This window comes from Salvelinus alpinus, chromosome 14 (genome assembly GCF_045679555.1).
Source record: "Salvelinus alpinus chromosome 14, SLU_Salpinus.1, whole genome shotgun sequence".
Lineage (NCBI taxonomy): Eukaryota > Metazoa > Chordata > Actinopteri > Salmoniformes > Salmonidae > Salvelinus > Salvelinus alpinus.
In genome coordinates this window covers 30328730-30400818 of record NC_092099.1, presented here as the reverse complement: position 1 = coordinate 30400818, position 72089 = coordinate 30328730, and the positions used below count along the sequence as shown (strand labels likewise).

Below are 72089 nucleotides of genomic sequence, written 5' to 3'. Positions count from 1 at the left end.
TCTTGAATGTGGCATGCTTATTTAAGATGGTGACGAAGGCATTTAAAAAAAAATAACAGGCATCCGCTACTGACGGGATGAGATCAATATCCTTCCGGGATACCCCGGCCAGGTCGAATAGAAAGGCCTGCACGCTGAAGTGTTTCAGGGAGCGTTTGACAGTGATGAGTGGAGGTCGTTTGACCGCTGACCCATTACGGATGCAAGCAATGAGGCAGTGATTGCTGAGATCTTGGTTGAAAACAGCAGAGGTGTATTTAGAGGGCAAGTTGGTTAGGATGATATCTATGAGGGTGCCCGTGTTTACGGCTTTGGGGTCGTACCTGGTAGGTTCATTGATAATTTGTGTGAGATTGAGGGCATCAAGCTTAGATTGTAGGATGGCTGGGGTGTTAAGCATGTTCCAGTTTAGGTCGCCTAGCAGCACGAGCTCTGAAGATAGATGGGGGGCAATCAGTTCATATACGGTGTCCAGAGCACAGCTGGGGGCAGAGGGTGGTCTATAGCAGGCGGCAACGGTGAGAGACTTGTTTTTAGAGAGTTGGATTTTTAAAAGTAGAAGTTCAAATTGCTTGGGTACAGACCTGGATAGTAGGACAGAATTCTGCAGGCTATCTTTGCAGTAGATTGCAACACCGCCCCCTTTGGCCGTTCTATCTTGTCTGAAAATGTTGTAGTTAGGAATGGAGATTTCAGACTTTTTGGTGGTCTTCCTAAGCCAGGATTCAGACACGGCTAGAACATCCGGGTTGGCAGAATGTGCTAAAGCAGTGAATAAAACAAACTTAGGGAGGAGGCTTCTAATGTTAACATGCATGAAACCAAGGCTATTACGGTTACAGAAGTCATCAAAAGAGAGCGCCTGGGGAATAGGAGTGGAGCTAGGCACTGCAGGGCCTGGATTCACCTCTACATCACCAGAGGAACAGAGGAGGAGTAGGATAAGGGTACAGCTAAAAGCTATGAGAATTGGTCGTCTAGAACGTCCGGAACAGAGAGTAAAAGGAGGTTTCTGGGGGCGATAAGATAGCTTCAAGGTATAATATACAGACAAAGGTATGGTAGGATGTGAATAAAGTGGAGGTAAACCTAGGTATTGAGTGATGATGAGAGAGATATTGTCTCTAGAAACATCAATTAAACCAGGTGATGTCATCGCATGTGTGGGTGGTGGAACTGAAAGGTTGGATAAGGTATAATGAGCAGGGCTAGAGGCTCTACAGTGAAATAAGCCAATAAACACTAACCAGAACAGCAATGGACAAGGCATATTGACATTAAGGAGAGGCATGCTTAGTCGAGTGATCATAAGGGTCCAGTGAGTAGTGAGGTTGGTTGGGGTAACGGTGATTCAGACAGCTAGCCGGGCCATCGGTAGCAAGCTAGCATAGGATGGAGGTCTGTTTTTAGCCACCTCGTGTGTTTCCGACGGTAGATTAGTGCGGTTCCGTGTGGTAGAGGGGATCAATCCAATTGGCAAAATAGATATAGTTATAGTGACCCAAGAAAAATTGTCCGATAGACCTATTCAGATAGCAGCCGATAAGACAGCTAACGATTAACGGGCCACAGATGGGCGTTCAGGTAACGTCGCGACGGAGGGGCCAGTTGGATAACTCCCTGGGCCAGATGACGTCGGTTGTCCAGTCGTGAAGGCCCGGTGGGGCTCCGCATCGACAGTAGAACGGGTCCGGATAGGTGATTGTAGCCCTGGAGTGGCTGATGGAACTCTTCAGCTGGCTAGCTCCGGAATAATTGATGTTTGCTCCGGGATCGACGTAAGCCAATAGTCACACTGACAGCAGCTAGCTAGCTGCAAGATCCAGGTGTAAATGTCCAGAGCTTGCGGTTGAAATCCGGGGATATGGAGAGAAAAATAGGTCCGGTATTTTCTGGTCTGAGTCGCGTTGTACAAAACTGCCGATAGCTTTTCGAGGCTAAGGGATAGCTGATGACCACAAACCGTGGTTAGCTGAATACTAACGTTAGCCAGTAAACTGGCTAACTTCTGGTTAGCTTCTGGCTAGCTTCTAGTTAGCTTCTGGCTAGCTTCTATTGTGGATTTCAGGTTTGAGGTAAATATATATATTTTTTTAAATTGGTGAGGCGGGTTGCAGGAGAGTGTTTTGAAGTTGAGTTTTTGGAAAAGAAAATATATAAAAGATATGCGAAGAAAGATGTAAATATATATATACACGGGACACGACAAGACGAGGACAAAGGACGTCTGACTGCTATGCCATCTTGGAAATATACTAACATTTCATTAAAGGGACTCTGTGTGATATCATTGATTTTTCAGCAAATCTGGAGTTTCCATAAGACAGGCGTCCTGGGTAAGAAGAGAGGGGAGAGGGGAAGAGAGGAGAGAGTGGGGAGAAGGCAGAGAGAGGTAAGGAGAGAAGGAGAAGCTGGGGAGAGGGGGAAGAGGGGAAATGGGAGAGTGGGGAGGGCGGAGAGGGGTAGATGGAGGAAGAGAGAGGGGAGAGGCTGGCGTGGCGTGTCCCACGTCAGAGGGCCTGTCAGGGGCTGTCAGAGGACGGGATCCAGACCCAGGTTGGGCCAGGACAGGAGGGGCCAGGCCAGGCAGCTGTCACCTCCCTGACACTGGGTGAGACCATCCATCTGGCCTGTATGGGGAGGCCCACAGTGGGTGGAGAGAACTAACTTCCGGCGCCGAAAAGAGATGGCCGCCTCGCTTCGCGTTCCTTGGAAAATATGCAGTATTTTGTTTTTTTACGTGTTATTTCTTACATCGGTACCCCAGGTAATCTTAGGTTTCATTACATACAGTCGGGAGGAACTACTGAATATACGATTAACGTCAACTCATCATCGTTCCTACCAGGAATATGACTTTCCCGAAACGGATCCAGTGTTTTGCCTTCCACCCAATACAATGGATCTGATCCCAGCCGGCGACCCTGTGCGACGCCGAAAAAGGGGAAAACGAGGCGGTCTCGTGGTCAGGCTTCGGAGACGGGCACATCGCGCTCCACTCCCTAGCATACTACTCGCCAATGTCCAGTCTCTTGACAATAAGGTTGATGAAATCCGAGCACGGGTAGCATTCCAGAGAGACATCAGGGATTGCAACGTGCTCTGCTTCACGGAAACATGGCTAACTCAAGGGACGCTAACGGAGTCGGTGCAGCCAGCTGGTTTCTTCATGCATCGCGCCGACAGAAACAAACATCTTTCCGGTAAGAAGAGGGGCGGGGGGGTATGCCTTATGATTAACGAGAAGTGGTGTGATCATCATAACAACACACAGGAACTCAAGTCATTCTGTTCACCTGATCTAGAACTCCTCACAATCAAATGTCGACCGCATTATCTACCAAGGGAATTCTCTTCAATCATAATCACAGCCGTATATATTCCCCCCCAAGCAGACACATCGATGGCCCTGAACGAACTTTATCTGACTCTTTGTAAACTGGAAACCACACACCCTGAGGCTGCATTCATCGTAGCTGGGGATTTTAACAAGGCTAATCTAAAAACAAAACTCCCTAAATTCTATCAGCATATCGATTGTGCTACCAGGGCTGGAAAAACACTAGACCATTGTTATACTAATTTCCGCGACGCTTATAAGGCCCTCCCCCGCCCCCCTTTCGGAAAAGCTGACCACGACTCCATTTTGTTGATTCCAGCCTACAAACAGAAACTCAAACAACAAGCTCCCGCGCTCAGGTCTGTTCAACGCTGGTCCGACCAATCTGAATCCACGCTTCAAGACTGCTTCGATCACGCGGATTGGAATATGTTCCGCATCGCGTCCAACAACAATATTGACGAATATGCTGATTCGGTGAGCGAGTTCATTAGGAAGTGCATTGACGATGTCGTACCCACAGCAACGATAAAAACATTCCCAAACCAGAAACCGTGGATTGACGGCAGCATTCGCGTGAAACTGAAAGCGCGAACCACTGCTTTTAACCAGGGCAAGGTGACCGGAAGCATGACCGAATACAAACAGTGTAGCTATTCTCTCCGCAAGGCAATCAAACAGGCTAAGTCTCAGTACAGAGACAAAATCGAGTCGCAATTCAACAGCTCAGACACAAGAGGTATGTGGCAGGGTCTACAGTCAATCACGGATTACAAAAAGAAAACCAGCCCCGTCGCGGACCAGGATGTCTTGCTCCCAGACAGGCTAAACAACTTTTTTGCCCGCTTTGAGGACAATACAGTGCCACTGACACGGCCCCCTACCAAAACCTGCGGGCTCTCCTTCACTGCAGCCGAGGTGAGTAAAACATTTAAACGTGTTAACCCTCGCAAGGCTGCAGGCCCAGACGGCATTCCCAGCCGCGTCCTCAGAGCATGCACAGACCAGCTGGCTGGTGTGTTTATGGACATATTCAATCAATCCTTATCCCCGCAGCAGCGCCTCTTCAACCTCAGGAGGCTGAAGAAATTCGGCTTGTCACCAAAAGCACTCACAAACTTCTACAGATGCACAATCGAGAGCATCCTGTCGGGCTGTATCACCGCCTGGTACGGCAACTGCTCCGCCCACAACCGTAAGGCTCTCCAGAGGGTAGTGAGGTCTGCAGAACGCATCACCAGGGGCAAACTACCTGCCCTCCAGGACACCTACACCACCCGATGTCACAGGAAGGCCATAAAGATCATCAAGGACAACAACCACCCAAGCCACTGCCTGTTCACCCCGCTATCATCCAGAAGGCGAGGTCAGTACAGGTGCATCAAAGCAGGGACCGAGAGACTGAAAAACAGCTTCTATCTCAAGGCCATCAGACTGTTAAACAGCCACCACTAACATTTAGCGGCCGCTGCCAACATACTGACTCAACTCCAGCCACTTTAAAAATGGGAATTGATGGAAATTATGTAAAAATGTACCACTAGCCACTTTAAACAATGCCACTTAATACAATGTTTACATACCCTACATTACCCATCTCATATGTATATACTGTACTCTATATCATCTACTGCATCTTGCCATCTTTATGTAATACATGTACCACTAGCCACTTTAAACTATGCCACTTTATGTTTACATACCCTACAGTACTCATCTCATATGTATATACCGCACTCTATACCATCTACTGCATCTGCCATGCCGTTCTGTACCACCACTCATTCATATATCTTTATGTACATATTCTTTATCCCTTTACACTTGTGTGTGTGTGTAAGGTAGTAGTTGTGGAATTGTTAGGTTAGATTACTGTTGGTTATTACTGCATTGTCGGAACTAGAAGCACAAGCATTTCGCTACACTCGCATTAACATCTGCTAACCATGTGTATGTGACTAATAAAATTTGATTTGATTTGATTTGATTTGATTTGAACAGTGCAGATCTCATGACACACACAGGAATACACGCACACAAGACACACGTTGCACATGCGCACACACATGTGCATGTGCACATATGCCTATTCATGCACACACACACACACGTGTGCGCATGCATAGAGACACATGCACGTGCACTACACCGAACTGAGCTATTCTGGGTGATCACTGAGTCAATCTCTGGCTTGTGTCCAGATGAATCATGCTCTTGCTGAGAGATCTGGGATCTGGGAAACAGGACTGATGCCCAACGAAGACAAATAAACAATAACAACACATGTATGTAATGGTCTCCCGCATGTAACTCTCACTGCCTCCACTGAGTGATTTTAATGCTGACAATTTCACGCCGCTTTTTCCATAAATCTATACGCTGTTAGCAAGTACATAAAAAGGCACAGTTCACTTACTAATGGTGCACAATATATTACTAAAACTCTGAAAATGACTGAGGGAGCTTATAAAAGGATTAACACAAGTGACAAAGTTCCTCTTCCATGTTTAGATATGGTGCAGTAAGTCTGTCTGCCATATTTCTCTTGCTGTAGTCACCATCCCTCCTCTACCAAGATATTAATTTAGCAAAAACATGCCAGAGGTGATTAGTTAGTTTACTACAGAGAACATGTAACATACCGTTTTACAGCAGAAGAGCCAGTGCAGGTCCCTTACATACGGAGAACATCTAACATACCGTTTTACAGCAGAAGAGCCAGTGCAGGTCCCTTACATACGGAGAACATCTAACATACCGTTTTACAGCAGAAGAGCCAGTGCAGGTCCCTTACATACGGAGAACATCTAACATACCGTTTTACAGCAGAAGAGCCAGTGCAGGTCCCTTACATACGGAGAACATCTAACATACCGTTTTACAGCAGAAGAGCCAGTGCAGTTCCCTTACATACGGAGAACATCTAACATACCGTTTTACAGCAGAAGAGCCAGTGCAGGTCCCTTACATACGGAGAACATCTAACATACTGTTTTACAGCAGAAGAGCCAGTGCAGTTCCCTTACATACGGAGAACATCTAACATACTGTTTTACAGCAGAAGAGCCAGTGCAGGTCCCTTGCATATGGAGAACATCTAACATACTGTTTTACAGCAGAAGAGCCAGTGCAGGTCCCTTGCATATGGAGAACATCTAACATACTGTTTTACAGCAGAAGAGCCAGTGCAGTTCCCTTACATACGGAGAACATCTAACATACTGTTTTACAGCAGAAGAGCCAGTGCAGTTCCCTTACATACGGAGAACATCTAACATACTGTTTTACAGCAGAAGAGCCAGTGCAGTTCCCTTACATACGGAGAACATCTAACATACTGTTTTACAGCAGAAGAGCCAGTGCAGTTCCCTTACATACGGAGAACATCTAACATACTGTTTTACAGCAGAAGAGCCAGTGCAGTTCCCTTACATACGGAGAACATCTAACATACTGTTTTACAGCAGAAGAGCCAGTGCAGTTCCCTTACATACGGAGAACATCTAACATACTGTTTTACAGCAGAAGAGCCAGTGCAGTTCCCTTACATACGGAGAACATCTAACATACTGTTTTACAGCAGAAGAGCCAGTGCAGTTCCCTTACATACGGAGAACATCTAACATACTGTTTTACAGCAGAAGAGCCAGTGCAGTTCCCTTACATACGGAGAACATCTAACATACTGTTTTACAGCAGAAGAGCCAGTGCAGGTCCCTTGCATATGGAGAACATCTAACATACTGTTTTACAGCAGAAGAGCCAGTGCAGTTCCCTTACATACGGAGAACATCTAACATACTGTTTTACAGCAGAAGAGCCAGTGCAGTTCCCTTACATACGGAGAACATCTAACATACTGTTTTACAGCAGAAGAGCCAGTGCAGTTCCCTTACATACGGAGAACATCTAACATACTGTTTTACAGCAGAAGAGCCAGTGCAGGTCCCTTACATACGGAGAACATCTAACATACTGTTTTACAGCAGAAGAGCCAGTGCAGGTCCCTTACATACGGAGAACATCTAACATACTGTTTTACAGCAGAAGAGCCAGTGCAGGTCCCTTACATACGGAGAACATCTAACATACCGTTTTACAGCAGAAGAGCCAGTGCAGTTCCCTTACATACGGAGAACATCTAACATACCGTTTTACAGCAGAAGAGCCAGTGCAGTTCCCTTACATACGGAGAACATCTAACATACCGTTTTACAGCAGAAGAGCCAGTGCAGTTCCCTTACATACGGAGAACATCTAACATACTGTTTTACAGCAGAAGAGCCAGTGCAGTTCCCTTACATACGGAGAACATCTAACATACTGTTTTACAGCAGAAGAGCCAGTGCAGTTCCCTTACATACGGAGAACATCTAACATACTGTTTTACAGCAGAAGAGCCAGTGCAGTTCCCTTACATACGGAGAACATCTAACATACCGTTTTACAGCAGAAGAGCCAGTGCAGGTCCCTTACATACGGAGAACATCTAACATACTGTTTTACAGCAGAAGAGCCAGTGCAGGTCCCTTGCATATGGAGAACATCTAACATACCGTTTTACAGCAGAAGAGCCAGTGCAGGTCCCTTGCATATGGAGAACATCTAACATACCGTTTTACAGCAGAAGAGCCAGTGCAGGTCCCTTACATACGGAGAACATCTAACATACCGTTTTACAGCAGAAGAGCCAGTGCAGGTCCCTTGCATATGGAGAACATCTAACATACCGTTTTACAGCAGAAGAGCCAGTGCAGGTCCCTTACATACGGAGAACATCTAACATACTGTTTTACAGCAGAAGAGCCAGTGCAGGTCCCTTACATACGGAGAACATCTAACATACCGTTTTACAGCAGAAGAGCCAGTGCAGTTCCCTTACATACGGAGAACATCTAACATACCGTTTTACAGCAGAAGAGCCAGTGCAGGTCCCTTGCATATGGAGAACATCTAACATACCGTTTTACAGCAGAAGAGCCAGTGCAGGTCCCTTACATACGGAGAACATCTAACATACTGTTTTACAGCAGAAGAGCCAGTGCAGGTCCCTTACATACGGAGAACATCTAACATACTGTTTTACAGCAGAAGAGCCAGTGCAGGTCCCTTACATACGGAGAACATCTAACATACCGTTTTACAGCAGAAGAGCCAGTGCAGGTCCCTTACATACGGAGAACATCTAACATACTGTTTTACAGCAGAAGAGCCAGTGCAGTTCCCTTACATACGGAGAACATCTAACATACTGTTTTACAGCAGAAGAGCCAGTGCAGTTCCCTTACATACGGAGAACATCTAACATACCGTTTTACAGCAGAAGAGCCAGTGCAGGTCCCTTACATACGGAGAACATCTAACATACCGTTTTACAGCAGAAGAGCCAGTGCAGGTCCCTTACATACGGAGAACATCTAACATACCGTTTTACAGCAGAAGAGCCAGTGCAGGTCCCTTACATACGGAGAACATCTAACATACTGTTTTACAGCAGAAGAGCCAGTGCAGGTCCCTTGCATATGGAGAACATTTTGAGATGTCCCGACTCCAGATCTCAAACCACAAGAAAGCAAGACCGTTTGTTTTGTGTCTCATCTTTTGGGGTTTGATATTTAAGACTAATTAGTGAGGGACATACCACAACAGGCTCATAGCCAGGTCTTCACCTGTATCCAGTCATGATGGAATGTAGCTACCCCATTGAATAGTAGAGCAGGTCAGATATTGATATGAAAATTGGGTCAAATTAATCTAAATGTTCAATGGTGACCTTGCCTCTAAGTCATTAGCACTGGCTCAGATAACCAATTACAGCAATGCACCAAGGAACCATGTCCTATTGGCATGACCTCTGTTTTATCAAAGGTGACAGGATACTTTAGTTATCTGCTATCTACAGTGTGTAGATATCTATTCAAAAATGAAATATTTACAGATTTTCAGCCTAAACACCAACAGATTTCTACATTCAGAAACTATTTCAGAGTTTTATACTTTTATATTTCTTTGCCATCCAGAAAATTATACTCCCACAGAAAGTGTGCGCAATAATAAAATCTTGCAATCTGGAAATGTTTATTTAGTAATAGCTGTGAACAATGTCCCTTGCTGTCCATAGAGGCTCTACAATAGGCCGTGGTGACTGGTGGGTGAAAGCCATGCCATCCTGTTGGCGTGGACAGCTGCTGTAAATACATCAGGTTGGCTAAATTACCCAGAGAGAGGATGCCAACACATTTTCTCCAGCGATTATCAGCAGGGATGCCTGCTAAGTATTAAAGTCAAGTGAAGGTGATGTGTGGTTTTTCACAGTCTTGGACAAAGACCCTCATTGTTGTGCAGTTTGTGGTATGGGAATAAGCAGACCAGGCACCGTTGTTCTATCCTGAGACTCTTCTACCACTACTACAGTCAAGACCCAGTCTGTCTCCTTAACCGAGTGATTTGATGGGGAAGAGTGAGTAATGGGAAGTGTGTGCGAGAGAGAAGTAAAGGATGAAGGGCTTAGAGAGAGAGAGGAAGTGAAGGATAGGAGAGAGCGAGTGAAGGAGAGGAGAGAGAGAGAGAGTGAGTGAAGGAGAGAGAGTGAGTGAGTGAAGGAGAGGAGAGAGAGAGTGACAGATCAATGATAATGTTAACTGATGTCATAGAAAAGTGAGCTGTTTCCCTTGGTGGTCTCGCCATCTACCAACTCAGAGATGAAGAAAGTCTACTTTGTTTGGATTGGCTTATGAAGGAGGCAGCACGCAGCAGAGTGTTTTCCATTTTGTCACATGAGAATCGTGTCAGGTCTGCGAGTGCACAAGCAGAGATATTTCAGCATGGCACATTGACATGCAGCTTGTTCAAATAAAGGACCCACAAAGCTATGAACTCAAAATCTATTTACACAAATACACACGCATGACAACACAAAACAAAACCAGAACCATTTCCTCTGTTGTTTCATAGTGTATTGTCTCTATGGGGCGTTGAGAGGATACATATTCAATTGTTGAAAAGGAGAGTGCATATTTTCCTCTGAAAGGTTCATTACAAATGGTTAGCCCGTTGTCTAAAAATGCGAGCAAATGGAAAACATGAGCTCTCTGTGACAACTTAACTCTTTTTTTATAACTGGGCACCAGGGAATTGAACAACTTGAACAGAATTTATCTATGACTAATAGAATCAGATGGTCCTCATGGTCTTCAACAGAATAGTGTGAAACCAGATGATGAGTTTGTGGAAGGCTTGTGATAGCATGGGAATATTTAAATGAGAGACATGTTTTCAGTAACACTCCATTGTCTCTCTGTCATAAGGACGTCAGTACAGAGCAGGTTTTCATTTGCTCTAAATGACACTGATTTCCCTCAAGGATAAACTAAAATCACATAAATTCGTATGGACCTTAATTGAATTCGAACTCATGAAAGAGTTTCAAACCGGTTGCCAAAAGCCGTTATGCATCTTAGGTATTAAGGAGTGTGTTTTACATGGTTCCGTAATCTGTCTGCTCTGTCCGTTTGAATGGACTGGACAAATTATGAACCACTCAAGGTCCCTATTGGTACAGCAGTTAATTAAAAAGCGAGGGCACTCATGGAAAGAATTTAAAAAAATGAATGCCTGTATGAAACCAACATGAAAACACGCAAAGACTTTGAGACTTTTGCTGGTCTCAAAGTCGATCCCCCCAAAAAAACTGGATTATTTACTTTTCAAATTGGGTTTACAGTAAACATCTCCTCTTGCAGAAATATTTCCATGAGTTTGTCTGACAGAGAAAGTAGTACCAACACAAATGCATGACATCAAAGTCCAGCCAAAGCCACAAAGGGATGTTTTGAGACGGGCTACTATGGTTAGACCTGGTCTCTGGATGGTAAGGGATCTGCCATGAGGATGAGGCTCACGCAAAGGGGCTTTATCAGCCTAGGATGCCACCGCATCGCCGCCACAATTGTTCAACCTGAGGTCTGATACACACTTTTTACACTGTGGTCTCCAAAATATGTCTCCAAATACGAAAATGACAACAGCGTTGTGTTTAATAGACAGTGTTTAATTCAAACAGATTTATGTTAACATCCTCAAATTAAGTTTCCTATTAGAGGAGTCGTGAAAAAATCATGGCAGGAGAAATCAGCCCCAACAAGGACCTGTTTAGCAAAGTACAGGTGTGTAAAATCTTAATTTGACCAGTTTATCACAGCAGGAAAATAATCTTGCAGCAAACGGAAATGTGAATTACTGTGTGGATTAATTAACATTTTGTAGGGGTAAGATTTTTTAGGGGTTGATTTTTAGTTAGGGCAAATCAAGTCTGAAATTGGAAATGACTAACTTTTGATGTCTTTTTAAACCTCGACCAATTTTGCATTTCCTGCTGTGCAACAACAGGGTGATCAAATTAAGATCCTACATCTCTAGAAGGAGAGACCTGAGAGGTAAGTAGAAACTTGTCACTGAAAGGAAAGTGTTGAGAATGATTCTACATTTAGATGTAGTTTGTCTCCTTCCATGTCTGCCAGTGTTAAAGGTTCTGAAAAAAGTATAGTCTTTAAAGAAAGGCTTTGTGAAAGAAGCAAAATGGTTTTCAAGGAAGGTATTATTGCATCCTAAGGAAGTGGCCCAAATGTAAAAGTTAAGTGAAGAAGTTTAATAACACTAACACTGTCTGAGCCTCTCCTCTCTTCTCCTCGTGGACAGGAAAGAACAACGCAATGTTTGTAACTGCCCTGGGTACTTAAGTGTGTGTGCCTTGGGCCCTCTTAAATGTTGCAAGATGACCAAATGTTAACAGCGGAATGGAGCATATGGATTGGGCTTGGTCCAAATACAGTAATAAACGTCCACAGCATCCTGGAAGACAGACACAGCCAATACAAAGTGATAACAACTTCGCTGAACAATTCCCTCTTATTAACTCCTGGTATTCCCATAAAAAAACGGATCTGGAGACAAATAAGGCCTTAATTGAGGTCCGGGACAATAATGGGAAAGGAGTTTAATTCATTATTTCATTATGGCGTCTCGGCCACTCTAAATGATTCATTCACATAATGACCATGGGCACAGAGTTTGCTCTATCACCATAAACCGTTGCACAAAAAGAGGCATTCATACAGCCACTTTAATTGAACTGTTATTAATTGATTCATCATAAGCCACCCTAATCTGGCCTCCTTGGGCTCAGCCAGACAGCCAGCCTCCCGAGTAGAGTGGTGCCAGGCAGGCCTCTCTATCTAACCCTGCTGCATTAAAATAAATGAGAAGCTATGGGGGTATGGAGTCTAAAGCCAGAGGATATTGTTTGATTTCACATCAGCCTTCCAGGAGGCAATTTAAACAAGCCAGCATGCTAATCAACCTGTTATAAAGGACTGTTTTGGAAGGTGTCCCAATCACTCTCTTTCTCTTAGTCTCTCTCTTTCTCTCTCTCACTCTCTCTCTCTCCAGTAGCAGCGGAGCCAAACTGGAACCAAACTATAAAAGGGGAAACTCAAATATTGCCCCTGTCTGGGAGAACATTAAGTTCCAACGAGACTCAAACACACGATGTGGAGGAGAAAATGGGGACTCGTGTAGAAAAGGGAGACATAGGGCTTTTGTGGGCAGCCCTGCTGTTATGTTTTGAATTCGATTTTTAGAAAATGTTACTTTTTCAACTAGAGAATCATGTCTGTGTGTTGTAACCTCATGGATGGCTCCGTCCTTCCTCCCGTAGGGGTCGCCTTTGAGGGAATGAATGACTGTTAATTCCAGTGGTAACAGTCAGGAATCTCCCCTGAAACAATGAGCGTTAAAGTAAGAGTTTGGAAGTAGAAAGGGAGGCATGGGGAGATAGACAGCAATCCCAGTCAGGAGTATGAAACACAGGACCAGAGCTCCCCTGCTGCCAGCAAGACAGCAACAGGATCTCCGAATAACTGTATCATGACCCCCATCTGCAGTAGCAGCCACCCCTACTCCACCTCCAGCCCAGCTCCGCTTCTCCAGAATAATTCAATATAATAAAATTCCCCCGGTATTTGTTGTGAAACCACAGAAACCCGATAGTGTTCATTCTCATCTAGTGCTCTGGACCCAGGGGTCAGCTGGTAGCAGACCAGAGGCCCCTCTCTGACTCTAGGGTTAAACTTATCAGGTCTGACCGTTAAAGATACCTATTCCCTTTGGAAATCTAGACCAGCTGGGCATTCTGTTTGAGATGAACCTGTTCTCTTGTTCTTTTTTGTGCTCTTTTAGTATTCTTCTCATTAGTTACTGAGCCGCAGTCTGTTTTAAATGCTGAATTTCGTATTTGTGTATTGTTTGGGTTATGAGGCATTTACTGTGTTAAGAAATTCTTTACTTGGTCTGTCAGTATTGGTATGAAACACAAACAGACAGGCATGCTTTGGATATAAGGTGAAAACAATTATCCATGTGTTGTAGCTGGGATTTATGCATAATCATTGATCAGATATTGTTTATCTGATTGTGTCTGATGAGTTCTAGAATAAGTCCTCTTTAAATGGTCTGGTCAAATTTGGCATTGGTCTGGAAGCAAAGTGTTTCCTACCTTTAATGGTGTTGATTTTTGTAGTTCACCAGTTTCTCTCATTCTCTGACCAAAGGAATTGGCTTTATGCGATGACACTCAAAAAGGATCAAACATAAACAGACAAACATTTTTTTTGTATGTATTCACAACAACTATCACGGCACCGTATCTACACTGAAATAACAATGTGATGTCATAAATAACAGTAAATGAAAATGCTATGGAACACTTACCCCTACTGGTACAAAGAGGATGTTACAGTCAATTTCAGATCACTCCTGAGAGATGCATTTAATTTCATATCGCTGTACTGTAATAAGTTATGCAATAATGGATTATGCGTGACAAGGCCTTTGCAGTTTATTTCATACAAATATATATTTTTAATGTTAGTTTTGCACATTATTCAGTTACACTGATCATGAGCCAATGGGGTCGCTCTATGTTATTTCAGCTATCCATGACACCCACCATCTCAGATTTTTTTGAAACCATTTCTGTAGTTAAAAACTGATAAGATAACCTTAACTGCAACATTATTTTGTTGAAATATCATTTGATATCTGAGAAATTAAGCTTATTGATTGCACCCAAATTGGCCATTTTAATTTAAAAGATTAATATCATATTAAATAAATATAGTACCTAACATTCAATTTGGAGCAAACTTTTTTCTAACAATGAGTAAGAAATGAGGAATCCAAAGAGATTGTGAAAAGCCACCCATGGACCCCCCACAACCCACGCCAATCCCACCCCAACAACGAGAGTACAGTATCAGTTCTCTATGTCTAACAAGTAGCATGGAACTGCAGTTTGAATAATTGTTTCTTCATCCTATGTAATGCATTCTCAGTGTATTTGGTTGGTGATGTTTTTCTTCTCCCTGTTCAGAGAAATTTGTCATTGAAGTTGTTAGATTTCTGTCCCGTCCTACATCCTGATATTACCAGGTTCTGACCACTAGATGGTGCATGCAGTTCCTACTATACTGAACAACAATATATATCGCAACATGTAAAGTGTTGGTCCCATGTTTCATGACCTGAAATAAAAGATCCTATGCACAAAAAGCGTATTTCTCTCCTATGTTGTGCTCACATTTGTTTACATCCCTGTTTGTGAGCATTTCTCCTTTGCCAAGATAATCCACCGGACAGGTGTGGCAAATCAATAAGCTTATTAAACAGCATGATCATTACATAGATGCACCTTGTGCCGGGGACAACAACAAGCCACTCTAAAATGTGCAGTTTTGTCACACAACAAAATGCCACAGATGTCTCAAGTTTTGATGGAACGTTCAATTGGCATGCTGACTGCAGGAATGTCCACCAAAGTTGTTGGCAGAGAATTTAATGTTAATTTCTCTACCATAAGTCATCTCCAACATCATACATTTTACTGTCTCAGGTGAGTTCTTCTCTGTGCATTCTTCCATGTAATGTTCAGCATGCAAAGGAGAACGTGACAGAAAGTCTGCATCAGTGTTTACCTTTCCAGGATGATACTTCAGTGTGAGATTGAAGTTAGACAGCTCCGCCACCCACCGAAGACTGGTGGAATTCAGTCTCGCTGTAGTTAGTATGTCAAGGGGTTATTATCACTGTACACTGTCACAGAGGGTGCATAAAAGAGGAACTGCTCAGTCACTGTCCATTTGAGGGCCAAACATTCTAGTTTCCCTGAGTGAAGGTGATAGTTTCTCTCTACTTGTGTCAGGGTGAGGAGACATATCCAATGACTCTCAGTTTGCCACTTTGTCGTTGGTATAACACACCTCCCAATCCCTCTTTGGAGGCGTCAACGTGCAAGATAAAAGAGTCCTGGAAATCTGGGTAAGCAAGCACAAGTGGTTTAGTCAATACACTCCCCAAGTGTTTTAATGCTCTCTGGTGAGCATCCACCCATCTGGTGGGGCGGAGCCTGTCCCAACTGAATAGTTATCTTAGTTATCTTAAATCTTCGATTTATTTGATCATTTAAAATCACAAAAAAGTTTTTAAAAATGTGGACCTATTACACAGTAGACCCAGCCTACTAGGCCTACTTTGGTTACACATATAACACATTAAAAAACAAAAGACAAGGCGACATTGTCATAGCCTTAGAGCAGTAGATCAGCGATTTCAGGCTCCTAACCCGTGTTAAATTCTGGTTTGATGATGGTGATGACAGGTAATGCCAGATAATTATGATGCAGTTGATGCCGGATGATAGTGATGCAGTTGGCTTGCCAGCTCTGATGTTATCCAGGGCCTCTCTGTAGCCTGTGATGCCAGGTGATGGTGATGGAGTTTGCTTGCTGGCCCTGACATCATCCTCAGCTTAGCCTCTCTGTAGCCTGGACTTCGTACTCCTTCACAACAAACGTGTAGCACCCACTTGGGTGATGTCTCTGCTGCTGCTTCAGTGCAAAAAAGCTCACCACCCATCAGTCCAGAGCAGTAGTCATCCTCACTACAAGCTCTTTTCCATTTCTATAATGCAGTCAGGTCTCATTAATCAAGAAGCAGCTGGTGCTGAGATGCATCTTTCAAATGCAAACATTAGCTAGCCAGCTAGCTAGCTAGCCAAACCAAACCAGACAAGTCAACCCACCATCAATCCTGCAACTCCATATAACATTTACAGAGCTCATAGACATTTTGCATGTTGTGAGAAGTTCTGTAGTACATAACCCCTGTAGTACACTAGAAACCCCAGTAGTTTCCTTAGCTATCTCACGTTTGTGGCCTGTTTACCAGTTCTTGCACTGATGCAATTTCTTTAACATCCTGTAATGGAAATGGTGCTGTTTGTGCTTTTCTTATAACTCATTTCTGTGTTCTTTTTGTGTGCTGTTCTATAAACCAATTTCTGTGTTCATGCAAGTGGCGAACTGTACAAATCCTCACTATCAGCTGCAATTTGGCAGTACGCCTAGACCTTGTTTTGAGAACAAACTAAAGAGATCTCAGTTTCAAGGTCTCAGCTTTGAGAGAAGAAGCCTTGCGAGATATTGGTCTGTCACATGTTATGAACCAGTATTGGTCTGACACATGAATGAAACAAAACGGTCATGATTAATTAATTATGCAAATGTAACTTGTCTGTGTATAGCCGAATATAAGACAACTGCTGGGACTGCCCAGGCAGAGCTCCTGATTGACATGTGTACTATGGTGCATTGAGTTGATTGGAACCTCTCCAGCACGCTGACAATAAACAATGAATCATTTAAGATTGACTTTGAGTGTCCCTGTGCAAGAATTTCCACAACAATCCATTCTGTAACCCTCAGCCCCCAAAAATGTCTACTAAATAACAGACCTCATTCTTGAATAGGCAGTGGCAATTTTAGCATGTAAATCTTGGTGGGGCAAACTATAATACATTTTTTTAAATGCATGCCAGCAAAACCACTACACAGCACTAAATAATACATTAATTGCACTATAACAGTGACAAATGGTGCCCACAAACTGTTAGGGCCTACATAAAGCTGTCCCGACAGCAGAGTCCCAACTGCAGTCCCAACACCTTACCACTGCTACACCTGGCTATCAGTGGAGCCTTGTCTGGCAGCAAAACAGTTCATTCAGCGTCATTTACTGCCTTTAAAAAAACAGAGCTGATATGGCTGACTTGCCTAAACAAATGTGGTTTCTACTGACAATTGAGATGTACAAACTATGGCATAAGGGGACAATGATTAAGACAATAAAGAGTGAGCTAGGATCGATGTAGTCAATATAACTATCTGTTCAGCACTTTGAAATGTACAGCGACAGCATTCAGAACATTGGCCGTTCTTACAGTATTCTTTCTGTACACCAAGTCAGAACCGTAGGATAAATAAAGGGGGCATATAAGCAGACAATGAAAGCCCTTGCAATATTCGATGATGACATTTCTCTAAAACAGGCTATAGGCTACATGTGCACCACCAAGTCAGAAAAGTAGTTATGAGCTTTCAAGACAACTGCGAACTCTGAAAAAAACAAGGTCGAATCATGACGTCAGTGATCTTCAGGTTGGAGCTCTAGAAAGAGGCCCGAGTTTCCAACTTAGAATTCCGAGTTGAATGACCGTTCAAAACTTATTTTCCCAGTCGGAGCTCATTTTTTCCCAGTTGTCTTGAACTCACTGACGTCAGAGATTTCCCAGTTCCGAGTTTCCAGTAGTTTTTAACGAGGCAGAAATCATGCTGGATTGACAGCATGACCAATGTTGAATGTTTATCCTTTTAAGCTTTGAAAAGAGACCCTTAAACCCAGATTTGGAGCAAACACCCACTCCACTGAATAACAGGCTAGTGATTGCTTTGCAATGTTTGCAGTTAGCCACTGATTCCTTCCAAACCGCTCATTGTTGAATTTCCGATTTCCAACTTGTTGTGTAATGTTTATGTCCAATGGCCAATGAGCACCGATACGTTTTATCTATAATTTCTCTTCATAATTTCTCTTCATATGACAATGATTGAAAAGGATTTGCCTGTAGATTGTCGACTTGATTCATAATGATGACTGCTAGCTTGTTAGCTAAGATTTTGAAAGTATGTTGTCATGATCAGTCCAATCAACGTTACCGTAGATATAACGTGATTTGACGTCATTTTTTCTTTGGCCAATGCCCTTGAGCCTTCTTGGATGGGCACTTCTAATGTAACTCTATGGCAGCACCGAAGGGGCTTTCATTTTTCGAGCTCTCCCCATAGATTTTGCGGTGACATAGTGTCTCTATGAGTGACAGATCACAGATTCAATCACGGTGCAACTAGAGAACATTACCAACCTCTACACTTCATATTTTCTGCTAGCTGCCCCACCACCACAGAAAGCACTGAGCTAGGCTGAAACACCTGCATTTTGGAGCTGCTTTACTCAAGCAAATGTTGTTTACATTGTTTGAAAACTGATATGTGACACATATTAATGCCAATAAAACAGGCAACAGAAAATATATAAAAACAATTGTTTTTTTTTGCTAAATAGGTGGGGCTCAATAGAGATTGCTTGAATAGAGATTAAATTGTGTCTTCTTTGAAAAGATGGGCCTGGCTGAGAATAGATCATTCCATTTTCTGCCTGAGTGTGGCGCTGTTTATCGCTATTTTCTGGATTATCTTGTCAACAGAACAAAACTACTTATTTTACTCAAGAGATTGAAATAAATTGTGTTTCTTTAAAAATATGGTTTTGGCTGATATGAACTGTTTCTTGACCTTCTTCTCTTTGTGGTTATCCATGGCTGTTCATTATTTACCAGGTATCAAGAAGTGAAAACAAAACAAGGACAGAAGCAATAGACTCCTTATTTTACCAAACTATAGATTTAAATAAATGAAATGATGTGTCTGGCTGACATGAAAAAAAAACATTAAGTGGAAAGGATCCAGAGACACAAACACAAGACATTGAATGTTACCTGAATTGACTCAGAAAAGTAACACAAGTATGCCTACATTATCAGAGTTACTCCACCTCGAACGCCATTTGGCGAAAGGCTCGGAGCACAAACACTCAGGCTGACTGGCTGTTGTTTAGGCTAATGAGAAATAAGTGCACTCAGGCTATCCGGAAGGCTAAAATTAGTTACTTTAAGGAGCAGTTCTCTCTCTGTGGGTCTAACCCCAAGAAGTTATGGAAAAATGTGAAAGACCTGGAGAATAACCCTCCTCACAGCTGCCCGTGTCCTTTAATGTTGATGATGTGGTTGTTACTGACAAGGAGTGTTTGGCTGAGTTCTTTAAACAAATGGTTAGTGGGGAGAGGCTATACGGACACTCCTGGCCTGCAAAAAGATGATTTATCTCACACAGCTGAGAGCCAAGTGAACCGAGTCACAGCTTGTGACAGCTGAGGAGGACAGTGTGTCCCAGTGTTGTTGCTGTTCATGTGCTCCCCATTTATTAGACTGTATCACGGGGAACATCTATACTGAACAAAAATATAAACGCGACAACATGCAACAATTTTAAAGATTTGACTGAGTTGTAATTCATTTAAAAAATCAGTCAACTGAAATGAATTCATTAGGCCCTAGTCTATGGATTTCATATGACTAGGCAGGGGCGCAGCAATGGGTGGGCCTGGGAGGACATAGGCCCACCCACTGGGGAGTCAGGCCCAGCCAATCAGAATGTGTTTTTCCCCACAAAAGAGCTTTATTACAGACATAAATACTCCTCAGTTTCATCAGCTGTCAGGGTGGCTGGTCTCAGATGATACTGAAGGTGAAGAAGCCGGATGTAGAGATTCTGGGCTGGCGTGGTTACATGTGATCTGCGGTTGTGAGGCCAGTTGGACGTACTGCCAAATTCTCTAAAACAACATTGGAGGTGGGTTATGGTAGAGAAATGAACATTCAATTCTCTGCCAACAGCTCTGGTGGACATTGCTGCAGTCAGCATGCCAATTGCACGCTGTGCCATTTTGTTGTGTGACAAAACTGCACATTTTAGAGTGAGTAGGCCTTATCCACTTGTTGAAATTGAACGTTTTCTCTTCCCAAGAGAGTTATTCCCGGTGGTCTGAATGAATCTTAATAGAACATGTTCAAACATAAAGATCCATACAGCCTACTCTAGGTTATTGCATCTGGAAGCTCATGGAAAAAATATATGAAGCATATTAACCGGTAATTGAGTAGGTGGACACAGGCAGAGGCTTCAATTTGCTAAGGGCTCTGAACACATACACTACATGATCAGAAGTATGTGGACACCTGCTCATCGAACGTCTCATTCTAAAATCATGGGCATTAGTATGGAGTTGATCCCGGCTTTGCTGCTATAACAGCATTCGCTCTTCAGGGAAAGCTTTCCACTAGATGATGGAACATGCGGGACTTGCTTCCATTCAGCCACGATTTTTAAGTGCTACACGCTTCAGCACTCGGTGGTCTCGTTCTGTGAGCTTGTGCGGCCTACCAATTCATGGCAATTCATGGCTGCTCCTAGACATTTCCACTTCACAATAACAGCACTTAAAGTTGACCGGGGCAGCTCTAGCTGACTTGTTGGAAAGGTGGCATCCTATGACTACTGCCAATGTTTGTCTATGGAGACTGCATGGCTGTGTGCTCGATTTTTATACACTTGTCAGAAACGGGTGTGGCTGAGATAGCGAAATCCACTAATCTGAAGGGGTGTCCACATACTTTTGTATACATGGTGTAGATGTCGACTTTTGACCCCAATCTCGTTGCATACCAAGTGAGGCGAAACGAAACACTGTGGTAGGCTATACACAGCTACATTAATTATGGTCATTAGAATAATCTATAAGTCTATAAGAAGCTGAGTTAAAAACGTGTTCCCGCATGGGGCATAAAGAATAATTCAAATTAGAAAGATCAAATACTTAGTTATTGAGATGCATTTTACAGGTCATAGCAGACTTTATGGAGCAAATAAAACTCATAGAATTAAAACAAATGTTTTACATCTTCCTAAATCTGAGGCTGGTTTTAACCTTCTAGACCTGGAATTGTATCAACGTGCCACCCAAGGCTTTTACTTGTGACATATAGTAAAATGCACTAAAGAGGAACATATTGAAGATGTGCATGGTCATCCCCAAAATCTTTTCACCTGCCTATTTTCAAAGGATAAAGATAAGAGCATTAACAACTTCATTGTTAAGCACACTATAACAACACCGAAGAAAACAAAATGTATTCTACAAGAACCAATATCACTCCCTAAAAACACAACCATATGGAACAATCCCTGGATAGATCTTCAAAATTCACTAATAAATTGGTCCACATGGAAAATAAAAGGCATAGAAACCGTAAATGACTTCTTAATAGGAAATACATTTATTTCCATGACAAAATTTAAAAAACAATTGGACTGACCAATGTAGATACAGTATTTTCAAATACACACAAATACAAGTGTGTAGGTCTCTAGCAGACTTCCTAGAGCTGGCCATTAAAAGTTTAATATCATACATTTGATTTAAAATCTTTTGGACAATCTTGAGGGAATCCTATTTGAATCAGAAAAGGATATTCATATGACAGGTAAGATATACAAAACCTTGCAGAGAGCCTATCCATTTGACAATCTCTTAGAAAAAAAAGATTAACTTCTCGAACCAAGACTTAAAAAGAACTGATATTGACACAAGATGGAGGAAATGCTGGAACATAACTAACGCAATTACAGTTAAAGAAAATGTACGCTTAACCCTATGAACTAATGTATATAATTTATTCATTCAAAATTCATAAATTCTACAGCACAAAGGCAGAGTCATGTCTTAAGTGTAAAACTAACAATGACTCAATAACCCATGCCTTCTGGGAATGCTATGAAGTCCAAAGGTTACGGGCAGAGTTAGAAAGTTGGTTGTGTCGTCACTACAGCCTGACCGGGAGTCCCATAGGGAGGCGCACAATTGGCCCAGCTTTGTTAGGGGAGGGTTTGGCCGGGGGGGTTTTACTTGGCTCAACGCGCTCTAGCGACTCTTTGTGGTGGGCCAGGTGCCTGCAGGCTGATTTCGATTGTCAGTTGAATGATTTTTCCTCTGACACATTGGTGTGGCTGGTTTCCGGGTTAAGCGAGTGGGTGTTAATAAGTGAGGTTTGGCGGGTCATGTTTTGGAGGACGCAAGACACGACCGTTGTCTCTCCCGAGCCTGTTGGGGCGTTGCAGTGATGAGACAAGATCGTAATATCATGAAATTGGGGAGAAAAAGGGGGTAAAAAAATCTGAAGTTAGCTGTCAGAAGTATTGGCATATAAAGGTGCAGTGAGATACATTCTGGGTTGGACAATACTTTTCTCGTCAACCATCTTTAAAAAAACGTATATTTAAAAACTGGAAATCAACCAATCCTCCATCATTAACACAATGGAATGTTTAAATGCTTAATTATCTAAATGATGAAAAACAAAATAGTGCATCTTGAGGTCATGTGGCGGAGTGAGGCAGTCACTGGAGATGGGGGTATGAGCAGGTGGATTTGGGCAGGTGTGATGTCTTTGATGTTTGTGTGAGTCTGTATGCTGTCATTTGTATGAGTATGTTTTGTATTATTTGAAAATAAATGGATGCATTTTACATAATGTGTCAGTTAGGAGAAACTGGGACCTATGGAAAAGACCAGCGAAGGTTGAATTTTTCCACATTTTGTTATATTACAGCATTAATATAAAATGTATTAAATAAATAAAATTACTCAGCAATCTACACACAATACCCCATAATGACAAAAAAATCCTTATTTACATAAATATTCAGACCCTTTGCTATGAGACCTGAAATTGAGCTCAGGTGCAACCTGTTTCCAGGTATAATCCTTGATGTTTCTTCAACTAGATTGGAGTCCACCTGTGATAAATTCAATTGATTGGACATGATTTGGAAAGGCACACACCTGTTTACATATCGTCCCACAGTTTACAGTGCATGTCAGAGCAAAAACCAAGCCATGAGGTCGAAGGAACTGTCCTTAGAGCTCCGGGACAGGATTGTGTCGAGGCACAGATCTGGGGCAGGGTACCAAAACCTTTCTGCAGCATTGAAGGTCCCCAAGAACAGAGTGGCCTCCATCATTCTTAAATGGAAGAAGTTTGGAACCACCAAGACTCTTCCTAGAGCTGGCCACCCAGCCAAATTGAGAAGGGCCTGTGGAGATGGGAGAACCTTCCAGAAGGACAACCATCTCTGCAGCACTCCACCAATTAGGCCTTTATGGTAGTGGCCAGACGGAAGTTACTCTTCAGTAAAAGGCATATAACATCCTGACCATGAGAAACAAGATTCTCTGGTCTGATGAAAAAACGGCTTTGGCCTGAATGCCAAGAGTCACGTCTGGAGGAAACCTGGCTCCATCCCTACGGTGAAGCATGGTGGTGGCAGCATCATGCTGTGGGGATGTTTTTCAGCGGCTGGGACTGGGAGACTAGTCAGGATCGAGGAAAAGATGAACGGAGCAAAGTATAGAGAGATCATTGATGAAAACCTGCTCCAGAGTGCTCAGGACCTCAGACTGTGGCAGGTTCACCTTCCAACAGGACAACGACCCTAAGCACACAGCCAAGATAACGCAGGAGTGGCTTCGGGACAAGTCTCTGAATGTCCTTGAGTGGCCCAGCCAGAGCCCGGACTTGAACCGAATCATACATTTCTGGACAGACCTGAAAATATCTGTGCAGCGACGCTCCGCATCCAACCTGACAGAACTTGAAAGGATCTGCATAGAAGAATGGGAGAAACTCCCGAATACAGGTGTGCCAAGCTTGCAGCGTCGTAACAAAAAAGACTTGAGGCTGTAATCGCTGCCAAAGGTGCTTTAAAACTTCTCTAGGATAGGGGGCAGCAAATTCACTATTGGATAAATAGCGTGCCCAATTTCAACTTCCTTCTACTCATCCCCAGAATATAAGATATGCATATTATTAGTAGATTTGGATAGAAAACACTCTGAAGTTTCTAAAACTGTTTGAATCATGTCTGTAAGTATAACAGAACTTATGTAGCAGGCAAAACCCCGAGGACTAACCATAATTTTCTTTTTTTTTAAGTCACTGTCTGTTCAATGAGTTTTCATTGGAATACTGGATTTCTAATCACTCTGTTTTCAGTTCCTACCGCTTCCACTGGATGTCACCACTCTTTGGAAATAGGTTGAGGTTATTCCTTTGTGCAATGAAGAAGTAAGGCCACCTGGAAACAGTGTAACGTCATGGGTACTGTTTGAGAGTTGCGCAAGACTAGAAAAGTAGCGTTAGTTTGTTGATCTCCTGTATTGAAAACAGATAGACCCGTCTTCAATTTAATCGATTATTAACGTTTACAAATACCTTAAGTTGTATTACAAAAGTACTTTGAAATGTTTTGGCAAAGTTTAGAGGTAATATTTGAGATATTTTGTAGTGACTTTGCGCAAATTGGAAGCTGTTTTTTTCTGGATCAACCGCACCAAATAAATGGACAATTTGGATATATATGGACCGAATTAATCGAACAAAAGGACCATTTGTGATGTTTATGGGACATATTGGAGTGCCAACAAAAGAATCTCGTCAAAGGTAAGGCATGATTTATATTTTATTTCTGCGTTTTGTGTCGTGCCTGCAGTGTTGAAATATGCTACACTCTCTTTGTTTACTGTTGTGCAATCATCAGATAATAGCATCTTATGCTTTCGCCGAAAGGCCTTTTTGAAATCTGACATGGTGGCTGGATTCACAACGAGTGTAGCTTTAATTTGGTATCTTACATGTGTGATTTAATGAAAGTTTGATTTTATATCATTCTTTTGAATTTGGCGCTCTACATTTTCCCTGGCTATTGGCCAAGTGGGACGCTACCGTCCCATATATCCCAGAGAGGTTTTAACAAAGTACTCAGTAAAGAGTGAATACTAATGTAAATGTATTTTTCTGTATTGTTTTATATATTTGCAAACATTTCTAAAAAACTGTTTTTGCTTTGTCATTATGGTGTAGAATAATGAGGGGAAAAAAAGATTGAATCCATTTTCGAATAAGGCTCTAATGTAACAATGTCGAAAAAGTCAAGGGGTCTGAATACTTTCCGAATGCACTGTACATGTAATGTAGAGCCTCACCTGTTTTGAGCTCCACCTGTTGTTGCCTGTTTTGCATGTTATATTGACATTAATACGTGTCACATATCAGTTTGCAAACAATGTAAAACATGTGGTCTCTTTTTTGCTTTCTTGAGTAAGGCAGCTCCAAAATGCAGGTGTTTCAGTCTAGCTCAGTGCTTTCTGTGGTGGTGGGGCAGCCAGCGGAAAATACGAAGCATAGGGGTTGGTAATGTTCTCTAGTTGTGCCGTCATTGGCTCAGTGTTCTTTCACTCCTGGGGACACTAAGTCACCGCAAAATATATGGGGAGAGCTCGAAAATTCAAGCCCCTTGGGTGCTGCCATAGAGTTACATTAGAAGTGCCCATCCAAGAAGGCTCAAGGTCATTGGCCACAGATAAAATGACATCGAATCACGTTATGTCTACTGGATCTTTGATTGGACTGATCATGTCAACATCATACTTTCAAGATCTTAGCTAGGAAGCTATCAGTCATCATCATGAATCAAGTCGACAATCTACTGGCAAATCCTTTTCAATCCTTGTCATATGAAGAAAAATTATGAAGAGAAATTATAGATAACACGCCTGGGTTTAAGGGTCTCTTTTCCAAGCTTAAAATTGCAAACCATTCAACATTGGCCATGTTATCAATTCAGCATGACTTCTACCGCGTTCAAAACAACTGGAAACTCGGAATTGGGAAATCTCAGACTTCAGTGAGTTCAAGACAATTGGGATCTCGGAAAGAAACAAGCTCTGACCGTGAAAATACGTTTTGAATGGTCATCCTACTCAGAATTCCAAATCAGCAACCCGGGCCTCTTTCCAGAGCTCCGACCTGAAGATCACTGACGTCATGATTCGACCATGATTTTTTCTGAGTTCCTCGTTAAATCCAAAGAATGCCTGACTTTGATCAATCAATCAAATTTATTTATAAAGCCCTTCGTACACTAGCTGATGTCACAAAGTGCTGTACAGAAACCCAGACTAAAACCCCAAAACAGCAAGCAATGCAGGTGTAGAAGCACGGTGGCTAGGAAAAACTGCCTAGAAATGCCAGAACCTAAGAAGAAACCTAGAGAAGAACCAAGCTATGAGGGGTGGGCAGTTCTCTTCTGGTTGTGCCGGGTGGAGATTATAACAGAACATGGCCAAGATGTTCTTTATTTTTTTTTATTTTTTTTAACCCCTTTTTCTCCCCAATTTTGTGGCATCCAATTGGTAGTAGTTACAGTCTTGTCTCATCGCTGCAACTCCCACACGGACTCGGGAGAGGCGAAGGTCGAGAGCCATGCGTCCTCCGAAACACAACCCCAACCTAGCTGCACTGCTTCTTGACACAATGCACATCCAACCCGGAAGCCAGCCACACCAATGTGTTGGAGGAAACACCGTACACCTGGCGACCTGTTAAGCGTGCACTGCGCCCGGCCCGCCACAGGAGTCCCTAGTGCGCAATGAGACAAGGATATCCCTGCCGGCCAAACCCTTCCTAACCCGGATGATGCTGGGCCAATTGTGCGCCGCCCCATGGGCCTCCCGGTCGCGGCCGGCTGCGACAGAGCCTGGGCTCGAACCCAGAATCTCTGGTGGCACAGCTAGAACTGCGATGCAGTGCCTTAGACCAATGCGCCACCCGGGAGGCCGGCCAAGATGTTCTTATGTTCATAGATGACCAGCAGGGTCAAATAATAATAATCACAGTGGTTGTAGAGGGTGCAACAGGTCAGCACCTCAGGAGTAAATGTCAGTTGTTTTTTCACAGCAGATCATTCAGAGTATCTCTACCGCTCCTGCTCTCTCTAGAGAGTTGAAAACAGCAGGTTTGGGACAGGTAGCACATTTGGTGAACAGATCAGGGTTCCATAGCCGCAGGCAGAACAGTTGAAACTGGAGCAGCAGCACGACCAGGTGGACTGGGTGACAAATTTTGATAACAAAAGTTTCCAACGATGGACCGCCATGCCACCTTCCTGTTCAAGAGAGCACAGCACAACAAGGTGAGTCCAAAAATGTATTGTATGCTGCTGCATAAATGATGTAACATGCCAGGGAGATAGAGTATGTATACTGTAGCTAAGAAAGTAAAACTAAGTGTATGTTGGGTAGTAAGCTGTTAGCTGTTGGTGGTGCACATGTAGCCGATAGCCTGTTTTAGAGAAACGTGATCATTGAATATTGTAAGTGCTTTCATTTTCTGCTTATACGCCACCTGTACGTATCCTACGGTTCTGACTTGGTGTACAGGGAGAATACTGTAAGAACAGCCAATGTTCTGAATTCTGTCTCTGTACATTTAAAAAATGCTGAACAAATAGTTATATTGACCACGTCCGTTCTAGCTCGCTCATTAATGTCTTAATCGAAATTACGGATTGCCTCTTATCCGCTCGTCATCCCTTTATGCCATAGTTTGTACATTTCAATTGTCAGTAGAAACCACATGTGTTTAAGCAAGTCAGCCATATCAGCTCTGTTTTTTTAAAGGCAGTAAATGAGGCTGAATGAACTGTTTCGCTGCAAGACAAGCTCCCCTGATAGCCAGGTTTAGCAGTGGTAAGTATTCACTCCATGGTGCTAAAAAGAAAGCTCTTCTGTTGGGACAGCTTTATGTAGACCCTAACAGTTTGTGGACACAGTTTGTCACCGATATAGTGCAATTAATGTATGTTTAGTGTTGTGTAGTGGCTTTTCTGGCATGCATAAAAAAAAAAAAAGTTTGCCCCATCAAGATTTACAAGCTAAAATTGCCACTGATAATGTTTACACACAAACCTGACATGCTTATCTATAGACCGTAACATTACAAGCACTTACCAATAACCTCCACCATAAGCTGTGAGTACTGCAACCTCCCTTGATGACAGTCTCTAACTCATAGGATCCACTGTCTGCGTCAGTGAGACCTTTAATAGTTATAGTTGAAGTCGGAAGTTTACATACACCTTAGCCAAATACATTTAAACTCAGTTTTTCACAATTCCTGACATTTAATCCTAGTAAGAATTTCCTGTCTTAGGTCAGTTAGGATCATCACTTTATTTTAAGAATGTGAAATGTCAGAATAATAGCAGAGAGAGTGATTTATTTCAGCTTTTCTTTCTTTCTTTCTTTCTATCACATTCCCAGTGGGTCAGAAGTTTACATACACTCAATTAAATTGTTTAACTTGGGTCAAAAATGTTGGGTAGCCTTCCACAAGCTTCCCACAATAAGTTGGGTGAATTTTGGCCCATTCCTCATGACAGAGCTGGTGTAACTGAGTCAGGTTTGTAGGCCTCCTTGTTCGCACATGCTTTTTCAGTTCTGCCCACAAATTTTCTATAGGATTAAGGTCAGGGCTTTGTGATGGCCACTCCAATACCTTGACTTTGTTGTGCTTAAGACATTTTGCCACAACTTTGGAAGTATGCTTGGGGTCAATGTCCATTTGGAAGACCCATTTGCGGCCAAGCTTTAACTTCCTGACTGATGTCTTGAGATGTTGCTTCAATATATCCACATAATTTTCCTTCCTTATGAAGCCATCTATTTTGTATACTTATTTTCCACCATAATGTGCAAATAAATTCATTAAAAATCCTACAATGTGATTTTCTGGAATTTTTTTTCTCATTCTGTCTGTCATAGTTGAAGTGTACCTATGATGAAAGTTACAGGCCTCTCTCATCTTTTTAAGTGGGAGAACTTGCACAATTGGTGGCTGACTAAATACCTTTTTGCCCCACTGTATGCTTTGTAGTATAACACCAAAACTAGTGTCAATTGAGCTGCCACCTATGTGAAGGAGACAAAACCTTAATTTTGCTGGATTATTGAAACATTCCATAGTGTGTTGTAACACCATTTAGTCAGTTATTGTGAAACACCTTGCCAGGGTCTGGGAGCACTACTGGAAAAGGTTGAAAACACTAGTTTGGTGTTTCTAGTTGTGTTTTGTGCATATTTAGATACCTTCTCTTTTGGAGACATTTCCTCCCTCTAAAGCTCCTAAACACTATGATGGTGTTGCAAATCATTGAAACAACTTGCATTCTTTTTTATTACGTATACTTTGTTTGTTTTTGTTTTGAGTCAATTTCAATTCACCCCAAAATATTATTATTTTACAGTGGTTGAATATGTAATATTCCTATGCCTTGATGACAGCTTTGCACACTCTTCGCATTCTCTCAGCCAGCTTCATAAGGTAATCACCCAGAATGCATTCAAATTAACAGGTGTGCCTTAAGTTAATTTGTGGAATTTCTTTCCTTCTTAATGTGTTTGAGCCAATCAGTTGTGTTGTGACAAGGTAGGGGTTGCATACAGAAGATAGAAGTCCATATTATGGTAAGAACAGCTCAAATAAGCAAAGATGAAGTTCAGTCAAAACGGAAAATGTCAAAAACCTTTACATTTTCAGTCGCAAAAACTATCAAGCGCTATGATGAAACAGGCTCTCATGAGGACTGCCACAGGAATGGAAGACCCAGAGTTACCTCTGCTGCGAAGGATAAGTTCATTAGAGTTACCAGCCTCAGAAATTGCAGCCCAAATAAAGGCTTCACAGAGTTCAAGTAACAGACACATCTCAACATCAACTGTTCAGAGGAGTCTGTGTGAATCAGGCCTTCATGGTCAAATTGCTGCAAAGAAACCACCACTAAAGGACACCAATAATAAGAAGAGACTTGCTTGGGGCAAAAAACACGAGCAAGGGACATTAGACCGGTGGAAATCTGTCCTTGGGTCTGGAGTACAAATTGGAGATTTTTGTTTCCAACTGCCATGTCTTTGTGAGACGCGGTATGGGTGAACGGAAGATCTTCACATGTGTATTTCCCACTGTAAAGCATGGGGGAGGAGGTGTTATGGTGTGGAGGTGCTTTGCTGGTGACACTGTCAGCGATTTATTTAGAATTCAGGGCACACTTAACCAGCATGGCTACCACAGCATTCTGCAGGGATACACCATCCCATCTGGTTTGGGCTTAGTGGGACTATCATTTGTTTTTCAACAGGACAATGACCCAACACACCTCCAGGCTGTGTAAGGGTTATTTTACCAATAAGGAGAGTGATGGAGTGCTGTGTGAGATGACCTGGCGTCCACAATCCCCCAACCTCAACCAAATTGAGATGGTTTGGGATGAGTCGGACCGCAGAGTGAAAGAAAAGCAGCCAACAAGTACTCAGCATATGTGGGAACTCCTTCAAGACTGTTGGAAACACATTCCAGGTGAAGCTGTTTGAGAGAATGCCAAGAGTGTGCAAAGCTGTCATCAAGGCAAAGGGTGGCTATTTGAAGAATCTCAAATATAAAATATATTTTGATTTGTTTAATACTTTTTTGGTTACTACATGATTCCATATGTGTTATTTCATAGTTTTTCACTATTATTTTACAATGTAGAACATTTTAAAAATAAAGAAAAACATTTTAAAAATAAAGAAAACCCTTGAATGAGCAGGTGTTCAAAAACTTTGGACTGGTAGTGTATGTCTTAACCATTCGTATTAGATACACAATTTTTTTGTGTTGTGATGCTGCCTTTTACATGCACTGAATCCTCAAAAAGTGTTTTCAAACACCAATGTTCAGATTGAAGAACCACTTTGCGGGTTTCAGAGTACTGTTATTCTGTTTTAAAACACTTTCTGTGTATCATAACGCTTACATTGGGTTTACATTTAAACACCCTCCAAACACCAGATCTCAGGTTACTTTCCATGGTTTTATTACCCAATCATGGTGTTCTGAGTCTTTCTATTTTTACAGTGTATCTAGAAATGTGACATGTTATTACTGAATGACACATTTTCAACTGGACCAGCCTAAGCAGAGGCTCCAGCTCATGAAACAATGCGCAATGTCTGTGTCAAGCTATGTCTATGTCATGGACAATTTACTTTGTTACAAATCAATAACTGGTCAAAAGTATAGCTTACTTACCAATAAGCCCAACACTTTATGATAATTATTTAAAAAAACATTGGACTGCCATTTCCTTCAAAACTAGCTACAGAAGGGTGTTGAAAGCCCACGGATGACAATCCTGGAAGGGCGGAGACACACTGTATAGGGTAGGCTTTGCATTTATTTGGTAAAACAGGAAATAAAACATCATGATGATGATTGATCATGTTTAAATAACAGAACAATCTAAAATGTATGTTTGCATCATATCCATATCCATATCCATCATATCCATGGTCTCAAATGAACTACGATCTCTAGACTGATTTCTGAAACACACACACACACACACGCACACACACACACACACACACACACACACACACACACACACACACACACACACACACACACACACACACACACACACACACACACACACACACACACACACACACACACACACACACACACACACACAGACAGGATGTCCCCTCACTCAGAAATATGATGAACAGAGCACTCACAGACACACAGACACAGTCTGGAGCAGGTGCAATCACTCCTTGAGAATGTCAGTGGTGATGCTGATATCTCTCATCCTCCTCGCTCTGGGGTTTGCAGGTGAGTTAAGAATTAGAACCAGACTATATTTTCATTTTGATCTATATTGTTCTGTTCATGGTGAAGTTTAAGTCACTCTGTCCCCCTTTATGGCTTGGATTTAAGGCTATTAGCCTGGCTTGGTTAGGGTGATGCCTTGGGTAAAACTAAAAATCAAAGATATCATTAGTTTGCCTTCTAAATCTTTTCAAAAAGTGTAAAAATAAAACAAGACATGGATATGGTCTTATTTTTAATCAGTGATCCATTATCCACTGGAGAGAAAACCAGAACCAAAGTGTGTAAGAATTGATTTAACTGTTTTCAGTTTAGCCTACTTGTCAGGACCACATCAAATGAAAAAGATAATATGAAATAATAACCATTTCACTTATTTGATGTCATTGTGATATTTCCATTAAAACTACAGTTTTTGTTGTTGATCTCTGCTTCTATGCTTGACCTAGATAAACAATAGAAATTATGGTGCTTCGTAAGATGATTCTTACCGACACCCCTCTCAATCCTCTTAATTTAAATTTGCCATATCATATATTCTGGGTTGTACTAACTAACCTCTTCTTTAGTATGTAGACTTACAGTATTTTCTGTGTATAAGTTGTAATTATTTTCTCATTAGTAATTCAAATGCAGCTTCCTCTTTTTCGGCTCACTGGTTTTCTGACACTACTCTGAGAAAGAAAAGGGTTCTAAATGGGTTCTTTGCGGAGGGATAGGGTTCTACCAAGAACCGTTTTGATCAGAAGACTCCTTTTTGAAAGACAAGTAAAATAAAATAAAGCTTTATTTATACAGCACATTTCAGACATGGAATGCAACACAATGTGCTTTACAGGAAAAAAAACTAATAAAAACAATGACAATAAAACTGAAATATTTACTACACAACAAATAAAAAAACGAAATAATAACAATAAACACTACATTTCTCAAAAGCACCCTAAGGAAAGGCAGATCTAAAAAATATGTGTTTTAAGATTTCGGCCCTCCTCAGGTTCTCTGGCAGTCTAATTCAGAGGCTGGTGGCATAGTAACTAAAGGCTGCCTTTCCATGCCTCTTTGTCCTAGGCTTTGGGATAGTTAGAAGGCCAGTGCCAGAGGACCTGAGGGACCTCCTGGGTACATAACTTAAAAGCATGTCTGACATGTATTGGGGTGCACAATCATGGATTGATTTAAAAACCAATAGAATACTCTTAAAATTAATTCTAAAACTCACAGGCAGCCATTGCAGAGACCATAAAACCAATGTAATGTGTGCTCTCTGTCTGTTCTTGGTCAGTACGCATGCTACAGCATTCTGTATGTTTTGCAGTTGACCAATGGCTTTCCTGGGTAGACAAGACAGGAGTGCATTACAGTAGTCAAGCCTGCTTGTAATAAAAGCATGGATGAGTCTCTCTGTATCAGCCTGAGAGGGAAATGGCCACACCTTGGCAATGTTCCTCAGGTGGAAAAAACTATTTTGTTCACAAGGGTTCTTTGTAAGGCAAAGGGTTCTACATAGAACCATATTATAATATTTCCCAGCATGCTTTATTGCAGGGAGACTTTCAGAAATGTTTGTTTTAGTGTAATATCTGGGGTTTTGTATAGATTGGTTGATTCATTTTATGCAACACAAAGATAAATAATGTACAGTTTTCTAAACGAATCAAATCTGTTAGTAATTAGATGTATTGCACCCATTGCTGAGATGGTTGTTCACGTTTCGATGATTGAGATAGTCTCAACTAAATCTTCCCTCCCCTGGCAGTCATTGTGAATGCAGGTTGTGGGTGATTAACATTCCCTACCCTGGCAGTCATTGTGATAGCAGGTTGTGGGTGATTTAACATTTCCCTGCCCTGGCAGTCATTGTGATAGCAGGTTGTGGGTGATTTAACATTGCCCTACCCTGGCAGTCATTGTGAATGCAGGTTGTGGGTGATTAACATTTCCCTACCCTGGCAGTCATTGTGAATGCAGGTTGTGGGTGATTTAACATTTCCCTACCCTGGCAGTCATTGTGAATGCAGGTTGTGGGTGATTAACATTTTCCCTACCCTGGCAGTCATTGTGAATGCAGGTTGTGGGTGATTAACATTTCCCTACCCTGTCAGTCATTGTGAATGCAGGTTGTGGGTGATTAACATTTCCCTACCCTGGCAGTCATTGTGAATGCAGGTTGTGGGTGATTAACAATTCCACTTGTTGGATATCCTAACTCTGGCTGGATCCCAATAGGAATTACACATCACTTTGCAAGCCAGCATAGTGGGATTTGCAGGCCTGATGTGGCCTGTAAACCAGGTGATTCCTAACACCCCTGTATTAGGGTATAGCTAGGCCCTCAAAGAAGGCCTTATATATGTCATGTCATTTTAAAGGGTAATAAGGCTGGTGGAACTGTTCATATAGGGTTCTAGAATGAACCCTCTAAAGATAAAAGGGTTCTCGGTATAACCCTTCATAGACGGTTCTAGAAAGTACCTTTAGATGATAAAATGGTTCTAGGTAGAACCATATACAGAAGGCTCTTTGAAGAATCCTACATAGAGGGTTCTAGATAGAACCCTCTGCAAAGGGTTCTACCCAGCACCAAAAAGGGTTCCCCTATGGGGGCAAACCGAAGAACCCTGTATGGTTCTACTTAGCATCTTTTTTTCTAACAGTGTAAAAGTCATCACCAGCTGTATCTGATGTTAAAATGTACATTTCACTGTATGTTTAGGTGCTGCGGAGTGTACTATGTACGCTGCTGTTGGGAGGAACAAGGTGATTGACCATGGCCTGGAGTTGCTTGGACAGTCATTTCACTTACGGTGGTCACATGACTATAAGATAGTTTACGACAACAGGAAGAATACTGAGCCAAAACCCCAGACCACACCGAATGGTTCTCTGTTACTAATTAACCTACAGCTGAATAATACAGGGTCTTACCAGGTCACCATCTACGACAACACGGGAACACTCGTGTTAGACAAAACAACTCGCCTGTGTGTGCTCTGTAAGTAGGCTACACAAACAGAAAGCATACATATGCATGTACGCACGTAGCATGCACGTACACACACAGCCAGTGTTAGGGAAAATATGTCCTCATTACAGTGTGTGTTTTGTGTTCTCAGCGCCTGTGTCTAAGCCACGTCTGACACACACCTGTACTGATGCATCTGTCAGTCTGAGGTGCGATGTGGGGAACTCTGTGGATGTTAACGTGGTGTGGAGCCATAACAGACAAACAATGCCAGGATCCACTGACAAAACTCTGACAATAACCAAGGCAATGCTCAAACCTGTAGACAGCTACGTGTGTACAGTGAGTAACAAAGCGAGTGAAGAGAAGAGTGACGATGTTAACCCTGAATGTACAGGTGTGTAGGAGAGACTAAATAAAATAAAAATTTCTGACGATGATGATGATGATGCTGATGATGATGATTCTTCTGCAGATGATTCTTCCTCTACAGTGCTCTTGTTTGGGATGAAGCTATGGCTGATGGTGGCGATTCTGGCTGGTGGAGGTGGTCTGCTTCTCATCCTCATCGTCATCACCTTGGTGTGTGTCTGCCAGAGCCGCAGGCGGCACGCTAGTCGCATAAAAGGTACTGAACACACATGAATAAAAACACAGCAGTTATCTACATGATGATAAAACAGTACTATGATAAAGAAGATCTATGATAAAACAGAAGGCTACTCACATTACATGTAGTTACCAACATCTAACTCCCTTACCCATGAATCCTAATCCCTGATGTTCCCCATGAAGAGGAGGAGGAGATGAGACTTGCGCCCCTCACCCAGCCCACGCGTCAAGCATCCCTCCACCACCACCATCACCCACACAAGTCCCAGAGCCGAACCCGGCCGAAAAACAGAACTCCGTCGCAGGCCACCCAAAACTCCAGACCCCTGCCTCGACCCAGGTCTCCACAGCCTGAACCAGATGATGCTCCGCCCATACCAATTCCCAGGCGGACAGGACCCCGGAACCACAGGAGTGAGGTGTAGGTGTGTGTGGGTGTGTGTGTGTGTGCCTGCATGCTTGCATTCTTGTTAACCATAACAACCCCTGTAGTCACACAATGGTTCACACTTTGATTGCAGCAGTTACAAATAAAGAGCAATGCTTCACCACTTATGTGTATGTGTCAGATCTCTCTCTTCTTCTTCCTCTTCTTCTTCTTCTTCTTTTTCTTCCTCCAACCTGACCTTATTAGAATTGCATTAGAACTAGCTATCACGGCATGTTTTACAACATCTATAGCATCATAATCAGTGAGCTGTACTTTTAGGTGTTTGTTTTTAAAGATTAAAGGTACTTGATACTTCAGAAATTAAACTCAGTGTTAATTCATCTGGTGTTTGCTGTCTGTAATAGAATACTAGATTTGTATGTCTGTAATATTTTGAGTATTGTGTGTGTGGTTTGTGTTCCTGGGGGCTTTCTGTTCTAACTCAATGTTCAGTAAACTGGGGCCATAGCTCAGCCTCAGACACATACCGCATCCTGTCCCACCACTGCACTCAACAGACTGATTCCCCTGGATGTACAGTATATAGAGATATATACCACAGCTGCAAGACAAATAAACAGCATGCTCTGCAGTTACACTACTGCCACTCATATTTGGACAAGAGTGGGAGTGAGCAGTGCAGAGAGAGAAATGAGTATGTGTGTGCATGTGTCTGAGAGAGCGTGTGAGAGAGAGACACTTTAACATTTTAGTCAGTAAGCAGACACTATCCAGAGCGACTTACAGTACAGTTAGGGACAGATCAAAATTTACTGGGGGGACAGTCAATGCCACGCAGGGCTACTGGCCAGAAGGTTGAGGGTTCACTCTCCCTGCCTGTCTCATTACACTACGGTCAGAGCCGGCTGCAGACAATGATCAGTTAGGAGGAAATCAGATTTTCAACATTTTGATGTCATATTTATAATTATATAAAATATATGCAACAAATTTTCCACCAACAGGTTTCTGTGTCAATGCATCACACAACCAATAAACAAAACATACCGACTTCGGGCACTTCAATATCATGGTTTTCGTTTTCAACACCACCCAGTATAGAATGTCATTAACTTCTTGAGAATACAGGGGGTGCTATTTTCCCATTAGCATAATTTGCTCTACAGATTAAACTGCCTCTTATTCCATTATTGCTCTTACTATATGCATATAAATAATACCATTGGAAAGAAAACAATCTCTAGTTTCTAAAACCGTTTCAATTTTGTCTCTGAGTGATACAGAAGTCATTTGACAGCACTTTCCATGACCAAGAAGAAAAAAGCAAGATGTGTATGCCAGCTTCAACGCTCTGCCTATATATGGTCGTGCCCCCTATGACCCGAAACACACCTCATTGGCCTTCCTCTGGGTGTCAAGAGGACGTCAGAGGAAAAATATCTTGTTTATCTGGGACTGACGTGAAATGAGAGCTAATTCTTTGGCGTGACCGACAACTTCCGGTTGTCTAAATCGTGCGACTTGTAGCTGCGATTGTCTTCTGTTGTGCGGCCATTATGGATGAAAACTATCTCCGTCTCGAAGTTTGTTTGATACATGTGACCAGATCATCGTAATGTATGTTTTTTCAATATAGTTTAATCAGATTATTTGAATTTTTTCGGGAGTTTTGTGGTGTTCCGTTGTCTGATTTTATTTACGTTTGAGAGATCCGTGCCACTCGACCAGTACCTGTGCTAAATGGAGTGGGAAAGGAACAATTCTGAACGGAACCAACGACTCATCTTGACAAAGGACACTTTGATCAACATTCTGATGAAAGATCAGCCATAGTAAGACCCAATTTACGATGTTATATCATATCTGTTGTGCATGTGAACTGGCCGTGGGCGCCTAGCCGAATCTGCCTGGTATAGCTATGCTAATTTAGCGCTACATTTTGTTTTCGTTATAAAACATTTAATAAATCTGAAATATTGTTTGGATTCACCAGATGTTGGGCTTTCAATATCTGTACGCTGTGTATTTTTCTGAAATGTTTTAAGATGAGTAATTCGTTATATGACGTTGGTCTCTGTAATTGTTCTGGCTGGGTCAGCACTATTTCAGATTGCAGCTGCAATGTAGAACTGTGATTTATACCTGAAAAATGCACATTTTTCCCCAAAAAAACTATGCTATACCATAAATATGTTATCAGACTGTCATCTTATGAAGTTGTTTCTTGGTTAGTGGCTATATATATTTTTATTTAGTCGAATTAGTGATAGCTACTGACGCAGGAAAAAGCTGTTGGGAGTAAAAAAATCGTGTCCTTTGCTAACGTGGTTAGCTAATAGATTTACATATTGTGTCTTCCCTGTAAAACATTTAAAAAATCTGAAATGGTGGCTTTATTCACAAGACCTGTATCTTTCATCTGGTGTCTTGGACTTGTGATTTAATGATATTTAGATGCTACAAGTTACTTGTGACGCTATGCTAGCTATGCTACTCAGTGGGGGGGGGGCGGGTGGGGGGTGCTACCGGATCAGGGTTGGTGACTCGTGAGAAGTTAAACCTTTTTTGTGTTTTGTAACAGATGTCTCTTTCAATTCATCAAATTGCTTCTGCACAGTTTGGTTTGATTATTCAGGATCGATTCAGGATTCAGGATCGTACTGTAGGCTACTAACCCTCGATACTTTTTCAATCCAAAATTATTAAAACCTGTTTGGGAAAGGCGTCCCGCTAGCGGCACACCTCGACAACATCCGGTGAAATTGCAGAGCGCGAAATTCAAATTACAGGAATATAAATATTTAACATTCATAAAATAACAAGTGTTATACATCAAAATAAAGCTTAACTTCTTGTTAATCCATCCACTGTGTCAGATTTCAAAAAGGTTTTACGGCGAAAGCACACCATGCGATTATCTGAGGACAGCGCCCCACTTAAAAAACCATAATAAACATTTTCCATCCAAGCACATGAGTCACGAAAGTCAGAAATAGCAATAAAATAAATCAATTACCTTTGAAGATCTTCTTCTTTTGGCAATACAAAAGGTCCAAGCTACACAATAAATGGTTGTTTTTTTCGAGAAAATCTATTTTTAAAGCCTAACACGAAACATTTTGTAAACGGCTTGTGTCGTGAATTCCATCTCCTTCAACTTTCGACGAAACATTCAATGTAGTTATTCACACTAAACGTACGTTTATCCAGTCATGGTTGGTTTCATTGCAATAGTTACCCTTGTTATTTTTTTTTTCTTCACATTTTCAAATATATATATTTTTTTTGGGGGGGGGGGTGTTAGAATAAGATTTTAGTATTTTGTATATAGTTATTTGCATAAAAATGTATCACTGTACCAATTCGGCCACTTGGGTACATTTGGGCAACTTGTGTGGGACACCTGGGTGACTACGTCTCAATGTCATGTAGCTCGCTCATTCCTGAATATATCTGTCTGACACTTTGCACAAATACTGCTGCCCTCTTATGTTCTTCATTGAAATTATCCCCAGCATCCTATCTGAATGTTTGGCTGTTCTTGTTCAGTTGAAAGATGATGCAACAACAATAAAAAACAGAAAACAAATGTTTATTTCCTTGTATTTTCTTCTACCAGATCTATTGTGTTATATTCTCCTACATTCAATTCATATTTCCACAAACTTCAGAGTGTTTCCTTTCAAATGATACCAAGAATATGCATATCATTGCTTCTGGGCCTGAGCTACAGGCAGTTAGATTAGGGTATGTCTTCAGGCGGAAATTGAGAGAAGGGGAGTCCACCTGTGGTAAATTCAATTGATTGGGCATGATTTGTAAAGGCACACACCTCTCTACATAAGGTCCCACAGTTGACAGTGTATGTCAGAGCAAAGAACAAGCCATGAGGTCAAAGGGATTGTGTCGAGGCACAGATCTGGGGAACCACCAAGACTCTTCCTAGAGCTGGCCGCCCGGCCAAACTGGGCAATCGGGGGAGAATGGCCTTGGTCCGAGAGTTGACCAAGAACTGGCTGGTCACTCTGACAGAGCTCCAGAGTTCCTCTGTTGAGATGGGAGAACCTTCCAGAAGAACAACCATCTCTGCAGCACTCCGCCAATCAGGCCTTTATGGTAGGGTGGCCAGATGGAAGCCACTCCTCAGTAAAAGGCACATGACAGCCCACTTGGAGTTTGCCAAAAGGTACCTAAAGGACTCTCAGACCATGAGAAACAAGATTCTCTGGTCTGATGAAACCAAGATTTAACTCTTTGGCCTGAATGCCAAGCGTCACGTCTGGAGGAAACCTTGCACCATCCCTAGGGTGAAGCATGTGATTGCAGTAGCAGGGACTGGGAGAGTAGTCATGATCGAAGGAAAGATGAACAGAGAAAAGTACAGAGATGTCCTTGATGAAAACTTACTCCAGAGCACGCAGGACCTCTGACTGGGGCAAAGGTTCACCTTCCAACAGGACAATGACCCTAAGCACACAGCCAAGACAAAGCAGAAGTGGCTTTGCGACAAGTCTCTGAATGTCCTTGTGTGGCCCAGCCAGAGCCCGGACTTCAACCCGATCGAACATCTCTGGAGAGACCTGAAAATAGCTGTGCAGCAACGCTCCCCATCCAACCTGACAGAGCTTGAGAGGATCTGCAGAGTAGAATGGGAGAAACTCCCCAAATACAGCTGTGCCAAGCATTTAGCATCATACCCTAGAAGATTCGAGGCTGTAATCGCTGCCAAAGGTGCTTCAACAAAGTACTGAGTAAAGAGTCTGAATACTTACATAAATATGATATTTCAGTTTTTTTTATTTATAAATTTGCTACAAATTATAAAAGCCTGTTTTTGCTTTGTCATTATGGGGTATTGAGTGTAGATTGATGAGGAGAAAAAATGATTTAATCAATTTTAGAATAAGGCTGTAACGTAACAAATTCAAATTCAAGGGGTCTGAGTACTTTCCGAATGCACTGTATATGAACAAGTACAAGGCTGCTACAGTTTGACTGGGTTTTCATCCTATCCAAGGCCAGGAGTTTTTCCAGGAGTTTTTAAGAACCATCTGACCTAATCCCCATCGTAGCCCATATTAAACCTTATTACAACAGATTAATCACGTCATACTGTACAAGGTCAGAAGTTTTACCTAGTTAGGTTACCAGATCAGGAAAAACTACAGGCCTCAGACCTTTGGTGCTACCTCTGACTTACTGTGATTGTTTTAAATGAAAATGGTTAAACATTTACATATTCTTAGCAAAGAGCAATTTCTCAAGCAAGAATTTAGCTCGGACTGTTTGGGAGTGGGGAGGGTAAAACTGAAAACTAGCTGTTATTGGCAGAGAGGCTTGGAACTCTCTTTCTTATTGGTCTATTAAGAAACGGTAATGCTTGGTGATGTCACCAGGCAGGCCAGAACTCCATCCCACTAAAACAGGCTGAAATTTGAGGCGATCTTTTCAAACAGCTTTTACACTAAAAGGGCATTATCATAATTTTCACAATTTCACAGTATTATTCCTACCTCATAGCGTAGAAATATATATAAAACATAGACAAATAGGGTTTTTGACTACACCGAGACTTTAAGATGAATGCGTCAAGGGACAGATGGCAAATTACTGGGGGAGAGGGGATCCAAAATAGGGGAGGGTTGTCAAACTTCTTTTTTTGCTTTGGGGAGGGTTGTGTGTTTTTTTTATTGGGCACAAGGGAGAGTAGTGCCTTTTTCTCTGGTTAACATTTGTTCTTTTGCATTTTTACGATCCATCCTATTAAAATGTTCTCATCTGCTTGCGTGCTTCTCCCCTATATCAAGGTGTTTTGGTTCTTCCCTTAAGCATTACGGTTTTTATCACTTTTACTATACCTCAGGTCACCATAGACTACCGTCTATCCTGCACTCTATCATCCCTTCATAGTGACAACAGTGGTAGGTGGATCGTTTGTCCTGATCTGCAATAGGCTAACTAGCAATCATACCACACATAAAAGCATTCAAAGCTGCATCAATTTTCAATAAGAATCGACAAGCACAAATAGGTATAGCTGATAGGCAGCGGATGCCAGGAGCATCATTGTGCATGAAAGAACAGTGAAGATATGAAACACACAGCTTGAAAATCTCCTTATTGATCTTGGTTAGGGACAATTACCCTACCTAGACTATAGTAGCCTGCAACACCACAATGCAATGAATAATTGCATTATCTTTTTCAAGTGAGTACAATATTCTACTCTAGGCTGCAGTGAAAATGCCATTTGAAAAATGGCTCAAAAGCCCTGTGATTTGAATGTTTCATTCGATTTGGATCAGTTGGGTCTACTCTCGTCAGTTTACAGTATAAGGTCTAAAGACACAATAGCAGACCAGTCTGGCTGTATTTTTACTTCTGATACTGAATGTGCTGTCTGTTTTTAGATCATCATTCTCCCAAGTTGTCCTATAGTAATGTGTCCACATGCAGTATGTGTCAGAGTCCTTTAAGAACAGTGGGTTGGAGTCAGGCGCAGAGAGCAGAGGGTTCGAATAAATGTATATTTTACTACTGGAAAAAACGGTCACGCCACAAACACAAGGCGCATAAACTGACCGGCCCATACACAGGACCCAAAATGTCCGGGAAAAAAACAAAATACAAACGAACATCCACAAACTAACAGAACAACAATCCCACACAAACCTAGGCGGGCCTAACAGGCTTAAATAGACAGAAATCAATAAACACAATAAGGAACAGGTGCAACTAATAAGACCAAATGAACAGAAATGGAAAAAGGTATCGGTGGCGGCTAGTAGACCGGCGACGACGACCGCGGAGCACCGCCTGAATAGGCAGGGGAGCCACCTTCGGTGGGAGTCGTGACAGTATGCTCACGGCAGGCTCAGTTATTCAGGAAATCTTAACACACGCTCATCCTCCTCTCCAATCCGAGTGGCTATTCCTCGCGCACCTAGAATCTAACACTTCAATATAACCTAAATATTTATAATTTAACTTTTTAACCTCTCTGGGATAGCGGGACTGTAGCGTCCCACTTGGCCAATAGCCAGGGAAAATGTAGAGCGCCAAATTCAAAAAAATTATATAAAATCAAACTTTCATTAAATCACACATGTAAGATACCAAATTAAAGCTACACTCGTTGTGAATCCAGCCAACATGTCAGATTTCAAAAAGGCTTTTCGGCGAAAGCATAAGATGCTATTATCTGATGATAGCACAATGTCAACAAAGAGAGAGTAGCATATTTCAACCCTGCCGGCACTACTCAAAACGCAGAAATAAAATATAAAACATGCATTACCTTTGACGAGATTCTTTTGTTGGCACTCCAATATGTCCCATAAACATCACAAATGGCCCTTTTGTTTGATTAATTCCGTCCATATATATCCAAATTGTCCATTTACAGTGGGGAGAACAAGTATTTGATACACTGCCGATTTTGCAGGTTTTCCTACTTACAAAGCATGTAGAGGTCTGTAATTTTTATCATAGGTACACTTCAACTGTGAGAGACGGAATCTAAAACAAAAATCCAGAAAATCACATTGTATGATTTTTAACTAATTCCTTTGCATTTTATTGCATGACATAAGTATTTGATACATCAGAAAAGCAGAACTTAATATTTGGTACAGAAACCTTTGTTTGCAATTACAGAGATCATACGTTTCCTGTAGTTCTTGACCAGGTTTGCACACACTGCAGCAGGGATTTTGGCCCACTCCTCCATACAGACCTTCTCCAGATCCTTCAGGTTTCGGGGCTGTCGCTGGGCAATACGGAATTTCAGCTCCCTCCAAAGATTTTCTATTGGATTCAGGTCTGGAGACTGGCTAGACCACTCCAGGAACTTGAGATGCTTCTTACGGAGCCACTCCTTAGTTGCCCTGGCTGTGTGTTTCGGGTCGTTGTCATGCTGGAAGACCCAGCCACGACCCATCTTCAATGCTCTTACTGAGGGAAGGAGGTTGTTGGCCAAGATCTCGCGATACATGGCCCCATCCATCCTCCCCTCAATACGGTGCAGTCGTCCTGTCCCCTTTGCAGAAAAGCAGCCCCAAAGAATGATGTTTCCACCTCCATGCTTCACGTTTGGGATGGGTTCTTGGGGTTGTACTCATCCTTCTTCTTCCTCCAAACACAGCGAGTGGAGTTTAGACCAAAAAGTTATATTTTTGTCTCATCAGACCACATGACCTTCTCCCATTCCTCCTCTGGATCATCCAGATGGTCATTGGCAAACTTCAGACGGGCCTGGACATGCGCTGGCTTGAGCAGGGGGACCTTGCGTGCGCTGCAGGATTTTAATCCATGATGGCGTAGTGTGTTACTAATGGTTTTCTTTGAGACTGTGGTCCCAGCTCTCTTCAGGTCATTGACCAGGTCCTGCCGTGTAGTTCTGGGCTGATCCCTCACCTTCCTCATGATCATTGATGCCCCACGAGGTGATATCTTGCATGGAGCCCCAGACCGAGGGTGATTGACCGTCATCTGAACTTCTTCCATTTTCTAATAATTGCGCCAACAGTTGTTGCCTTCTCACCAAGCTGCTTGCCTATTGTCCTGTAGCCCATCCCAGCCTTGTACAGGTCTACAATTTTATCCCTGATGTCCTTACACAGCTCTCTGGTCTTGGCCATTGTGGAGAGGTTGGAGTCTGTTTGATTGAGCGTGTGGACAGGTGTCTTTTATACAGGTAACGAGTTCAAACAGGTGCAGTTAATACAGGTAATGAGTGGAGAACAGGAGGGCTTCTTAAAGAAAAACTAACAGGTCTGTGAGAGCCGGAATTCTTACTGGTTGGTAGGTGATCAAATACTTATGTCATGCAATAAAATGCAAATTAATTACTTAAAAATCATACAATGTGATTTTCTGGATTTTTGTTTTAGATTCCGTCTCTCACAGTTGAAGTGTACCTATGATAAAAATTACAGACCTCTACATGCTTTGTAAGTAGGAAAACCTGCAAAATCGGCAGTGTATCAAATACTTGTTCTCCCCACTGTATTTGGCGCGGTTGATCCAGAAAAAAACAGCTTCCAATTTGCGCAAAGTCACTACAAAATATCTCAAAAATTACCTCTAAACTTTGCCAAAACATTTCAAAGTACTTTTGTAATACAACTTAAGGTATTTGTAAACGTTAATAATCGATCAAATTGAAGACGGGTCTATCTGTTTTCAATACAGGAGATCAACAAACTAACGCTACTTTTTTTAGTCTTGCGCAACTCTCAAACAGTACACATGACGTTACACTGCTTCCTGATGGCCTTCTTCTTCATTGCACAAATGAATAACCTCAACCTATTTCCTAAGACTGGTGACATCCAGTGGAAGCAGTAAGAACTGAGAACAGAGTGATTAGAAATCTGGCTTCCCAATGAAACCTCATTGAACAGACAGTGACTTAAAGAAAAATATAAAAAATAATGGTTAGTCCTCTGGGTTTTGCCTGCTACATAAGTTCTGTTATACTTACAGATATGATTCAAACAGTTTTAGAAACTGAGTGTGTTCTATCCAAATCTACTAATAATATGCATATCTTATATTCTGGGGATGAGTAGAAGGTAGTTGAAATTGGGCACGCTATTTTTCCAAAAGTGAAAACTCTGCCCCCTATCCTAGAGAAGTTGTATTACCTTTTATATGTGGCATAAACACAACCAGTCACAATGTTTTATTCTGAAGAGGCTATTTCAAAAATATCCTGTATGCATGCACAAGTTCATCTGAAATATTATTCCAGCATCCTCAAAAAGTCTTGACATTAACCAGTTTTCAATCAAACCTTTTATTGTGAGTAAAGTACCCAATATGTCAGATGAAAAATGTCACCACATTAGCATGCAGTTTATTAGGCTACAGATTCAATAAGTTATGATGAACTTCACAGGGTAGTGAAAGTGCACAGTGATGAGGTTGATGCTCCTTTCAATAAATGTGGAGGGTCTTATTCTGGTGACATGACGATTGATGCTTGGCTGCCATTTGACAAAAAAAAGAATCTTGCACTTTTGTCCATAATAATCTCATCATGTAGTAGGCTATGCCTGCAATGTATCTTCAAGCCGTTGGCTAGAGCCACATGCCAATACCAGAGTGGGCACATTTGCTATACCTACTGTATGCAAAAACATTAGTGACAAAATCATCAGTAGGCCTAGAGTTGAAAATGCTATGGAAACCCATTTAACTTGTATTTTTTATTCAGTAAATGGGAATTTAACCTCAACAGTTATTTTTATGTGCACTATGTATTTACCCACATATTTTTATCTTCAACAAGTCAATTTGATGGAAACAACTGATGGGAAAATGTAAGTAATTCCGGCATTTGGCCAATAAAAAAATGAAAGCCAATATATGAAATTGTAGTGGGCTAAATCTTCCAGGAGAGGCTGTCTATCATAGGCTACACCCCGAATTTGAGGTTCAACGCCATTCTCTCACACATTGCACACACATGAGCCTGCTGCTGAGGAGAGAGAGAGCGAGAGAGGAGCCTTGGCCTAGGCCACTGTTGATTGTGAAGATCAAGGCTTTTTTCATTGAAATAAAACAAAAGTTAGAGGAAAAGGGCATGCCTATAGTGAAAAGCCTACAAGGGGAATTTAATATAAAATATTGTAGTGGAAGATGAGAAAAAAGTTGGCATGGCCAGATGCAGGCTTCTGTGCACCTCCCTATTCAGGTAGGATGCGATTTTGAACATAAATATACTTATAATCATTTGTTTAATCATTATAATAAAATAAAAAAATAATCACTGGCTAAATTCAATTCAATCTGTCTTTTTAATTTTGTGCTCCATAATTAGTTTAAGATAGGTTATAATTAGGTCTGTTGTAAAATAAATAACATTAGACTATTTCTGTCTTTGGGTATGGTAGGAATTTGCCTTTGTTGGTAATTGCTGTAATATAACCTGTTCAAAACTTTTGTGAAAGTTTAAACCAATTTGCAATTGTTTTATTTCATTCTGTTGAGCCATTGTTGTGTCACACTGTGTTTGCTGCAATATAATAGCCTGCCTGCTCCTATATTCCCTATCAACAATGGCTTGACTTACTTTTGATATTACCCTAATAAAGTTTAGAAACGTTTATGAAGCTTTGGTGTGGTGTAGCTATTATTAAGCTTTAGCTACTGCAGGTCTATAATGTGAAGGCAGTGAGCACTGGTGCTTCAACTGACTCCTACAGTTGAACATGAGGTGAGGGAGAATGTTTCAGGCCTACCAGAGTTACTCCTATAATCTGACAATATAATGCTTATCTTTCTAAAAAAAATATTCTGAGCGAAAATGTATGAATTAGTCTCCTTCTGTAAGTCTATATTTGTATAGCAGATGCAGTAGCCATCTGATATAAAGAATGCATGTTGGTGTCTAGCATGTCTCTGGCATATCTCTATCTCTCTATCGCTCTGGGGATAGGCCTAAACTTCTCTTCCTATCTCTCTATCGCTCTGGGGATAGGCCTAAGCTTCTCTTCCTATCTCTCTATCGCTCTGGGGATAGGCCTAAACTTCTCTTCCTATCTCTCTATCGCTCTGGGGATAGGCCTAAGCTTCTCTTCCTATCTCTCTATCGCTCTGGGGATAGGCCTAAACTTCTCTTCCTATCTCTCTATCGCTCTGGGGATAGGCCTACGCTTCTCTTCCTATCTCTCTATCGCTCTGGGGATAGGCCTAAACTTCTCTTCCTATCTCTCTATTGCTCTGGGGATAGGCCTAAGCTTCTCTTCCTTTATATAGGCTATATCTTTTATATTAATATCATACAGTGGACACCTAAGTCTATAGGTCTGCAGTATATTCATGCAATGCCCTGAAGCATTTAGTGCTCAAATCTCAACAGCGGAACCTGAGGTAGACAATAATTTTTTTAGGAAAGTATTATAAAAAAACAATAACAAAAATAGTCTGTAAAGTTTTGCATATGCTACACATCTAAACACAAGACACAGTGTTTTTGTAATTTCTTATAGGCTGTTTTGAATGACATTTAGGTTCTAAATGTGGCTCATTTGGCCAATATCCCTAATTTATAGATGGTGCTGCCTGCGCCAAGTCGGATCTGAATGCATACGGATGTCCAGTAAATTTCTCAAATGTCTGGTAAATTAAAATCTTCCTTGTCACATTGTCCAGCGCCAAATGTTCATCAAGGAAACCCTGAAATGCTCATATTTTGTTTATATGCAGATTTGAGAATATTTGCATAAAAACCTGTTGCCAATTGGATGGAAACCTAGCTATAGACACCTTAAAGACTGTGGTGTCTGTGCTAGTCCAGTGTCACATGCCTGCCCCTCATGGTTCATATTAGGGTTGAATATTTTCCTTGGATTTTACAAATGTTCCATCCCGAGAATAATTACTTTTCTCCCAGGTAACCCGGGCATGAAAATTGGCATGAAAATTCAAGTCTAATGTTACATGAGGTAAATACATGTTATGATAGCTAGGTGAGAAAACCACATATCACGGTCACATTTCTCCTCAATTAAGTAATATCAGCAAAGTCCGTGCTAGTAGGAAAAGAGAAGTGTTAGTGAGAGAAGAGAAAGAGTACGTAGATTCAAGGTAGTTATGAAACCATAATAACCACAAACTGTACATCTGCTGTGAAAGACAGAGGGTATAACTGGGTAATGTGGGTGTGAAAACCGTGGGTTGGGTGTGAATTCAGCACATGAATAGATGCCTCTGTGTTCTGAGAGAACACTCCCACAATACGGATAGAAAGTCAACTCATGCAAATGTCATTTTTAGATTTATTTAGTGGTACCGGTTTGAATGTGACATTACACTTTCAAAAAATGTTATGAGACTAAACTCAGCATTACATTTAGTTATTTTACAGACAACTTACAATAAGTAAAAAAGCCGACACCCACACACAGTCCATGCTCCTCATCCACCTTTGTTTTTCTCCACACATTCATTCTCACACACATAGTCCCAGCTCTCTGTCACACCGACACGGTCGCAGGTGCTATCCTGTGTATGTGCGTGTAGGACTTGTGGAGTGTGACGCTTCCGTGGTGAGAGACACCAAGCGGTAACACACATTCCTCTGTCATTGTGGTTGTGACTGGGTCCCAGCACATCACCGTGGAGATGACCTGGTTCTTGTCGTCACGGCCACCAGTGATGAATAGTTTGTTGTTACAGGCTGCGATGGCGCAGCTTGCCCTCTCGCCCAGCCGGGTCACCATAGACCAGCTGTCTGACTGGGGGGAGTAGCAGTACAGAGCATGCATGGCACCGCCTGGGGAGAGGGGAGGATTGTTACAACACATACACACACACTGACACACAAATGGACACACACACAAACACACTCAATATGATTGCACAGGTGAACTGAGAGTAGAACAGGTTTAATCCACTGACCAACTACATAGATGCATTCCCTGAAGGTGACAGCGTTAGTACATTTGGCCTCGATGGGCATGGGCGACCGCAGGCCCCAGCTCTCAGTCCCTGGCTCCCAGCACTGCAGCCTATCAGTGGCCAGCTTCCCGTTGGGCCCTCCCCCGATCGCAAAGATCCACTTATTGAAGCTTGCTGCAGCGAATGAGCTGACGCCCAACAGGAGGGGCGGGGCCTGGAACATGAATCGGAGCAGTTTATGTATGTGTCTTATGAAATTCTATTTGTCAGATATCTTGTGCAACAACATGTCTCATCAGACAGTAGCTCCAATGCAGAATGACTGGAGTGCTCACACCATATAATACATACAGACAGACGGACAGACGGACCTGTGTCCAGCGGTTGTGAAATGTGTCGTAGGCTTCCACGCTGGTGAGTCTCTGAGTCCCATCGAACCCCCCCAGGGCATACACCTTCCCCCCGTGAACCGCCATCTTGTGTCTCCAGCGCCCAGTCACCAGGGGCTCAATGGGGATCCACCTGTCCAGGGCACCGTTGTACTTCCACGCCTCGTGCTGTGTCTCTTTTCCTCCTGCAGCAACAAGATGATAGTGAGAGTGAAAAAGAAACAACAGTTGACCTATAAGAACAACCACTGTTTGTTGGAGTAAGGGAGGGATATTTGGCAGGGAAAAGTCACGTTAGGCAGGCACATGAATCTTTGCCATCTCAGTCGCCAAGTCCTCTTTTGGGAAGTGGGATAAATGTTTTGTCCTTGTTGTTCTAAACCCATTGCCCACAAGTCGTCGTGACGCCGTCAAGTTTGCCAACCCCCACCCCTACCTCGTCCGTTGGTTGAGCCTGTTGGTCTGGCCAGTACAGAGGTTGCACATTTTTCCCAGTCTGCCCTGTACTAAGATTGTGCATGCCCGGTATACAAACATGCATGGCTTGAGATTCGATCACCGGTCGAGTGTGTGTAGCTAGCTATAGTTTAAATATCAACAGTACTGCCACAGCAGCATAACATTTGATTAACACTTGATAACACTTGATTTACATCATCATCAATATTCGGTCTGTTTGGTTGATACACGCAGCAGAGAGAGGCAGAAAGACAGAGAGGAGGGGCATCATCAACCACCCTCGCTCCGACCCAACTCCATCCCTTCCTCAGTCGGCACCAGCAACACAGGTAGTCTAGACTCTAGCTAACCACTATATACTAAAATATCCACACATATGCCCTTTTTTCAGTTTAAGCACCTGCCGCGTGGAAGGTTTGTGCACGGCCCTAATGTTAGGACTTATAGTACAACCTAGGTGTCTGTGACATTTCACTTAGTAGAGGGAACAAAATAGAGCGGCACTTGCTTTAGGAAAGAAGGCACCTTGGTATTCTAAAATGATTCATGCATTGTCTCTGGATATGGGGCTGTGTACAATCCCAATGGTGTGTGAATGAGGAATACCACAGCTGTTCTGGATTTATTCCAAAAAGTTAGCACCCCGCTTTGTGCTTGCTCTGTCTCCTTCATAGATCTGATAGGACTGGATGGGTATAATAAGTAACGAATCAGAAACTAAGTGGAGCTATTGCTCTGGAGTACTTGTCCTGTCTTATCCGGTGTCCTGTGTGAATTTAAGTATGCTCTCTCTAATTCTCTCTTTCTCTCTTTCTTTCTCTCTCTCGGAGGACCTGAGCCCTAGGACCATGCCTCAGGACGACCTGACATGATGACTCCTTGCTGTCCCCAGTCCACCTGGCCGTGCTGCTGCTCCAGTTTCAACTGTTCTGCCTGCGGCTATGGAACCCTGACCTGTTCACCGGACGTGCTACCTGTCCCAGACCTGCTGTTTTCAACTCTCTAGAGACCGCAGGAGCGGTAGAGATACTCTTAATGATCGGCTATGAAAAGCCAACTGACATTTACTCCTGAGGTGCTGCACCCTCGACAACTACTGTGATTATTATTATTTGACCATGCTGGTCATTTATGAACATTTGAACATCTTGGCCATGTTCTGTTATAATCTCCACCCGGCACAGCCAGAAGAGGACTGGCCACCCCTCATAGCCTGGTTCCTCTCTAGGTTTCTTCCTAGGTTTTGGCCTTTCTAGGGAGTTTTTCCTAGCCACCGTGCTTCTACAACTGCATTGCTTGCTGTTTGGGGTTTTAGGCTGGGTTTCTGTACAGCACTTTGAGATATCAGCTGATGTACGAAGGGCTATATAAATACATTTGATTTGATTTGATTTGATTTGCTTACATTTACCCCTTTACCTCAGTTCCACATTGAGGAGAAAGTGAGGGAAGATAGGATGCAAGATTGGGGGAGTCAACTTTTTGGAATGAAACATAGCCAATGAGTGCTAACCATAGAGAATGATAGAGGACTCTAGATCCCAAAAAACTGTTTAAGAATGGGCAGCACCATTGAGGACTTCACCATTTTGAAATAATCAACTGGGTGGGACTTACTATGGGTTAAGGAATAATCACATAATTCCATTCAGGTCATCAGGAGGGATCAGCCAATGAATTATACTTGTGAGCGAACATTCCATAACTGCTGGTGTCAGTAAATCGCCAAACTTGGCTTTAATCCTGTTCAAACAACACACTCCTGGTGGCAGTATGCACCCTTACAGTTTGTTTACCAACTCATAGAAGTAGTAGAAGAAGAAAATTGACGACTTCAAAATGGAGATGGCCTCAATGGCGCTTCCTATGCGGTCAAAGATGCCATAATGGGACAGATACAAACAAGAGTCCTCTATCATTCTCTATGTTGCTAACCCCTCCCATGAACAAAAAGCCAATAAATACATCACTCTCACACAGTAAACCACAGCTGATTGTGCAAACATCCCACACAATGGTCTCAAGCAATATCGCCGCTCCATCTTAGTAAAGATGCTCTCAGGGACAAATGCTCAGATGTGAATTTAACAAAACTAGCTGCATCACTCACCGGATATGAACACCTCATTCCGGAAGGTGACACAAGCAAACTCCACCCACTTCCTGTTGTGGGACTCCTCCTCCATCTCTGTGATTGGCAGCTTGGCGACTTCCAGCCGGCTGCGGCGCAGAGGGTCAAGGCAGGTCACCGTGGCAACGAAGCGCTCCTCTTTGGTGCAGCCACCGATGATCATGAACACCTCAGATAGGTAGTGCTGTAAACGGGGCTTGGTACGCTCCGTGACCACCTACACACACACTCAGACACACACGGACAGAGACGCGTCAAAAATCAAATACACACCAACCCAAAACTAACATTTATAAACACAAACAGGATACCAGTATGATCACACACACACCTCGTTGCCTGACAGGTGGTAGGTGCGAGCCTCCTGCAGCAGGGTGAAGGCCTCGTCACAGCGGCGAATCAGCTGGTCGGCCTCCACCGTTTCCAGGAAGTAAGCCGGCTCCAGCAGTGGCAGCCGCACATATGACAGAAGACCAGCTAGTAGGAGGCATCGCTCCTCCTCCTTCGCTCGCACCCAGCGCATCAGAGCCTATAGTAGAGTAAATATTGGATGGATGGATGGATTTTTGCATTCCTCATAAAGTAAATGAAAAATCTTGTGAAAGGCAAGAAAGTGATGGCTTTTTTAAGGTAATGAAATGTATACTACACCTCAAACACACTTTCCTCCCGTGTCACTCCCAGGTCGTCTCTCTTCAGAGCATTCTGCAGCGCCCCCGCGGGCAGCTCCAGGTACTCCTCATGCTGAACCACTCTGGAGAACTCTGAAACCAGGTAGTCCTGGACCCTGTCTCTCAGCGCAGGCAATGAGTGGGCCTCAGCCAGACGCAGCACACCTACACAGCTCTCTGGCTGGAGAGAGTCAGCCAGGAACCCTGCACAGGCCTCCACTACACGAGGAAACTGGAGAGAGAAGATGGAGACAAAGAGGGGAGATAGACAGAGAGGGGAGACAGACAGAGACAAGAGATGAAATCAAGATGACAGATAATATGTTTAATCTAACTTAATCTAATTCACTTTTATCTGACTTCAATCGACCCTCTCATGCATACAGTCATGCATACACGCACACACACGCACACACACACGCACACACACACACACACACACACACACACACACACACACACACATACACACACACATACACCCACACACCCTATCATCCAGCTGTGAGCCTAATTCAGGCCTGAGTGGAAAACAGATCCTGAGAGTAAACAACAAGAATGACTTTCACTTCCCTGTCTCAACTGTCACCTGATTCAGAGTCATCTTCTGTCTGATGACAAATAAGTAGGAAATATGATGAAGTTTGTGACTGTATGCACTATTTCCATAAGGAGGAAGACCGGGATTTCCATATTCAACACTCACCTATTCAAAAGTCCCTAAGGTTGTGTTATGAGTTGACAGAAACAGAGGAGAGACACGAGGAGGAGAGATAAAATGACAAAGATGAAGGAAAAAGGCTGAAAGATTCTCTGTTTCTACTGCATTTCTCTGGTGTTTAAGTTAAGCAATAAGGCCAGAGGGGGTGTGGTATATGGCCAATATACCACAGCTAAGGGCTGTTCTTAGTTAGACGCAATGTGGAGTGGCTGTCAGCCAATCAGCATTCAGGGCTCGAACCACCCAGTTTTTAATAGTGTTTATACAGCATTTATATAGAGTTTACACAGCGTTACGGTAGCATTAGTAGACTCACCTGGAACAGGCTGGCGGCCTCCAGTGTTCTCTGGACGTTGGTGTGTGTGATGGTGGCTCGGCTGGTATAGGTGTAGTCCAGTAGAGTCTTCATGGTCTCACTGTCCACCCCTTTAATCTCCACCTGCTTCTCATGACTCTCTCTCAGACCACTGCAGAACATCGCCCTGGACACACACATAATGTTCTCTAAGCATTATAACTTGACAAAGTTGTGAAATAAACATCTGAGGTCATTCTACAGCTATGGAAGAGAGTGTGTGTATGTACCTATAGTAGTGGCTGGCGGCGGCGAGCACAGCTCTGTGGCAGGGGAAGTCCTGTTCCTGAACTCGCAGAGTCACGTCGGTCAGCTCTCCACTCACACGAAGCGTCTCCATCCCCTTCTGAAGCTCCACAGACAGGCCTCCATCTTCCCAACGCATCCCACTTCCATCACCCCCTTCACCCTCTTTCCCAGGGTCAGAGTCCTCTCTGGGGGTTTTCTCTGAGGGCCCAGGCAGAGGGGTGTCGGTGGTCCTCTCCAACGAGTCACTCATCCTCACAATGAGAGCCCCATTAACAACACACAACACAAACTCCTGCAGACACACACATACTGCGGGACACACTCAGCACACAACTTTGCATACTTTTCCCAGAGAATGGAGACAATACACACCAGCCCTTGAACGCACATTCACCACAGCACAGAACTTAACAGTGTGTGGGCGTATGTGTGTGTGAGTGTGTTTATCATCTCTTCCTGTCAGGTCCTCTGTAATACTTCCCGTTCCTGGTGCTGGTGCTTTGTGATTGGTGGATGTTATGTGGTATATGATGAAACATCGTTCCTGTTCTAGATCCCTTCCTCAAATGTCAATCCCTAGAACTGGCAGTTGGACAACTCTAAACTCTCGTACTCTACCTAGCACACACAAACGCACACACATACACGCACACACACATGCACGTACTCTGCTTTGCGTTGTACCCTTGGCCGTGGTATATTTGCCATATTCCCCCTGTGGTTTTACTGTTTCATTATAGATGTAATAATCTGTGCAGGGATAACTTACTTGTGAACAAGTAAGTTATTGTCTCATTCAGCATTGAGGCAGTCTGAATAGTAGCAGCTGCAGTAATAGTTCAAGTCCACACAGTTGCACTACTGAGCCATGCAGCCCAAGCTCACTAAACTATAGTAGCATAGTAGTATGTCGTATCATCATACCCTTTTCTCACAATGTGTTTTCCCTTTTTCCACTAGATGGCATTGTCAGATCAATGTTGATGTGATAACAGGTTTGGATCATTTCATGCTGAGACACAGGTGTAATAATAATACTGAGATTGGTTTACAATGGGGCTGTAATGGATTGATATAGGCATCTTCTCTCTGTAATGTTATTCTGAGCCTTTGTGATAAGACTCAGAGGCAGATGGCATATAGAACACAGGCGCACACACACACACACACACACACACACACACACACACACACACACACACACACACACACACACACACACACACACACACACACACACACACACACACACACACACACACACACACACACACACACACACACACACACTTACTTACTAGTATGCCCGTTTAACATGCATGTGTTTCCATTGTATCTGTCCCCATAGTGCCTGCGTGCTCTGTTCGTTTCAGTTGTCCCTCTAACCACATATTTCGCTTCCTCTCAGTCTGTCTTTAGGAAGTAGACAAAGCAATATTATAAGAACCCACATATTACAGACACACAGACAGACTGACAGACAGACAGATTAGGTAAGGCGGAGGTTCTTCTACTGGTGTGAAGTTGATACAGCCGTGTGCTTGGTGTGTAGTTTGGCCTGGCGTGTTGGTCAATTTGGGGCAGGATGGGTTGCGTCAAGCAGTACCTGTGGAGGACCAGTCTCCTGTTCTTCTTGAGTGGACTCATCCAATGGGGTAAGAGTACCATCAGGTCTACACACACCCCTCCACTCCTACCCAGGGGTACCTTTTAGTTTGCAAAATAAAGAAGAACATTATGCACATTAAAGTACATAGAAATGTAATATGTAACATTTTATACAGTCCCCTGTATCAATTTGCTGGGTGAAAAAAGTATCTGCATATTAAAGAAACAAAAGGTTGTGCAGATTGTCAGTTCTCTTTTACTATTAGCAAAGTGCAAAGTGTTGAGTTGCATTTTAGTGTCCTTTTGTCAGATGATGGGGTGGACTGTTGAAATGGCCACAGTTCTAAATCAGTGTTTCTTAAACCTGCTTTCTACATGGTTGGTCTGCTGATGAAATGTTATGAAATAGCCTTAGCATAACAGACAACGTCTACTGGGAATGAGTCACATGATGTTTCTGCTTTCATCAAACAGGCGCTATGAAAACAATTCATTGAACACAAACCCTGACGCTGGAAGATGATTTCTGTCAGATTGCAATGTTGCAGCAGTTATTACACATTTTGATTTGCAGCACATTCAAACCTCCTCTACAGCAGGTTTTAGTCTTTGAGCTGGAGCTGTGTCTGTTCTCAAACTATTACAGTTGAGACATAACTTTGGCGATATGAATGCAGTTTTCTTAGTTTATTGACAAGAGGAGGAGAGTGCAGACTGAACCCATAAAAACATTTGAAGCCAGAAATACTTGTCTGAGAATATCATCTTCCTCTTTTTTCTTATGTTCTCCATCTAGGCGGGGCTAAGGTGCTTGTGGAGGTGCAGTCTGGCCCTCTGTATCGTGTGATTGGCTACCCTTTCTTCATGTCCTGCAGCGTGAGTGGTTTCTCTAACCCGGCAGCCCGGCAGGACTTCAGATTCTCCATCTACAAGCCAAACAGACCCACCCGTGAAATCCAGATCATCAGCACAGACGACAACAACTATGCCATGGCAGTGGACGGCGTCCGCGTCAGGGGCGGTGGCATCACTCTGGAGCGCCTATCAGTGACCTCGGTCCTCTTCCACGTGAAGAGTCTGGAGGAGGGAGACGAGGACGAGTACGAGTGCCACACCCCAAACTCAGAGTTAGAATATAACGGCAGGTACAATGCTAAAGCCACATTGAAGGGTAATGTTATTTTTTACTGCCTAAATGGCAATACCTTCTGTGTCTGCCATATCTGTATAATTCACAAACCATTACTTAACTAACTCTGGTTACTTGAACTTAATCTGACAATCACATTAACCCCTGCCTACTGTAGTGTTGATATCCATCCCTCAAATCCTGTTTCCATAGTGCTCGAGGACACCCTGACCACCTCCTCCACTGGCCCCGCCTCCTTCAGCCTATCAGAGGGTGATGCCCTAACCCTGAAAGGCCTCGCTTCCAGCAACACCTTCCAGCACACCCACCTGTCCGTCACCTGGTATCTCCATGGAGACGGAGAGGCCTCGCCCCGCCCCATCATCTCTCTGGACCGTGATTTGACGGTGAGTCTCATTGGTCTGGACAAGCTGGAGGAGGCCACATACAGGCTGAAGATGGCCAGGATTGAGCTGTCCGATGCAGGGAGGATCTACTGCCATGCCCAGGAGTGGATCCAACACCCAGACCGGAGCTGGTACCCAATCTCCCATAAAGACGCACAGGCAACCACGTTGGAGGTCAAAGCCATAGAGAAACACCTCAGTGTGTTTTTTGCTTCCCAGCCCTAGCCTTGGACCCGATTATGTTTACACATTCATGCAATGTTTTTGTGTTTGTGCTTGGCTAAGAGGAATTATGGGTTAAGAGGACTTATACATGTATGCCCAGTCCTGCTTTTGTCTGATTTCCTGTAACTAAATTCTGTTTTAGGGTTTCCTGTGTCTCAGAGGTGATTATGAGTGATGAGTTTCCTTTCTGTCTGAGAAGTAGTTGTGAGTGATATTCTGTCTCTCTCTGTCAGAGAAGGCCCCCGACCAGGGTTCTGGCTCTATGGTGGTACGTATGACCGTGCTCAAAGCACAGCTCCAGGAGGGGGAGGAGCTGGCTGTGCAGTGTATTGTGGATGCCCAGGGCCTTGCAGGGCGTTTTCTCTCTGTGGCCTGGGTCAAACAAGAACAAGTTCTCATTTACAACTGCGACCTGGCCAAGTTAAAGCAAAGCAGTGCGACAAAAATAACAACACAGAGTTACACATGGAATAAACAAACGTACAGTCAATAACACAATATAAAAATATATGTACAGGGTGTGCAAATGTAGTAAGATTAGGGAGGTAAGGCAATAAATAGGCCATAGAGGTGAAATAATTACAATTTAGCATTAACACTGGAGTGATAGATGTGCAGATGAGGAGGTGCAACAAAAAATAACAATATGGGGATGAGGTAGTTTGGTGTGCTGTTTACAGATGGGCTGTGTACAGGTACAGGGCTGTGTACAGGATGCAGTTGGTTAAGAGCAGCTGCAGAAACTTGTAGTCAACTGATCACATGGTTTTTGTGAAGTTCATGCAGTCGACATGTAGGCACAGGTGGTAGAAGTTTTATCCTCATAATGCAACACATTTTGACCTTGAAAGGCGACTTGACAAAACCGATACACTATAAATGCACCCAATGTAATGCGGTAGGTGTTTCATCAGCTTCCCAAATGGCTGCTTCATCAAACAACAACAGAACCTCAATATCCTCAATAACTTTAGTTTGTGCCTTGACCTGACTCTGACCTCTGTTATTACACACTCAGCACCTTCTTTTTTCCGTTCTCAGAGAGCGGTTTGGCCGTTGCCATGGAGAACCAAAAGATGAGCGTTGACGAAGGGGACGAGCTACAACTCGCCTGTAGAGTGAGCGGGGGTCAGCTCTCCGTCACCTGGAAATACAGACCAGCCTCCACGACAACGGGCTCCTTCAGTTATGTTACTAGCCTAAGCCGGGTGGGTGTGATGGAACCGGGGGCAGAGTTGGGGCAGCGAAACGTTCGTACCCTGCATCCCACAGCAGACACATTCACCCTAGAGATGAGTGAGGTTAAGCCCTCTGACGTAGGAGCCTATCAATGCACTGTCTCCGAGTGGACCACGGAAACCAATGGTAATGCCAAGAAAACCAGCAGCCAATCACAAGACCGCATCGTGGAGAGAGAGAGAGAGAGAGAGAGAGAGAGAGAGAGAGAGAGAGAGAGAGAGAGAGAGAGAGAGAGAGAGAGAGAGAGAGAGAGAGAGAGAGAGAGAGAGAGAGAGAGACCACCCTGGTGGTCAAACAGAACAGAAAAGTGAAAACTAAACATTTGTTTGCCTCATTTATTTCCATGAATATTTAATTTAACTCGACACAGATTTATTCTTCAAGTTATTGGAGACAGTGTTGGTAAATATTAACTGAGACATGTAGCATGAGGTAAGCTTTCAGCTCCCACATTATCTATGTAGAAATCAATAACTTTATGGCTGACCACTGATGTCTCACATGTCAGACGGATTCGATTGAATCTCCTTGCCCTCACAGCCACTAGTAGAGTTGGCCCTAAAAAAACTGACAGTTGTCATCAGTGATATCTCATCATTGTCCTCTGCTTGCAGAGTCTCTGATGAGGGTGGACCTGAAGAGTCGCGGTATTGAGGTGACAGAGGGGTGTGAGGTGGAGCTGGTGTGTCGGGTTCGAGGGCCCTCCCTCCCGGTCACTGTGACGTGGAGCCTGCAGCGCGAGAGGGGGTTGGCCCCGGACAACATCCTGACACTGACATCATGTGGCGCGGCGACCAGAGTAACTACCAGTTGAGGGTGACCACTGGCAAGGGGGAGGTGCATCACATCCACCACGATGCAGTGATAACACTAGGGGCGGAATTAGGCACAGAACAGCGAATCAGTATGAGAAGACGTGAGAGGTGGAGCTTCGAACTGACCATTCAACAAGCCCGTAGCTGGGACAGGGGGAGGTAATACTGTGTGGGGGAGGAGTGGCTACAGGATCCTCACGGCGTATGGTACAAGCTCCTGTCCAACTCTGCAGCTATGGAACTCTGCCTACAAGAGACGGGTGAATTATCCTGATGACAAGGCAACAAAACACTGCATCGGTAGAAGAACATGCAATGTATATCAGATCTATAGAGTATCTTGTTGTGCTAATTTGCAGTTTCTCTGACTTGAGTCTCTCTCTTTCTGTCTCTATGTCTCTCTCTCCCAGTGAGTGACCTCAGTGTTAACAAGACAGATCTGGACATGGAGGTCAGAGAGGGGAAGCGGGTGGAGCTGACCTGCACTTTGACCTCAGGTGACCCTGCCTCTCTCTACGCACTCACCTGGTTCTACATGAGGCGTGGCTCCTCCTCCTCTCACAGGGTTCCCCTGGTGATTCTAGGCCATAATGGCACCCTGAAATACCCAGATGACAACCAAGGGCTCCAGGACCAGAAGGGGAGGCTGATCTTCTCCAGGAACACTCATGGTACCTTTCTGCTGGGTCTACAGGGAGCTCGTCAGGATGACAGTGGAGTTTACCAGTGCCATGTGGACCAGTACAAGTACAGTCATGATGGCAACTGGGAATGTAGCGCCTCCGACCAATCAGGCAGAACCAACCTCACTGTACGACGACCAATAGGTATGATGTTATAATTTATGAGTCCATGATGTCGGACTATACAAATACAACTGAATCACAATGTGTTGGTTGTTGGAAGGTAAGCTTCCTCTGTTCTCTCCCTCTCCAGAACTTGAGTCTGAGTTGCTGTCTGAACCAGGATTCCCCACTGGATTAGTTATACTCATCTTCATCCCTCTTGTCTGTATCCTGGCAATTGTCATCACGATGCTGTCAATCAAGCTGAAGAAACAAGCCAAATCTCTGTGGGCGGAGGAAAACCCACTGAAGCCATGCCCGGAAGAATGAGAACAGAAGAGAGGTGAGGAGGGAGATAGAGAGAGGATGAGAAGAGCTAAGGAAATAGGAGGAGTACATAAAAGAGGAGAAGAAATGAGGGGAGAAAAGGAGAGGATGTGAGATGGGGAGAGATGATAAGATGGTGAAGGGGGGATAAGTGAGAAAATAGGAAAGGAGATAAGGGAGAGCTGAGCAGCATTAGAGCTTTTTTTCATTTTTATGTGATTGATTTTTAATTCCAAGCACCTTTTTACTTGTTAACACAAAAGGATTTACATTTACTTCCTTTACGCATAATTAGAACTTTAAGTGTACATTGGCACTCCTTTGAGAGAACTTAATGAGTTTTGATAGATTCAAGAAGAACAAGGCAGAAACAACATTTGATTTTGATGTGAACCATCCAGAGCTGGTTTTAGGGGGTAATGGACATTTTTACGCGGAGTGGAACAGGGGAACCCAAGAGCAGACTCAGACGAGGGGACTGGGATGAAGTAACCAAGGTATTTATTTAAACATGGGGAAGATGGAGTGCAGGCCAGGGGAAGCTCAGGTGGGTTGCAGGAAACCAGGTGCAGAGGCTGGAGCGAGAAGGGTTGGGACAGGGTAAGCAGGTCCGGAGGGCATCCACAGGAGTAGTAGAGTGGGGAATCCAGGACAGAGTAGCAGGATGACGAGACGTGGCACTGGAGCCAGGGACCAGAGTCAGAGCAGGCGGAATGAGCAGAGATTACGATCTGGCCGTGTGGAAGTGGCAGGACTGAGTATTTGTAGAGGTCTGATTATGGAACAGGTTGCAGCTGGAGGGGGTCTGCTCTGACTCCAGCACACCTGTCTCCACCCACACAATCACACACACACACACACACACACACACACACACACACACACACACACACACACACACACACACACACACACACACACACACACACACACACACACAGAGGGAGAGGGAGAGGGAGAGGGAGAGAGAACTGGGGGAGAGGCGGCAGGTCAAGGAAACACAGGTAGAGCAGTAGAGGGTGTTGCAGGAGCAGATGTGACAAAAATAGACTTTTGGATGCAGTTTTTTTAATGTAGTTTTACTTCTCCTGTAAAATATTGAGTTAGTGTTCTCTGATGACTCAAAGCTCCAGACTCGCTGACTAGCAGATGCGCTGAAACCTTTGATCATAAATCTGATCATTAACTTTGTATGAATGAGTTGTTCACAAATATTATATTTATGAATTGTTGAAAGGTATTCCGCCATGTACTGTACTCATCAACATTTTGCCTCAAGAATGGATCGGTTTTATTTCTTAACTTGTTTGAGTTGGGAATGCTAAATAAACTTTTGAAGCACTTCTAAAAGAAATCTGAGAAAGTGTTTATGATATCACAAACATTTCAGACCAAAAGTAATTCATATACCATTGCTGTCAGAAATGTACTATTTGTAAAGTTGATGGTGTTTTATCTGGTTTGTAATAAATATAGTTAGAATAAACGTATTCGTAGCTCACTGTTATTTGTCATAAAAAACAATTTGGTTGAACTCCTCTTCTATTCTAGCACCCTCAGCATGGGGTTATTGTGATTGAGCATGCATGTGTCTGCCGTCTGTCTGTCTGTCAGTCAGTCGGTGTGGGTGTGACTGTGAACGTCGTTACCTCTCTCCGTCTCAGTTGTGACAACACAGTTGTGTTCACAGTACCCTGAAATGCAGTGTAAAAAGGGAGCACATGATAATGATTCAAATTTACTATGTGACTCAGTTTGAATAACCAAAAGTGGAATAAATTCATATTCATACATCAAATGACTTTACATAAATAGGAAATTTCACTAAATAACAGAAATATAATTGACATTACGGGTCCACACTTTTCAGAGTTAAATTAACCCACTGCTTAGTGTAAAGCCTTATTTGCATTTTTCCCGGAGTACCTTTCCTTTTTGAGTCAATTGTAGAGTTACCACCCATGACTGTATTTGTTAGTGACAGAGACATCATTGTTGAATTTGTTGTCAGCCCTTTTGGCTTCACCAATTGAGTTGTTACTGTAGGCAAATGTTATCATAAAAATGGAACAGTGTATGACAATACATTACATGTATTATAAGGCCTTACTTTGATTGCCAAATTTTACTCTAACACATTGGTGTTAGGATCCTCCTGGTTTACAGGCCACATCAAGCCTTGAAGTCACATTATAATGACTTGCAAAGTGATGTGTTCTTATGAAAAAAAATTCATTCTTATTGGAATCCAACCACAGTTAGGACATCCAAGAGTTCGAATTTGTATTCACCCACAACCTGCATTCAGAATGAGGGTTATGAATATTGATAAAGAAGACAACCTAAACCATTTAAACTGGAACAACCATTTCAGTAAATTGAACTAACTGATTGGATTAATTTTGAAAAACGTATGTTATTTATCTTTGTGCAGCATAATATGAATCAATCAATCAGGGTACATGCAAAACAGAGATATTAAAAACAATCCCCCAAAAATCTATCTGCAGTAGAGCATGCTGGGAAAAATGATAATGATGGTTGTGGTTTTGATGGGAATGTTTTACTACAAAGTAAAACTCACACAATCACACTCACATACTCAACACTAATGTCTGACTTATATGAGTGGGCTACATTTAGACATAACAGAAATGTTGCATTTATTACATTAAAAACACACGAGAAACATGTAAGCTAAGCATTCTGAGGTTTCACAGACATGGGACGTACACATTTCAAAGCACATGTATACCAATGTCTGACGTCATTGACGCATGCCATGTGCGAAGAGAGGAGGAGATTTAAACAAAACGTTCCATACGTGTTTGCCCAGGGCTGAAGTGGTCAGAAAGTGACTTTTTGGACCTAAATGCCAAAACATTCAGGAGATAAAGGTGCTCTAAGTTGACCCATTTTGGATACCCTACCATTCCACGAGACATCCATGTCTTCATCACTGGAAAAAAAAATACGTTTGAGTTTGATATAATTTATCTATTTGCATCATGGCTGAGCATGCACATGTCAAATGTTGTCAATAACTTGATTAAATTACCTAAAAAGAGAGCGAATAATTCGAATCGAATTCTAACCAAAACGAAACAACTTGTTTTATTTAAATAAGCTATGTCTAAATACACGTACATGCACCATAATTGCTTCCCGTGGGCATATCATATTAAAACAACGCAGACTATGGAGGTGTTTTACACACATCCAAACTTTTCACAGTTGCTGAACAAAGAACCAATATAAAGATAAAGGGAGAATGTCTACTCACACTTATACTGCTCTCAAATAGAATGTGTTATATACTTACATAATGGAACCATCTCACAGATCGCATTCACACTTCTCTAGAAGTTGCATTGCATCCACGCCCTCGACGTTCTCGCTATAAATCCAGGACTGTGAAGCTTTGTTTTAATAAAATTAAACGAAAAACAAACAATGTTACAGGAAAATAACTTCTAAATAGGAGGTTTGCCGGTAGGTTCTCATCTTTTGTTTCATGATGAGCATGGACACATGTACAGTAGCCTACATCATGGAGGGGGGTTTACGCAAGTCCAAAACAAAATCAAATCAAATTGTATTTGTCACATGCGCCAAATACAACAGGTGTAATGTCACACCCTGATTTGTTTCACCAGTTCTTGTGATTGTCTCCACCCCCTTCAGGTGTCGCTTGTTTTCCCCAGTGTATTTATCCCTGTGTTTCCTGTCTCTCTGGGCCAGTGTATTTATCCCTTTGTTTCCTGTCTCTTTGTGCCAGTTCATCTTGAATGTCTAAGTCAACCAGTGTGTTTTTCCCGTGCACCTGCCTTTTCTATTCTCTTTTTGCTAGTCCTCCCGGTTTTGACCCTTGCCTGTTTCTGGACTCTGTACCTGCCTGCCTGACCATTCTGCCTGCCTTGACATCCAGACTGCCTGCCACTCTGTACCTCCTGAACTCTGATCTGGTTTTGACCTTTTGCCTGTCCACGACCATTCTCTTGCCTACCCCATTTGGATCAATAAACATCTAAGACTCCAACCATCTGCCTTCTGTGTCTGCATCTGGGTCTCGCCTTGTGCCCTGATATGTAGACCTTATAGTGAAATGCTTACTTACAAGCCCTTACAACAATGCAGTTTTAAGAAAAATATGTTTGGTAAAAAATGTTTTTTTTTTACAAATAAGACACTAAAGTAACAAATAATTAAAGAGCAGCAGTAAAATAACAATAGCGAGGCTATATACAGGGGGTACCGGTTAGTCGAGGTAATTGAGGTAATATGTACGTGTAGAGTTAAAGTGACTATGCATAGATAATAAACAGAGAATAGTAGCAGCGTAAAAGGGGGGGGGGGGGGCAATACAGATAGTCTGGGTAGCCATTTGATTAGCTGTTCAGGAGACTTATGGCTTGGGGGTAGAAGCTGTTGAGAAGCCTTTTCGACCTAGACTTGGCGCTCTGGTACCGCTTGCCGTGCGGTAGCAGAGAGAACAGTCTATGACTAGGGTTGCTGGAGTCTTTGGCAATTTTTAGGGCCTTCCTCTGACACTGCCTGGTATAGAGGTCCTGGATGGCAGGAAGCCTGGCCCCAGTGATGTACTGGGCCGTACGCACTACCCTCTGTGCCTTGCGGTCATAAGCCGAGCAGTTGCCATACCAGGCAGTGATGCAACCAGTCAGGATGCTCTCGATGGTTCAGCTGTAGAACTTTTTGAGGCTCTGAGGACCCATGCCAAATCTTTTTAGTCTCCTGACGGGGAATAGATTTTGTCGTGCCCTCTTCACAACTGTGTTGGTGTGCTTGGACCATGATAGTTTGTTGGTGATGTGGACACCAAGGAACTTGAAGCTCTCAACCTGCTCCACTACAGCCCCGTCGATGAGAATGGGGGCCTGCTCGGTCCTCCTTTTCCTGTAGTCCACAATCATCTCCTTTGTCTTGATCACGTTGAGGGAGAGGTAGTTGTCCTGGCACCACACGGCCAGGTCTCTGACCTCCTCCCTGTAGGTTGTCTCATCGTTATCGGTGATCAGGTCACTGTTGTGTCATCAGCAAACCTAATGATGGTGTTGGAGTCGTGCCTAGTCATGCATTCATGAGTTAACAGGAGGTGACTGAGCACGCACCCCTGAGGGGCCCCCGTGTTGAGGATCAGCATGGCGAATGTGGTGTTACCTACCCCTACCACCTGGGGGCGGACCGTCAGGAAGTCCAATTGCAGAGGGAGGTGTTTAGTCCCAAGGTCCTTAGCTTAGTGATGAGCTTTGAGGTCACTATGGTGTTGAATGCTGAGCTGTAGTCAATGAATAGCATTCTCACATAGGTGTTCCTTTTGTCCAGGTGAGAAAGGGCAGTGTGGAGTGCAATAAAGATTGCATCATCTGTGGATCTGTTGGGGCGGTATGCAAATTGGAGTGGGTCAAGGGTTTCTGGGATAGTGTTGTTGATGTGAGCCATGACCAGCCTTTCAAAGCACTTCATGGCTACAGAATTGAGTGCTATGGGTTGGTAGGCACTTATTGATGAAGCCAGTGACTGATGTGGTGTACTCCTCAATGCCACCGTAATAATTTGGAAAATGGAGGGCAGGGGAGAGCTGTGTATGCATCTCTGTGTGTGGAATAAAGGTGTTCTAGAGTGTTTTTTATTTTATTTTATACATTCTTTCCTCTGGTGGCACATTAAACATACTGGTAGAAATTAGGTAAAACGGATTTACATTTCCCTGCATTAAAGTCCCCGACCACAAGAGCGCCGCCTCTGGATGAGCGTTTTCCTGTTTGCTTATGGCCGTATACAGCTCATTGAGTGTGAAATTAGTGCCAGCATCGGTTTGTGGTGGTAAATTGACAGCTGCGAAGAATATAGATGAAAACACTTGGTAATTACTGTGGTCTATAGCTTATCATGATATACTCTACCTCAGGCGAGCAAAACCTCGAGACTTCTTTAGATATCGTGCAACAGCTGTTGTTTACAAATATACATAGACCACCACCCCTTGTCTTACCAGAGGCTACTGTTCTATCCTGCCGATACAGTGTATAACCAGCCAGCTGTATGTTATTCATCTCGTCGTTGAAACATAAGATATTCCAGTTTTTAATGTCCCGTTGGTAGGATATACACTACTGTTCAAAACTTTGGGTTCACTTAGAAATGTCCTTGTTTTTAAAGAAAAGCACATTTTTTGTTCATTAAAATAACATTAAATTGATCAGAAATACAGGGTAGACATTGTTAATGTTATATATGACTATTGCAGCTGGAAACGGCAGATAAAAAAAAAAAAGTGAATATCTACATAGCCGTACATAGGCCCATTATCAGTACATAGGCCCATTATCAGTACATAGGCCCATTATCAGTACATAGGCCCATTATCAGCAACAATCACTCCTGTGTTCCAATGACACGTTGTATTAGCTAATCCAAGTTGATCATTTTAAAAGGCTAATTGATCACCCTTTTGCAATTATGTTAGCACAGCTGAAAACTGTTGTTCTGATTAAAGAAGCAGTACAACTGGCCTTCTTTAGACTAGTTGAGTGTCTGGAACATCAGCATTTGTGGGTTCGATTACAGTCTCCAATTTACAGTAGCAATTACAGTGAAAGAATACCATGCTATTGTTTGAGGAGAGTGCACAATGTTGAACATAAAAAGTTATTAATAAACAAATGATGCATATTTGGGCAGTCCTGATACAACATTTTGAACAGAAATAGATGGTTAATCGGATCAGTCTAAAACGTTGCACATAAACTGCTGCTTTCTAGTGGCCAAAATGTATATTGCACCTGGGCTGGAATAATACATTATGGCCTTTCTCTTGCATTTCAAAGATGATGGTACAAAAAAATATAAAAGAACAGTTGGTTTTTCTTTGTATTTTCTTTTTTACCAGATCTATTGTGTTATAATCTCTTACATTCCTTTCACATTTCCACAAACTTCAAAGTGTTTCCTTTCAAATGGTACCAAGAATATGCATATCCTTGCTTCAGGTCCTGGGCTACAGGCAGTCAGATTTGAGTATGTAATTTTAGGCGAAAATTCAAATCAAATCAAATCAAATGTATTTATATAGCCCTTCGTACATCAGCTGATATCTCAAAGTGCTGTACAGAAACCCAGCCTAAAACCCCAAACAGCAAGCAATGCAGTTGTAGAAGCACGGTGGCTAGGAAAAACTCCCTAGAAAGGCCAAAACCTAGGAAGAAACCTAGAAAGGATCCAGGCTATGAGGGGTGGCCAGTCCTCTTCTGGCTGTGCCGGGTGGAGATTATAACAGAACATGGCCAAGATGTTCAAGTGTTCATAAATGACCAGCATGGTCAAATAATAATAATCACAGTAGTTGTCGAGGGTGCAACAAGTCAGCACCTCAGGAGTAAATGTCAGTTGGCTTTTCATAGCCGATCATTAAGAGGATCTCTACCGCTCCTGCTGTCTCTAGAAAGTTGAAACAGCAGGCCTGGGACAGGTAGCACGTCCGGTGAACAGGTCAGGGTTCCATAGCCGCAGGCAGAACAGGTGGACTGGGGACAGCAAGGAGTCATCATGCCAGGTATTCCTGAGGCATGGTCCTAGGGCTCAGGTCCTCCGAGAGAGAGAAAGAAAGAAAGAAAGAAAGAGAGAAAGAGAGAATCAGAGAGAGCATACTTAAATTCACACAGGACACCGGATAAGACAGGAGAAGTACTCCAGATATAACCAACTGACCCTAGCCCCGCGACACATAAACTACTGCAGCTTAAATACTGGAGGCTGAGATAGGAGGGGTCAGGAGACACTGTGGCCCCATCCGATGATACCCCCGGACAGGGCCAAACAGGAAGGATATAACCCCACCCACCTTGCAGCCCCCACACCACTAGAGGGATATCTCAACCACCAACTTACCATCCTGAGACAAGGCCGAGTATAGCCCACAAAGATCTCCGCCACGGCACAACCCAAGGGGGGGCGCCAACCCAGACAGGTAGATCACGTCAGTGACTCAACCCACTCAAGTGACGCACCCCTCCTAGGGACGGCATGAAAGAGCACCAGTAAGCCAGTGACTCAGCCCTTGTAATGGGGATAGAGGCAGAGAATCCCAGTGGAGAGAGGGGAACCGGCCTGGCAGAGACAGCAAGGGCAGGTCGTTGCTCCAGAGCCTTTCCATTCACCTTCACACTCCTGGGCCAGACTACACTCAATCATATGACCCACTGAAGAGATGAGTCCTCAGGAAAGACTTAAAGGTTGAGACCGAGTCTGCGTCTCTCACATGGGTAGGCAGACCATTCCATAAAAATGGAGCTCTATAGGAGAAAGCCCTGCCCTAGCTGTTTGCTTAGAAATTCTAGGGACAATTAGGAGGCCTGCGTCTTGTGACCGTAGCGTACGTGTAGGTATGTACGGCAGGACCAAATCGGAAAGATAGGTAGGAGCAAGCCCATGTAATGTTTTGTAGGTTAGCAGTAAAAGCTTGAAATCAGCCCTTGCCTTAACAGGAAGCCAGTGTAGGGAGGCTAGCACTGGAGTAATATGATAAACTTTTTTGGTTCTAGTCAGGATTCTAGCAGCCGTATTTAGCACTAACTGAAGTTTATTTAGTGCTTTATCCGGGTAGCCGGAAAGTAGAGCATTGCAGTAGTCTAACCTAGAAGTAACAAAAGCATGGATTAATTTTTCTGCATCATTTTTGGACAGAAAGTTTCTGATTTTTGCAATGGTACGTAGATGGAAAAAAGCTGTCCTTGAAACAGTCTTGATATGTTCGTCAAAAGAGAGATCAGGGTCCAGAGTAACGCCGAGATCCTTCACAGTTTTATTTGAGACGACTTTACAACCATCAAGATTAATTGTCAGATTCAACAGAAGATCTCTTTGTTTCTTGGGACCTAGAACAAGCATCTCTGTTTTGTCCGAGTTTAAAAGTAGAAAGTTTGCAGCCATCCACTTCCTTATGTCTGAAACACAGGCTTCTAGCGAGGGCAATTTTGGGGCTTCACCATGTTTCATTGAAATGTACAGCTGTGTGTCATCCGCATAGCAGTGAAAGTTAACATTATGTTTTCGAATGACATCCCCAAGAGGTAAAATATATAGTGAAAACAATAGTGGTCCTAAAACGGAACCTTGAGGAACACCGAAATTTACAGTTGATTTGTCAGAGGACAAACCATTCACAGAGACAAACTGATATCTTTCCGACAGATAAGATCTAAACCAGGCCAGATCCGGTAGAGGTTAAATATCCCTGCAAGCGCTGCCTGAAATTTGAAATCATGTTTTTAAGGACACGCCACAAATATTCCCACCCCTCCCATCTGATTGCAAGCATGCTGATGTAAGACAGGTACATTACAGAATTCCAGAGGAAAATAAAGCCCTGAATCTCAGTGAAACAACTCACTCTAGTGGATACTTTGTGCAGAGTTGCTTTACCGAAATCAGTCTCTATATTAATTTATAATATTTTGTAGTAGTTACACTATTCTACAAAAAAAAACAATCGCTTTATTATATCAATTATATTGGAACATGGAGCTTGGAACATCTTAGAAATATTCTGCACTATACCTGAGAGCTGTCTGGTGTACCTTTACCCCGAGAGGAATGCTTCAACATCATCTTTCTGTTTGTATGTGTGTGTGTACAGTATGTGTGTGAGTTTCTGAGAGTGCTGAGACTTCTAGCAGATGCTGCTCCTGCACAGTGGAATGCCGGAGGTAAGGGGATGAGAACATTACCTACAGAGGAAGACTATCAGCATGGGACTGCTCTCTCTCTCCTTCCCTCCCTCTCCCTCTCTCTCTGCATTCAGCCTATCACTGTTTAACACAGCACAGCTGTGTGGCGGTGTGGGAGAGAATAGACTCCATCACTTACTGCTCTCGCACTTTTGAGAAAAAGGACTCAGACACCAGGTTCCTACATTACAGGAGATGTTCCTGGCAAATCAAATGAGTGTGTACCAGCCTGTAAAAAGTAGGGTGAGAGTGTAAGGGTAAAAGGCATGGTAGGTAAAAAGATGTGTGCAACTTATAAGATAGAGTAGAGTAAAAAGGTATGATAATAAGCTGTGAATAGACTATGAAGTGGTGATAGTTGAGAATGTAAAACAGAACACACAACCTGCCCTACAGACATGTCTGTGCTCTATGTGTGTTTCGATGCTTGTTGTTAAAACCCTCCCATTGCTCTACAGCCCAGTAGAATAACAAGGGGAGATTCTTCAGAATAAAAACACTCCTAAACTTTCCCTTTCAACACTTCTGCCCACTAATGTTGCTATGGCAGCTCTGACAGTAAAAACGACGCACAGACCATTTCTCAGAGTCAGAGTCAATCGTATGTCAGTGTGTGTGTGTTTATCCTGAATCCTTTCCACCAGGATCTATGTTACACTGCTACCATCCCCACAGCTGTAGAGTACATCATAGAGAAGTGAAAAGGGATATATTTAGAGAGGATGTCTCCCCATGATGGTTGGTGTTAAAATAAAGCTGTTGACAGATGGCCTAGTCAGTATGACAGTACAAATTAAATCTTTATGGAAAAGAACATGATCAATGTCTTTGTATCTTTCTCTCTCTTTTCCCTCCTCCCTCCATCTCTCTCTGTCTGATTCTGGATTTGTCACCTCTGTGTTCTGGATTAAGTACAGTGAAGGTTTCAGTGTCAACTCCATGCTGTGATCCATGGGTGCAACTTTCACTGGGGACGGGGGAGACATGTCCCCTCCACATTCTGAAATTGCAATTTGCCCCCCCCCCCCCCCCTCCCTCCGAAACAAGGCAACGGTGTCATTTAGGACCATGGGGACGCCTCCGAGCGGTCGGGTAGGAATTTTGGAGTGTTGATGCAACTGGATTTAGGTTTACACACAGAGCGGGCTGACAGGCTGTGTGAAGACAACCTTCTGGAAGGCTGGCTGGACCAGCACGGGAAGTACATTTCCTTGGAAAGAAAACTGTCCCATGCTCCTCCCCTTATGTATACATAGGCTATAGCCTACTCTATTTAATTGAGACCACACTCGCACCTGATCTCGCAGGTATGGTTACTGAACTGGAGGCAGCATGAATGATGACAGAGACACTTGCTACATTTTGCATAGTCCTATAGGATATAGCCTACCTTTTAGGAGGACGATTTGCAGACACAGACAAATTTGCAGACACAGACAAATAAATGGGTAATGCATACTTATTGAAAATGAAAAGCCTAACTTATGTGCGCCTTTTCCTTTT

The 72089-nt window shown here is 42.9% G+C and overlaps 2 protein-coding genes and 1 pseudogene across 2 annotated transcripts; 2 read left to right on the top strand and 1 right to left on the bottom strand.

Annotated features, from left to right (window-relative positions):
- The first annotated feature begins 31861 nt into the window (after positions 1-31861).
- LOC139538185 (T-cell surface antigen CD2-like) lies at positions 31862-36087 on the top strand. The gene is made up of 5 exons (XM_071340055.1): positions 31862-31958; positions 34672-34950; positions 35072-35317; positions 35396-35548; positions 35716-36087. The coding sequence occupies exons 1-5, from the start codon at positions 31907-31909 to the stop codon at positions 35955-35957; spliced, it is 972 nt and encodes a 323-aa protein (XP_071196156.1). The 5' UTR covers positions 31862-31906; the 3' UTR covers positions 35958-36087.
- A 12607-nt stretch (positions 36088-48694) lies between these two features.
- Positions 48695-54736, bottom strand: klhl6 (kelch-like family member 6). Its single transcript, XM_071341140.1, has 8 exons — positions 54287-54736; positions 54018-54183; positions 52961-53212; positions 52641-52838; positions 52289-52526; positions 49702-49904; positions 49331-49544; positions 48695-49205 (listed from the first exon to the last, which is right to left on the bottom strand). Exons 1-8 carry the CDS (start codon positions 54553-54555, stop codon positions 48907-48909), a joined length of 1839 nt encoding a protein of 612 aa, XP_071197241.1. The 5' UTR covers positions 54556-54736; the 3' UTR covers positions 48695-48906.
- Positions 54737-55422: 686 nt separating this feature from the next.
- LOC139538238 (immunoglobulin superfamily member 3-like) lies at positions 55423-62326 on the top strand (annotated as a pseudogene).
- The last annotated feature ends 9763 nt before the right edge of the window (positions 62327-72089 follow it).

Excerpts from the sequence above, each read along its gene's own strand:
- LOC139538185 (XM_071340055.1), top strand. The coding sequence starts at position 31,907 with ATGTCAGTGGTGATGCTGATATCTCTCATCCTCCTCGCTCTGGGGTTT. Across the intron at positions 34,951-35,071 it reads AACTCGCCTGTGTGTGCTCT|CGCCTGTGTCTAAGCCACGT; the intron begins GTAAGTAGGCTA and ends TTGTGTTCTCAG. Across the intron at positions 35,549-35,715 it reads GCACGCTAGTCGCATAAAAG|AGGAGGAGGAGATGAGACTT; the intron begins GTACTGAACACA and ends TTCCCCATGAAG.
- klhl6 (XM_071341140.1), bottom strand. The coding sequence starts at position 54,555 with ATGAGTGACTCGTTGGAGAGGACCACCGACACCCCTCTGCCTGGGCCC. Across the intron at positions 49,545-49,701 it reads TTCACAACCGCTGGACACAG|GCCCCGCCCCTCCTGTTGGG; the intron begins GTCCGTCTGTCC and ends TTCATGTTCCAG. Across the intron at positions 49,206-49,330 it reads GGAATGCATCTATGTAGTTG|GCGGTGCCATGCATGCTCTG; the intron begins GTCAGTGGATTA and ends CCCTCTCCCCAG.